The 60,948-nt window shown below is 40.1% G+C and overlaps 2 protein-coding genes across 9 annotated transcripts; one reads left to right on the top strand and one right to left on the bottom strand.

The window, feature by feature from the left end:
- Nucleotides 1-376: 376 nt before the first annotated feature.
- Nucleotides 377-9,829, bottom strand: golt1ba (golgi transport 1Ba). Of its 3 annotated transcripts, none has more exons than XM_046378886.1 (6): nucleotides 9,701-9,829; nucleotides 9,174-9,350; nucleotides 7,900-7,991; nucleotides 6,501-6,679; nucleotides 5,694-5,775; nucleotides 377-3,316 (listed from the first exon to the last, which is right to left on the bottom strand). In XM_046378886.1, exons 2-6 carry the CDS (start codon nucleotides 9,187-9,189, stop codon nucleotides 3,278-3,280), a joined length of 408 nt encoding a protein of 135 aa, XP_046234842.1. In that variant the 5' UTR covers nucleotides 9,190-9,350; nucleotides 9,701-9,829; the 3' UTR covers nucleotides 377-3,277. The 3 variants fall into 3 exon arrangements, with proteins under 3 accessions (XP_046234842.1, XP_046234841.1, XP_046234840.1); XM_046378885.1 differs by having other exon boundaries at nucleotides 9,576-9,706; XM_046378884.1 differs by lacking the exons at nucleotides 9,174-9,350; nucleotides 9,701-9,829 and adding an exon at nucleotides 9,009-9,167.
- On the top strand, nucleotides 9,264-22,488 carry recql (RecQ helicase-like). Of its 6 annotated transcripts, none has more exons than XM_046378878.1 (16): nucleotides 9,939-10,030; nucleotides 10,141-10,482; nucleotides 11,048-11,122; nucleotides 11,642-11,878; nucleotides 11,956-12,135; nucleotides 12,264-12,370; nucleotides 13,068-13,266; nucleotides 13,358-13,524; nucleotides 13,829-13,910; nucleotides 14,090-14,238; nucleotides 14,811-14,928; nucleotides 15,031-15,169; nucleotides 15,839-15,930; nucleotides 16,056-16,272; nucleotides 16,381-16,510; nucleotides 20,030-22,488. In XM_046378878.1, the coding sequence occupies exons 3-16, from the start codon at nucleotides 11,113-11,115 to the stop codon at nucleotides 20,723-20,725; spliced, it is 2,523 nt and encodes an 840-aa protein (XP_046234834.1). In that variant the 5' UTR covers nucleotides 9,939-10,030; nucleotides 10,141-10,482; nucleotides 11,048-11,112; the 3' UTR covers nucleotides 20,726-22,488. The 6 variants fall into 6 exon arrangements, with proteins under 6 accessions (XP_046234838.1, XP_046234837.1, XP_046234834.1 ...); XM_046378879.1 differs by lacking the exon at nucleotides 9,939-10,030 and adding an exon at nucleotides 10,569-10,644 and having other exon boundaries at nucleotides 10,059-10,482; XM_046378883.1 differs by lacking the exon at nucleotides 9,939-10,030 and adding an exon at nucleotides 18,136-18,274 and having other exon boundaries at nucleotides 10,061-10,482; nucleotides 20,030-20,168.
- Nucleotides 22,489-60,948: the final 38,460 nt, after the last annotated feature.

Here is a 60,948-nt window from a genome sequence, read left to right as displayed (position 1 = left end):
TAAGAGAAGTGTGAAGACCACTAGATACCACTGAAGTCTACTAATTGAAACTTTAAGTGTGCTAGTAAGGTGTTCCACTGTGAGAACCAGGAACAGCTTCAGTGCTTCTTGTCATAGATCCACCAAGTCAAAGACTACTGAAAGAATTCTTCCAAAACACATAATTTTATGTTTTGATGATGGTGTCATTCAAAGAGCTCTTTGTGCACTGTATTCAGCAGATTTCTACACGTGAGTTTTATTTTCTCAGCCATCTGTATCTCGCAAGTGATGGATTGGGTATCTGACTGATCAAGATGGCCAACTATAGACTCAGATCACCTCTAAAGGTTCTCTGGACTTGGACATTAGCAAATACATGTAGGGTATATGGATGTTCAAGACTAAAATCTGATTTACAGTGTATGTAAAGAGTAAATAACAAGACAGGAACAAATGACCAGAAACAACATGAATGGCAGATACAAAACTAACTTCCATAGTATATTTACAAAAGTGTCATACAAGAAAACACTGTCATTTCACGTGTAATTTCTGGATGCTCTGAACAGAAAGATCTACAGTTGAATAATTCATTTCAACATTTGTAGTGCCTGATATCTGCCATGCCATGTTGAAGCAATTTTTTCTCCCCTTCATCAGTCCCTGTCAAAAAACAAACAAACAAACAAAAAACAGGAAAACTTGAGCATTTAATGCTCAACATATAGTTTAAGGCCACTGGATGAACAAATAAATGAGAAGAGGTCTCTAACCCCTTGATGGATTCTATATATATATATCTATAGATATATATGTAGGGTTTGCTAAATTAGATAGAAAAGGTCTGTAGGTCCACAAGTATGTTAAGCTGTAGTTGCTTTACATTATACAAATTGACAGCATTACTGGGGGAGAGTTTAAGTTCTCCATTTTAAAAAGAGCTAATCTGATTACATCATTACATTACATTACATTACAATGAACATTAGCATCTGAAAATATTACCTTTATGTTTTTATGTTTAAAGGAACAGTTCACCTAAAAATGAAAATCCTAAACAACCGAAGCTGCTGGGGACTTGTTTTAAGATGTAAGGGTTAACTTGTCTGGTGTAATCCAAGTCTCCAGAGGCACTGAAATCCCAACTAGATTTAAAGATGTTATTTACACCACCTGTATATACATTCAAGCTCATGTACCCAATTCAGATAGGGCACTACTAATGCTTAGTTTAGGGAATACAGAGAAGTTTCCATATTTCAAAAATCAATAAGGGAAAACAAGATCCACAAATATTTTCCGGACTGAGAAACAAAGTCTGACTTCCCAGTGGCATGGGGCAGAGTAGATAATGACTTAATAATCATTTTTTTCAGTGCTTTTGTGAGAAAATTCTTACATCAAAAGGGTCAATAGTTAGTGAGAAATAAGGTAACTTTGACAATAGAAATGACAAAAATGTTTCTTGTGACAGATTAGCTATAATCATAGCTGCTTGGAAGATAGAAGTCAAAAAAAATGATGATATGCTTTGGAAAACAGCAAGGCAGGCCTGGTCACAAAAGCATTTAAAACACATGAAGTTTGCACATACACCGATCAGGCACAACATTAAAACCATTATTATCTTATGCAGCTCCCCTTGTGCCATCATAACAGCTCAGAGCAGTCAGAGCATGGACACAGGACCTTCGGGGATCTGTTGTGGTCTCCAGCGCTTGGATGTGGCAGCGACTACATCAGGTCCTGTGGGTTGGGTGGGTAGCGCCTTTGTGGTTGAGGCTTTTCCTGGTGCATCCCACAGATGCTTGTTCAGGTAAGGATTTAGAGACTTTGGGAGGCTGGGTCAGTGCCTTGGGATCTTTGTCGTGTTCCTTGTGCCGTTCCTGAGTTATATTAGTGGTGTGGTGTGCCCTGCTGGAGGAGGCCACATTGCCTCTGTGTTGGGGGGTGTGGGGGTGTTATTACTCTGCACAATGTTTACAAGATTACAACATGTTGAACAGCATCCACATGAATGTCATCACCCAAGGTTTCCAAGCAGAACATTGCATTGTCATGAGATGATCAATATCATTTACATCGTTAGTGGTTTTTATGTTGTGTTTGATCAGTGAAGAATGCAACTTTGGTCAACTTTTGCATGGCAGCAAACTGTTTTAACAATGCTGACCTTTGAGAGAACAGACAATTATGAGACAGGAAACAATGATACGTTTCCAGGGTTGATGTGATTTATAACTGGAGACAATAATAATTTGAAATGCATTACTTTCATGTATAATACTTGAATAATAAACATATTGTTCATGTAGAAATTTTCATTAATTTAATTTTGTCATACAAAGTTATTTAATTTATTCACACTGACTCATCATGATGGAAAACTGACATTAAATGTAACCTTTTACTTTGAACTTGTGTAAGAAAAGTTTTTTGGCATAATTATTTTTTGGAGGGTCCAAATATTTTCTGGGTAAAGACTGAGCTAAGGAGCACCAGTGTGTTCGGCTAGCATGTCATTAGCTCACCAGTTACTGCATGTTGCTGATTACTGCCTTGTGAGTAGACACTACATGTATCAAGTGGATGAACTTAGGTGTTGCCACTTTATGGTGTGACCGCACTTTAACAGTAGTAGTCGCATGTACTATAAACCCATGGCACTCATCGTCATTTTAAAAATAATTTATCCTCATTAGGCAACCACAACCAGAAATGACATGTCACAAAATGGGAAAAATGTTACAATAGCCACACTTTGTATTCAAATAGCTGCAAGACAAAAGGAAAGAAAGAAAGAGTCGCAGAAGAACTGCAAAGAAACAAAATGCTGGGCTTACAAAGCTCTCATCCAAATAAAGTTAAAGCACAGGCACAGTAATGTGACAATATGGGAAGCTGTGAGTCCACTTCTCATCCTTATGGAAGGTTGATAGTTTTGTCTATTTGTTCCACAGAGTAAGAAAGTCACGTAGATAGAGTCAATGGTGCTTGAGACTTCCATCCTCCATTTTCATGCCGGATGCACTCAGTGGTGAAGGGATCAATAGCATTGGAAAAATTTATTGTAGTGACCTTAGTAACTCCACCCTTTAGCAATAGACTGGTGGTGCAACGCTCTGATGAACCTTTGACTGGTAGCGCTGACCAGTGAAATTACAGACAAACAGAAAGCAGTCTTTGCCTGTTGGAGGGGGGTGGGGAGGGGGATCTGAACATATAACCTTAGCTGCTTTAAATTGGCCCGATGGGACAATGTCAAACAGCCTTTTCTGGGTACAAAAACTCACTGTTATACCATGGTGTTGCTCTCGCCCACTTTGTCCACGTACTGAAAGACAACAGAGAAACCATGTTAAGTATGACCTGGTTGATTTTCAGCTTCTCTCACATAGAAAACACGCTCAGAAACACAGATCAGTGACCTGTCAATGAGATGCAAAGTGTTAGTGTGGATTAAACTGATGGCTGGACTGCACTATTTGCTTACTATCCTGAAGCATTTTATAATGAAAAGCATGCATGGTTTAAGGGGACACACCACAGGTGAACAGGACAAACAGAATTACTTCCCAGAACTTTTGGTTACTTTGATATTATAATTTGCATATTTTAGTCAGGATTTCTCTGAAAATTTGCAAAATTCTGCACACGTTGAATACAGTTTTGTCACTTATTTTATATAAGTGCAGATTTCAGTTCAATATCAAATAAAACAACAAACAAAGCCTTCAGTGTCTGTCTTCAAATTAAGGGCCTGGTAAAACCAGAATTTATAACAGTAATTTCAAGCAAATTCATTTGAATGGAAAAGCAGTGATGAGGGGATTCTCTGGCAGAGGCAATGTGTATCTCTTTTTTTTTACTGATTTCAAAGTTATCATTTGCACTGCTGACCAAGTGCAAAATGTCCTGACAGTTCTGACCTCCCTGTGGGACACTGTTGTCACTGTCACTATTTCCCAAGCCATATATTCTGAACAGAATTTGTAAAAACAATTCTTTTCCTGTGTGTCTACATATTTCCGGGTTGTTTTTTTTTTTTTTGGTTTTTTTTCTGGTTTCTTAAGAGGCTCCTATTCCAAAACACAGAAAGCTGTCATAATGTTAAATTTTACCGGGTAATTCAATCCCTTCTTCGCACAGCACCTGAACAAGGCAACAGCAAAATATGAGCTTTGTTGCATCATCCACCTCAAAACAGAGCAACTCATAGTATTTATACCTTCACAAAGAGATAGAATTTATTGTCAATTGTGCGACAATACTCCATGGTTCTACTGTAATACTAATAGTATCCAGTAAGTTCATTTATTTGTGGCTGCCCACCACAATATCAACATTGGCTGCCACATATTAATGACACCATCTCGCTACATACCCTGTCCACTGGCAGTTCGTCTGCAGAGAAACACAGAGAGACAGACATGTTTTCTGGTATTCCGTCTCTCCTATGAATGCACTGACTGTGATGTGACCTCTCCTGTTTAATGTAGGCCTTCTTATGCTGCTTGTCTTAAGCTTGAAAGTGCACCTGGTTGGTGCAGTGTAATTAGGGACCATGTTGATTTCGATTATTTTGATAGGTTTCTTCATTAAAAACAAGCTTGCCCGCACACAGCTCAGTTTTTACGGGCAACTTTATAAAACATCCGTCAACAGAAAAAAAACAGTGAGAGAGAAACAAAGTGTGTGTGTGTGTGTGTTTGGGTTTGGGGGTGGGGGGGTCCGAGGGGGAAAAAGCAAGGTAAGCAAATGAAAGTAATTTGTGAGTTAACACTAAAATAAGATGGAAAATTAAGTATTGGTCACAAGCAGTCACTATGTCATAAGACTTCCAGCACTACCTATACAAGACGAAAGGTTGCTGCAACTGTTCACGCACAAATTCTCAAAAAAAAAGTAAGGGCAGCAAAGATGGATGTACTGTGAAATGGATGACTTGGACTTCATAGTCGCATTTGAAAAATTGCCATGTTTACCTGTAGTGCATCCATCTAAAGTAGTGAAATAAGAAAAAAATATGAAATATGTACATATCTATCTATCTATCTATAGATAGAAAGATAGATAGATATACAGCAGTGTGCAAAAGGTTTTTCTCTCTTCTGGTCATGAGACATTTATTTTCTGAATATTGTAAAGTGTGTTAAATATGTTAGCATGCAAGGGAAAATCGGCAGTGACTGACCACAACTGCTGATTGTCCTTAGAGCCTTACGAAGGCTTTAATAAAAAAAAACACAAAGACAGAGAGACATTCACCTCAAAACAGCAAGACAGAAACATGTTCATCAGCTCTAAAACTAACTATGAGTTCGCTTGCAGTTCTGGATTTAACAGAAACTGCCCCCATTAGAAACCTCATACGTCTTCCAACACTGGAGCCCGGATGACCCTGACATCATCAGATAGCCTTTTTTGTTGTCAAAATTCCACGACATTTTTGCCATGAACACTCAGATTTAGAGTCCTTTGAATTCAGCTATGTTCACAGGCAGTCTAAATGTGAATTACTAAACCAGAAAAAGTGAAAGCACTGTTTTGTCAAACCAGCTGTGATGTACAGGAACTGAGCTGGGGCAGTTAGGTTAATCTGTTGTGGTTGTGGTGTTTGAACAGGATGATTAATAAACAAGAAAAACAGCCATGCTTGCATGTAAACAAGGCCGAGCTGCAGGGTTGCCGCAGTGCTGTCTAGTACTTACTGTACTGATGAAGGGTAGGTTGAGGATTGAGCCAAGGACTGGTATTCTTCTGATAAAGCCTACAACAACTGGGAAGAAACCCCTTGATGTGATGAGAGGGAAAGAGAGAAAAGACACACAGAGAGTTAGAGTCATGATAATACAGATAACTACTTGCAACAGAAAAGGACAATTAATGTGGACAAATAATAACATCTAAACATTCACAACCATTAATTATTTGTTGTCAACATTAAAAACGTCTCATTAAAGGAAAAAAAAGACTTATGTATTGTTTACCTTGTGTTATGTTTCGATTTGGGTTTAGTTCTAGTAACTCATATAATCAAACAGGCTTGCTAACAGGTTTGCTAGCAGTGCTCATGAAATTCACAGTAATTACACTCAACTCGTCTCAATCAAGTCTCTAGCGCCATTTCAATGTAGGGACTGAATCCTGTGATGAGTGTGGCTCTTGCAGACCTTAAGGCTTGACTCCTGTGATTACAATGGACTGCAACAAATTTGGGGGAAAGAAAAAATCTGCAATGCATTTAGAAGAGCTTTGAAATGGGACAGGCCTTGTTAACTTGTTCCGATGGATTTGATGCAGGTTTGTTAACTTTAAAGAACTGAGCCCCTGATTACGACCTAGCTTCATTCACATATCTTAAGTTTCTCCCAATATTAACCCCCACCCTATTGTCCTGTTTTCCATATGACAACAAGATGACAGTCACATTTTACTGTTTAGTGGGAATTTCTGATCAGACATGATCAGTTTTATGTCTCTGTTGTTCAGCTTTTGTCCCCATTTTTCCCTCTTACCTGAACAAGAGGAAAAAGCCATAGATTTCCAACACAACTCCAATGATGGGCCAGCCAATCAGTACCACAAATACACCTCCTAGGAAGAAACCTGTGGCCTTCATCTTGTGCTTTTGGAAGAAGAAGCGGAAGGTTCTCTCTAGCCCGATAACGAAGGCAAGCCCAGCAACAAACAGGATCTACATTAAAAAAAGGTCCAGTATTAGAGAGCGGATAACATAATATCATGTTACTGTATCAGCAGGAATATTAAACCACAAGTAAAACAAATGGGACACTCAACTGATTTTGCATATGAAATAAGGGTTATTAATCTACAGTTTTACCATTTCTTCTGTGGCTCTGGAGGAGATTTGTCAAGTCAGAGAAAACTTTTAAACTTTTATGATGTCACTGTGATGTCATCAATGTTATCTCAGCTTGGGCTTGGAGACTTCACATTACAAACTGGGGGTGTGGAGTTGGAAGACATCCTAGTTCACATGACTAGGAGGGTCTAACGAAGCTATAATATCAAAAGGCATTTTTTGTAAATTGATAGAATATTATGTAACACCTTGGTTGTCATTCCAAGCAAGCTGAGCCAGTACCAGAAGGTGATGAAAAAATACTGAATTAATCAATTTCTTCTGTTGCAAGATTCTTTGTGGTGCATGAGAGAGAGAGAGAGAAAGGCAGCAGAAAGACAATGGGAAGTTGTCAGTTTAGCAGTAAATGTGCAGTATACATAACATTTTGTCTGTGAATAGTGAAAAACTGCAGCTTCTCAAGACTAAAGCGAATTTGCAGTGTGTTGATTCCCAACTACTGGGAAAGTGAATGAGGGCTGTGCTGCTTTGATGTACAGCAAGTCCCACCTACATTTAAGAAGCACTGTGTGCAGCGGGAAAAAAAGATAAGTTTAAATGAGTCATGTTAAGATGATCCATACCCTCCAGTGGAAAAACAACAACAAGTGCAATACTTATTACCCCTTTCACACTGCAATCTGCACCTAATAGGTGGCTGATGTTGGAGTTACATTCTGGAAAGCTGATGGAGCTTTATTTAAATCAGTTGCTAGCTATATTACTGAGGGCTCATGCTGGTGATTTTAATGTACAACAAACCTGGTATGAAACCAGCTTCTACAAGTGTGTTGAGTCTGTCTTGAACTTGACTTACTCATCATTTGTCAAAAGAAGAGGGTGTTTTCTCATTTTCTCGTGTGTTTTATGATATTTCTCATAGTTACACGTTAGTAATATATCACATATTCTTCAGAATACCTACGACTGAAACACACTTTCACACCTGGATTTGACCTAAAATGCAGATTAGTGTCAGCTCCTGCTAATATGAGGAAAGAAGGTTGTTTGTTGCTCAGTGAGCATCAGTTCAATGAAGCAGAAACACTCACATTTCCAATAGCCAGGAGGGCTTTGTCAAAGAAAAGGATCATCCCGAAGAAGAGGAAAAACACGCCAAAGCCTGTTAATCCCATTCCAATCTCTGCAGGACACACACATATGACATGAAGGTTAAATGACTCCTTCAGAGTTTGTTACTTATTTCTTGCAATAAAATGCAGAGCTGGACACTCTTAGCTGAACTTTGATTTGACATAATGTAATGCCACTCTAAATGTTAATGCTCTGGCACATACATTTAAATCACCAAGAAAGTGAGATTTGCATTATTCTATGTCGCCAATTAGGTTGTCAAAAGCATTGAAATATCAATACTTGTTCAAAACTACATTTTAAAATCACAATATCTGCATTTTATAGTGTTGAAAGCACCCAAGCTATAAAAAACATAAATCATATCAAACTCAAATATCAGACTTTAACATTAATTCAATTCAATTTATTTATGTAGCGCCAAATCACAAAAACAGTTGTCTCATGACACTTTCCAATTAGAGCAGGTCTAGACCAAACATTATAAATGTCTGGGCATACAGTCAGTGACATTTTCTGTTAATGTATCCCCTGTCCTTCCTAGTATTTCGAAGGCAATTCTCAGGCTATTTTTTCATCTAGATAAATGTAATAAACTTTTGTCCTGACTCCCGCATGTCATAATTGTTAATGAATACACCACTTTTATTGGAATGAGTTTGGTATTTTCAAATTACAGCAATGTAACCTTTGTAAATACCCCATAAATACATATGACAATATTTAAATTAACAATTAAGCGTCAATATCTCTAAAAAGAACCAAAGTGAAACTGATAGCAGTCATTTAAATGCAACTTTTAGAGTAGCTCCGTTGTTCACACTTTATTCAAAGCTAGTAAAAGCTTCTGAGACACGGAATTTAAAAATAAATATACTTTAATTTGTTTAGCTGTCAAGTCGAAAGCTTGTCAGGAGCTACACGACCAGTACTAGGGTTAGGTGATAGCTATTTGGGCCACATTTTCTTTTCCTAGCACTGAATGCTAATTGCTAGTTAGCCAACTCTTGCAGATAAAGCCGGTTTCACAGAAAGGGCACAAAGAAGCATATACAAAGGGTCTTACTTTGGGAGTCCGTAAGCGAAATCATCTTGACGCCGAATAAAATGGGGAAAATGAAATAGAAATAGACAAAATATTAAAGTAACGTCTGCTATTCAAGTAATTGTCTACAAATAATTTGGATGACAGCTGCCACTGCAGCAACAGCCACGTCTTCCGGAAACACACCTCCTCGCGTTGTCATCTTCCGGAACAGCGCCGTGTCGCATTCAACGTGGCAACGTTACTGTCGTTCTTTAGAGTTCCGAAGCAGGTGGAGCTATTTCGGACGCTCTTGATCAGGGAAACTAGGGAGCTTTTCATTGGGCTAAGGTGTCTTCTCGCTTCCCACACTCACGAGTTTTACTGTTAAGAAGGGAAGAAACAGATAAGGGGGAAGTAACAGTTTTGGTAACAAGATGGTGGACCAAAAAGTATAATACTTCAGATTAATTTGTTATCTGACTTAATTTCCGGTATAAAAAACGCCAATTGAAAACGTTGAAATGTCACAGATCATCCAATCAGTAACTAATATTCAATAATGGGTTTGTGTCAGTCGGTTAAAAATATTTTTTACTATTATCTTACTATTACTATAGTGTATCCTCATGCCTCCTCGCAGATTTCTCCTCGCGGACCAGAACAACTTCCGGTTCAAGCAAGGCTCGAGGTGCGAGGAAAAATCAATAGAAGAATTGAGAAGTACCCTATACCTATGGAAAATTACTTCTCATGTCCGTTCTTTGGTATTTTCGTCGCTTTCGCTCATTGGCTTGAACCGGAACTCGTTAATGTCCACCATTTTGCGCGCCGTTCCAAATGATCTAATCTCTTTCTGAGGAGCAAGGTGGATTCCCGAGGAGCCTTGAGCGAGGATACACGAGAGCGCCCTTCAGGACCGACACGCCCCCTTATTGGATGTTGCAGACTACGGACTGATGCATCAAATTACTGGAGATTTATAAAGGATGGAAGACAGATTAAATTTAACTGTATCGCTACCGAGTTTTGATTTTATTTGTTTTCTGATTCACCAAATAGCTGTGAGTTCACTGTCTGTTTTAAGGACCACAAAAAAACTTTCTTAAGATTTCTCTATTCATGATCTATTATCTCCCTCATTAACTTTTATTGTGACTACTGTTATGTTTAGAGAGAGAGTTGTCAAGGTGTGCCAATCCCGCGGCAGGGGGCAGAGTTTGTCGGCAGCCTGGCAGGATATACCCAGGGCGAAACTTAACTCTACCCGCCTACTTGTCCGGCTCTATAAAAGACATGGGCTCCACCAACACGGTCTGCTGTCTGCTATAGCAACCGAGAAGTGAATTCAGCAACAAGAAAAGGGCCTGGCCTGGACGGAGTTACTGAACGCTTAGTAGTTTGTTTTTCAGAGCTTTGTGCTCCACGTTTAAGCTAGTTTAGTTCACAAGAGAGGGACATATTTTTATTTAGCAGCGAAGCTTATCTCCTTAACTCGAGAAGAGGGAAGTGACACGTGAGTGAGATACCGCTAAAACACGATGCTTTAATATCCTGTGTTGATCATCCATTAACGAGATACGATCTCTGGTGATGAAGCAGGTTCAACGCTGTGGGGACGTAGCTAAGTTTACGTTAGATACATTACTACATTCATTGTGACCAGCGTGGCTTGAAGGTGTGTGACTTGAAATGTAACATTTAAGTTTACTTTGTAACCAATGCTGACGTTAGAAAATTAGAGGTGGCCCGAATAACGACAGTTTTTGTCACCATTGTTCTCTTTTCACCGGGATGTTGTATGTGAACTGGAGGTGGTTGACTGTCTCACTGAAACAAAAGGTGGTCATTGGAACAAAAAAAAAAGTGAAAATAAAGGTTGTGCATTCAATCGCATAATAGCGAAAGTGTAATAACGATAGTTCAGTCAAATAACAGCAGTAAATTCGAAAGTATCTCTAGCCTTTGATTTCTGTTGATTATAGAAACCCACAAACTTGCAACCTGATAGAAATACACTTTTACATTTCTACTGAAATCAACTGAATTTGTTAAATATGTTTTTGTTTTCTGTTTTACAGGGAATCACACATTCTCACATCTCCAACAAGTTAAGCTCTTTTCTAAACAAGCCAGTCTGAGAAATATGGATGATGGTATGTCTGGGTTGTTTGTTTGTTTGTTTTTCAATCCAAGAAACAGTTTGCCTGAGATATTTAGTCACCGAACAAGTTTTATTTGCATGGAAAATGATCCAAACCTCATCGAGGACCAACTAGTGCAACAATACTAAGATGTAGACATCACTTGTTTACTGCGCTTTGTTTTGGTGGGTTTTTATTTTCTTAGAAGACGAGGTTCATTTCATGCAGACTGATGGAAGATAACTCTGCCTTAGCTCAGCAGGGACATTGGGGAGGTACAGAGAGCAGTGAGATCATTAACCGTGGAGGCGTGATCCTCAGAGAATTAGAACCTGTGCAGGTGTGAGACCTGACAGTCTCCTCCTTGTTCACACTATCAGTAAAACTCCACTGAGAGGACCTGCTGCACGTGTTACTCTAAAAACATCTAGTCTGTCTCTGTAAACAAAAAGCATGGACGTTTATTAACCTATTCAGAATCGGAGAACACTCAGGTCAGGTAAGATGTTGCCAACGGCTGTCCTTGTTCAGATGCGCAGGCAGAATTGGACTCGGTGGAGGCAGAGTTGGAGTTGGTGGAGCTGAAAATCGCAGAGCTTCTACAGAAACAAGCTGAGTTGACCGCTCGAAAGAATGCTCTGCTGCAGCAGCTGGAGGAGGCCTGTGATGCTGCGCAGCCTTCATCCTCTTCATCCTCATCTTCTTCAAAGTCATCTAAAGCTGGTCCAGCAATGAGCAAGCAGGAGATGCAGCGTTACGACGGCACAGGTACTGTAAACTCATGGCTATACATCGAGTGAATAGGTTTGTGTGCTGACCTCTGTTATTCTGTTGATGTTTGGTAGATTTTCCATGGTCTAAAGAAGTGGAGCAGCACCTGAAGAATACATTCCATTTCTCCAAGTTCAGACCGTTGCAGCTGAGGGCTGTCAACCTGACCCTGTCAGGCAGGGATCTGTTCCTGGTGATGCCCACAGGAAAAGGAAAAAGCCTCTGCTACCAGCTGCCTGCAGTCTGCTCCAAGGGTAACGTTGGACCCAAGCACCTATCATTACACAGCTCATGTGCACACACACGGCTTTACAGTTTACAAGATAGTTTTGTTTGTTTAGTCCTGCCATAATCTCATCACACACGTGTGTTTGTGTATCAGGTTTTACACTGGTAGTCACTCCCCTGGTATCCCTGATGGAGGACCAGATCATGTACCTGAACTCCATTAACGTGCCAGCAGCCATGTTGAACGCTTCCAGTAGCAAGGTAATGACTGACAGCCATGTTTCACTTCAGCTCACTTTTCAGACCGTTGATCTTCACTTTGGTGACAAAAAGCGCATGACCTAATAAAAATGTTTACATTGATGATTGTGGAATTACTTAGATTATTGAGGGTACTTTTTCCACAATGATATATTGCTGTTCATTGTTTTTAATATAGTTTTACAGTCTTGGTCAAGTAAATTGAAAACTAGATACAATTAGTAGATGGATGGAACTTATAATTATATAGTCACTATATGTAACTCTAACTGTATATAAGTAACTATGGATAATAATGTACTGATTAACGTACTGATTTAGTATGCTTACTTAAGGCGATGTGACGCTGCTCTGATTCAAATCAAACCGTCTTGAGTGGACAGTATTTCCATACATATTGGACACAACATAGCGTTGCTCACATCTTAAATAACACCATTATGCTCCAGCACGGGAACGCTCATGTGTTCGGCGCCTGTGCACCATAATGAAGCTCATTATGGCGTTCAAAATCGTAACACCCACAAGAAACCAAAGTCCACACAGAAAGTCCCTGCCCTAGTGAGTCCCACCCGTCTTGCTGTGGTCCACTGCGCTGTCCAGTAGGACTTTGAAACCCTTATGTATAGAGTGTCAGTGTGGTTACTTCTGTACTACCTGTATACGTATATGCATATTCTGTGCATAATCTGTGCAGAACCACGCCAAGACAGTCATGGCTGGAATGACGGCTCTCGATGCCCCTTTCAAGCTGGTGTACGTGACTCCAGAGAAGATCGCTAAGAGCAAGCTGCTCATGTCTCGTTTGGAGAAAGCCTACAAGGCAAACCTGCTGAGTCGTATTGCTGTGGATGAGGTGCACTGCTGCAGCCAGTGGGGACATGACTTTAGACCAGGTGAGAGGTCCCCTTGACTGGGCTGTGGAAATATAGGTCATCCAAGACAACCTAACTAACCTCCTTAACTTACACGTGTGTCCCTGTGCAGACTACAAACTGCTGGGCATCCTGAAAAGGCAGTTCCCTGAAGTCCCACTGCTCGGCCTCACAGCTACAGCAACCAGCAGCGTCCTCAAGGACTGCGAGAAGATCCTGTGTGTGAAACAGCCAATCACACTCACTGCATCCTTCAACAGAACTAATCTCTACTATGAGGTGGTAACCATGACAACTCCCACACACCTTTCAGCCACCTCCTAGATACACAAACACACAAAGGGAATGTCTGTGTCATGCACATGCACACATCTGCTCTACACACACCTGCTAACTCACCTGTCTGTCCCTTTCAAAATCATGAAACACTAATCTCTTATTTTGCACATTTTCCCTATTACTAAAAATATACTGTAAAATGTAAGTACTGCTTCCCACTTGTGGAAGTTAACACATTTAGCAGCTCAGTCTAACATGCCAGTAGAACTTCAACACTGACAGTACGAGTCTTCTTATTTCTCAGGTTCGTATTAAAGATTCTGACAAGGATGCATCAACAGATGAGATTGCCTCCCTGATCAAGAAGAGATACAAAGACCAGTCAGGTGCTGCAACAAACGAGACTGACAAGTGGACCTGTATATACTAGTATATAGTGTGTGTGTGTGTATACATTGTTGCTTGCTGAGTGATTTTTAGATGTGACTGAATAAATAGTTTGAAATGTATATATTTCTATGCAGAGTAGTCATAGTCTGTATTTCCTGATGTGTGTGTGCCGCAGGGATCATCTATGTGTTCTCTCAGAAGGATGCAGAGTTGGTGTCATCTGAACTCCAGAAGAGAGACATCCTGGCCTATCCCTACCATGCAAACATGGACCCTGAAGATAAGTCCAGCGTCCACCGCAAGTGGACCTTGAGTAAAATCCAGGTATTTTATGGTGACACACCTAGTGGTGTTTTTGGGGTGATTCAACAAGCACTGGGCCAACATTTGGTTTGTTGTTTAATGTATGGTGACTTGGACAATCATAATAAAGGAAGATAATGTTTTTATCCTCTGGTTTTTGAGTATGGTCCAACATAAAGTACATTACAGTCAAGACCGGATGGTGACCAGATTTTGGTCTTTTTTGACAGTTGATTATCATGTAAAAATGATAATGCTGTACCAATAAAACTGCAACTACTTTTCATTAAATTAATGAACAAATCCACAAAATTGGGAAAAATGCCCAAAACAAGTTCTGTTTTGTCTGACCAACAGTCCAAAACCCATTGCTTGTTTTCTTTTTTGTTTGTTTTTTGTGATTAATTAATCTGTCCAGTCCTACATAATGGTAGAATTTCTATGCATAAACTGCAAAATGAAATCTTAAAAACTGATGGATGATAAGGACTACATGTGCGGCTGCCTTGTAACTGGGGAAAAAAAAAAAAAATAGAAATATGTACCTGATATCCTGTTTGAACATGTTACGGTACATGATCATGTTGTCCTAGGTGGTAGTTGCCACGGTGGCTTTTGGCATGGGCATCGACAAGCCTGACGTCAGATTTGTCATCCACCACACCATCAGCAAGTCCATTGAGAACTATTACCAAGAAAGTGGACGTGCAGGTAGATACTGTTTCCCCTCTGTCAGGACAAAATGGTAGCTTTTACTGCTTAAGTATTTTGCCAATTTGCATGACTAAAAACCCTCCGCCTGTGCGTCTCTAGGCCGAGACGACAATCCAGCAGACTGCATCGTCTACTTTGGCTTCTCTGATGTCTTCAGGATCAGCACCATGGTGGTAATGGAGAACGTTGGTCAGCAGAAGCTGAGGCAGATGGTCGATTACTGCCAGAACATCGACAGGTACGCTACATTTTTGATTCGAAACTGAAAATCAGTTGAAACGATAATCAAATGGAAAGCGGGATCAGTGACTCTTCCTGTAGTTATTTTTTTTTTCTCTCTTCCCTCACGTGGACAGTGCATGGCCAAAGGGAAAAAAAAGATGACATAGTGTAGCAAACTAAATCAAGTTGTGCTTTATTTGTTTTGGCAGTGCTGCTTTTGGGTCACATATATTTCAGTGCTGCTTGCTGTAGGTGTAATTTTTTTGGTTTGATTTGTCAAAACTAATTTTTTTCAGTGTTTATTACTTGTCAGAGGTGAACTATGAATCACACAAAGAACATTCAAGCAAAAAAGCACATACACACACACGATCATACACACATAAGTATATGTGTGGTATATATGTCACACGTAATACCACATAGCCCATCTTTTTCATCTTTTTATATATACATATTAAAACTCAATAGTCTACAGATGTAACAAATGTTTTAATTGAAAGTTGAATTGAATTGTCATCTTAAAATCAATAGTCAAAACAGATTGTGGATTTAAAGACTCATTACACCCCAGTATGCACACACACACACACACACACACACACACACAGTACTTCAGAGCGTGATAGATAATGGCACACACACCATGACGTGAATGTGTGAGTCTCATATTCTCTGTTTGAAGGTGTCGGCGCTCTCTTATGGCTGTTCATTTTGACGAAGTGTGGGACGATGAAGGATGCAGCCAGATGTGCGATGCTTGCCGCCATGCAGAAGGTGTGTTGTGTTTATGTGATGTGCTTTCATGATTGCATGATGAGTGAGCCAAGTATTCTCAATGGATGTGAAAATCCATCTTATCTAAATTTGACTCGGTGATCATCTGGCTGCTGTCTCTCCAGACGTCATCACGGTGGACATTACCCAGCATGCCAGACAGGTCGTGCAGATTGTGGAGCTAGCGGCGTCCCAGGGTGAGAAGCTGACTCCTCTGAAGTTGGTGGAGGCATGGATGGGGAAAGGCCCAGCCAAGCGCAGGAAGATGATCCAGACCACCACTCTGTCTCGGCTTCAGGCTGAAGCTGTGATTTTGCGGCTGCTGCTGCAGGACTATCTTGGGTGATTCATCATGCTCTGCAGTTTTGTATTCATTCTGTTGGGATTTGTTTGACACAGGTATGTAATTCATCCCTGTCTGCTCTTTGGGCTTCCGTCTGTTGCCTTCAGTGAGGATTTCAGCTTCACTCCATATACTACTTACTTCTACATGAAGCTGGGCCGCAAAGCTCCTCTGCTGAAGAACCAGACTCATACAGTCAGCATGAAGATGAGACCGGTGGGGACTGGAGGTACTGTGGTGAGTAAATGCTGCCCACACTGATATATCACACAACAGTCAAAACACCATACACATGTTCATTGTAATTGAGAAGTTCACTATTGGTCAAAATGAAATGAAAGACTAGAATGAAATATTACATTTTTCCAAAATTCTGACACTGTGCTATTGCCACACAAGTTACTCTGCCAAACTTTTTTTTTTTTTATATGCTTATGTTCTTAAGACACCTCAATATGAGTGAGTTTTACAAAGTCTCGCTCTGGATAGGGTTGAGGTAATATGAATGAACATAAGACCTTATTTGAATGGTGTTATTCAAAGTATCTGTGATTTTTAATGAGCATAATCGCCCTGAAACCTCTCTCATCTCTCAGAGCATCTCAATCAGAAAGGTTTAGGACACCCCAGTCCTAAAAGTTGGACCAAAAATAAAAAAATTTGGATTTTCTACTCAGAGATGCTTGATCGTAGTTACCTGCAAATGTGGGAACGTGGATCTCTTTTTCGGATCTCATTCTTACAGTATTAGAAATGTCATCATATCGCCCAGCCCTACTCTATACAAAGTAGAATAATATAAAGTGAACATAATTTAGCAGCTGAAAAAACGAGGACTCAGATTTACTAAAAGACTTGAACCAGCTTGGTAGTTCACATGAGTTCCTCAGCAAAGTGATTAGGCTGTAGTCAAGTCCAACTGATACTGGAGTTGTGAAGTAAACACAATTTTTTTTTGGGTGTAAAATCACTGACAACAGTACACAGAAATAAATGTATTTTTCTTTTTCTGCCATCTTAAATGATTGCATGTTGGCTACAATATACTGCAAAAACAATTTATATTTGGCAAATAATGGACAAAACTGTTGGGACTATAGTAGATGTTGGGCTCTTCTCTCTCTGTGTAGTAATGAGATTTTATTTTTTCCTCCAATCCTCTCTGTTCTCTTTGTGAAGTCTCTCTAACCAGTTTCTTCTTCTTCTTCCAATGTGTGGCTGATGTGTCTTTCCTCCATGTCGTTTTGAAATGTTGTCGCTCATTTTGTCATTGTATTTAAAACCCATAGGTAAGTCATCTGTGAACTGAAGCTAAATGTTGTGACTTTTACAAGGCTTTACTAAAGCATGTTTGGCTATGTAGTGATTACAGGATTGTTGCTTTTATTTACAAGATTAAAAATGTAATAATAACCTTAATACCACTGCCATGCAGCTGCTTATCATTAGTACTTTAACATAATAAAGCATAGATTAAATAGTTGCAGCTGATGGAGATTCCACCACTGAGGGTGTGAAAATTCACTCTTGGCTTGGTCAGTAGTAGTTTGTCGAAACACTCTTAACTCAAAGTCCATTACCTACTTCTCTGCTTCTTCACTTTTAACCTCTTATCATGGTCTTCATCAGGAAACTACAGTGGCTCAGTTGTATAGGGTTCCAGGTCTTTAAACTCTTCATTGTAGATCTGAACCTGAAAGATGATGTGATTTGAATACAGAGAGATGTTGAATGTAGGATTCTGTTGTTTATGTCCATGTCCAGATTTGAGTGTCCCATGTCCTCTCCTCTAGTGTCCCCTCATCCAATCCATATAGGTCTTTGAACCCTCTCAGGTAAGGACTGTTGTTAATGACCTGCAGGTAAAAGCTGTGAGTGGCCAGGGCAAAGCCAAAGAAGGAAAGAGATCAGTTCAAAGTGCTGGAGATGCCCCTGTGTCCAAGAAAGTCAAGACAAGCCTCCCCTAATCCCCCAACCCTGTCCAGAGGACAAGCTGACAAAGTACAGTCCATCATTCTTTACTCTGTTTATTCCTGCTTCTGTTGGCATGGCTCTGTCCAGACTTTCATGCTTCACCTCTGGATCAGACTGTCTGAGTGCCGAAGGATTAATAGACACCAAGAATCTCTTTTTTTTTTTTGGTTGTTTGTTTGTTTTTTTCATTTCAGATGCTTAAAGAAATTGTAAGCATGAGATTATCTAATCGCTCCTAACCAGAAGGCTTGGGTGATAAAAAGATGTCATTTGCAAGATATGCAGCTGTTAAGACCTCATTTGATTGCATACTGACACTGATTGCAAGAAAATATGATTAACTGCAACTATGTACACTATATAGACAAAGTATTGGGACACTTGACCCTTACACTAACGGGAACTTAAATGAGTTTGCAATCTAAATACATTGGCAGCTTTGCAGCTGTAACAGCTTCCACTCTTCTGGGAAGGCTTTCCACAAGATTTTAGAATGTTTATGTGGGCCTTTTTGCCCATTCACGCAGTAGAGCATTTGTGAAGTCAGTCACTAATGTGGAACAGAAAGGCCTGTCTCACAATCTCCATTCCAGTTCATCACAAAGGTGTTGGATGGGGTTGAGGTCAGGGCTCTGTGTGGGCCAGTCAAGTTCTTCCACACCAAACTCATCCAGCCATGTCTTTATGGAGCTTTGCTTTGTGCACTGGGGCACAGTCATGCTGGAATAGAAAAGGGCCTTCAACAAACTGTTGCCACAAAGTTGGAGGCATAGCATTGTCCAAAATGTCTTGGTGTGCTGAAGCATTAAGATTTCCCTTCACTTGAAGTAATGAGCCTTGCCAAACCTCTGAAAAACAGCTCCATAGCCTACCTACCATATATACCTGAATTCAGTATGTACTTCTTATTGACTCTTGCTGATATGCTGAACTGAAAAGCTTGCTGCTTCTGTACATATTATTGTGGTCTTTTTTTTTGTTTTTGTTTTTGTTTTTGATAAAATGTTGTGCAGCTGTATCTGAAACTGAACTGATCCCTTGTGTTGCTCTGTGGACTGAAGAAACAGATCTGAAAATCTTCACAAGGCTGGTTTTGTTCAAGAAACCTCTCCAAAATTACCATTAGCTCATAGCATGCTATTCACCAATAGTGTATAGATGCTGCCTGTCATAAAAAGAATCACAGCCTTATGGATGTTCACTGCTGATAAAATTGTATGTAACAAAACTTTCCTTATCTGGCCCTTACATTCTTCCATGAAGATGTCACTTTTTCAAAAAATCAATTTACAATGAACTACTGATATGTACATAATTTGTCCTAATTGACGACAATGCGACCATGTACTCTAATCCCAATTACATTGTAGTGTTAATGTTCTGTTCATTTGTGAGGTCTTTGCTGCATCACTTGAGCCGTATGAATAAAAAGTGACAGCCTTATGACACACCAGGCATTTTGTCTCTTTGTGAACTTTAAGGCATAAATGACTCTGATACTAACGTAAAATCTGAGTATCGCCCAAGCCTATGATCTTCCTGTTCAGAAGCATGCTGCCACTAACTGTCACTAACACTTCATCACATTGGCTCTGCTAATATGCTTGATTCCTCACTGTACATACTACTATACATATCTTATTTGCACATTGCTCTAAAAGGATGATAAGAAGTGAGGGAAATTATGGTGAATGGCTGGTTTTTCTTTATTAACACATCTTCTGGGTTATACCAAGATGATCATCTACTGTTGTTCACTCACACTAGTTTTTCTGATTATAGGACACATCGTCTGTTGTTAAAGCCAGTGAGGAGGAGACTGATGTGACCTCTGACCCCATCGTCATGAGCAACTACTCTCCCACACAACCCAAACAGAAACTATTTAAAGAACAGAGGAACCTATCCCGGAAACGAGAGCTGAAACCAGTCGGACAGACAGATAGAGTAAAAGACCTTGTGGCGGACAGGCATGGAGCGGAAGAAGAGGATAGGAAAAGATCCAACTTTCATCAACATGTGGTTGAGGTTGATGTTGAAATTAACATTCTAGATAACAGTGATGGTCAGAAAACACCATCACATCCAGTTAAACCTTATTCCAAACGCAAATCCACCACCCCGCAGAGAGTGAGGAGGAAACCCCGTGCTGATGTAGCAGCAGTGGAGATTCCCTCTCCTTCCCCTGGTGGTGACACCAATATCAATACTGTGCCCAGCTCTCCATCCCAGGCCTCTATCATCTCTGAGACCGCAGCTGAGGAGCTCTGCAACCTGAGGAACTACTACAGCAAACAGCTGAGGAGAATAAACTACATTTCCAATGAATATCTTGGGCAACCTGCAGAGCCAGGAGTGCTGGCATGTATCAGCGAGCCTCTGAGGAGCCTCCGTCTGCCACGCGGGGCAACCATCGCCCAGACGGCCCGCAGCTTGTGGACACGAGTCAGCAGCAGGAGGAAGCTGGTTCACCGGTGACATCACGGACATTCAGTCAGCTGCAGTTAGGTGTGATGTTAACAGGTGTGTTATCACAGAACGTTTGCAGCGATTAAAGAAGCATGTGTAGGATTTAAAAATGTCAGAGTTTATAGCCACCTGGTGGTACTATCTAGTGGCTGCCAACCTGGCAACAAATACCCCACAAATCTGACCTGGGAACACTGAGATGAATGGACTAACACATAATTTGATTTTGTTTTTCTATAAACAAAAATGTGCTATGAGAATAATCTGAAAGATGTTGTTTCATTCCTCAGTTACCGTGTTGCCAATTGGTGAATGTCTTCATGAATATAATATGAAGTTTTGAATGCTGATGTAAAGCTCTACTTATATCTTTATTTGTCAAAAAGGAGAAGGATTTTGATTAGTACATTGTTTTGGGGTTTTTGAAGTTTTTGTCTGCTACAAGTCTGTATCTTGTGTTGTCCTTTGAGGAAAATCAGATATATATTTTTATTGGTTTCTTAATGGCACCCCCTGCCCATATTAAATATAAATGCTGCTGGTTCTTGGTCCATCAAAGTGGACAGCTTTAATATAGGCATTCAACATCTTAAATCAGTTGTCAGATTTATGTCACTGGCTGACAGTGACATTGACTGAGTCAGACAGCAGCCTGAAACTGCCTGTTTTGTGATTAACTAGATCTCTTCAAGCTTAACCTTTGTCACCACACTGTCTTAGCTGTCAGAACTGCAATATGAAGTTATGTCATTCTTGAGACCTTTAACCATCAGATCTCAACTTGAGAAACACCTTTATGTGAGGTTCTTGTTCCCGAAGCTGCTTAGCTGGAGCTATTGTGACCAAACTACATTTCCATCAAGTTTAAAGTCTAGATAAATGAGGAATTTGAATGGAACATGTAGAGGGCCTTTGTCCTGAGATATTTCTGTTTTATATTCTAACTTTCTTTTGGTTTGTTAAGCAAGTTTCTCTGGTGGGAATAAAGTGGATTCACTGGCAAATAGTTTGATTTGAATTTTGAACGAGCACTATTCAGAAATTGTATTTTCTGTTAGCTATACACTAAAAGTAAAATTTTAAAAGTTTGTCATGATATGCCTCTTATTGAAATGCTTTTTGTCATATACTGTAGGTATCAACTGACGGTTTCACTAATGTTTCTTTCAATTCAATTCAGTTCAGTTTATTTATATAGCGCCAATTCACAACAAAAGTTATCTCATGACACTTTCCAATTAGAGCAGGTCTAGACCTCTTTAACTAAACTGTAATACAGAGAGCCCAACATTTCCCCTTGAGCAAGCACTTGGCGACAGTGGTGAGGAAAAACTGCCTTTTAGAAGGCAGAAACCTCGGAGCAGACCCCGGCTCAAGATGGGCGGCCATTTGCCTTGAAACATGCCCATGTAGTCATAATCATTATACAGTCATGTGTTGGTGTTTAACAAAGTGTAAAAAGCAAGTATGGGGCAAGATTCAACACTTTGTTAAACACCAACAAAGTGTTGCTTTCTAGGAGGCCCCTTTCATACCCAGTCATGATTCTGTCCCATTACCAGTGAACCTGTTTACTTGTCAAATGTTCTAAACAAGTATTTTTTGAGCGGTACACAACTTTCCCAGTCTTTTTTTCTGGCCCTGTCCCAACTTAATTGAAACATGTTGTTGGCACCAATTTCAGAATAAGTGTGTATTTACAAAGCTCAGTGACGTTGAAGTCAGACATTAAATATATTGTCTTTGTACTGTTTTCAATGAGTACACACCCAGCAGATTTAACACATTGCATTTTATTTGTATACACAGTAACACAATTTTTTTGGAATTGGGGTTGTATCCTCAAATTTCTGAAAATTATCTATGCACACCCGAATCTGCAACACTTTTATTAAAGAACAAGTTGAACAGAAGTGGAAAAACTTAGGAGTAGTGGAAAAACTTTTTCTGTACAGTTTTTTTCTTTTTTGTTTTTATTTGAGTAATTTTTAGGCCTGAAGAAGTAAAATTATCTGGTAAATCACAAGAGGAAATGCAGAGATTAAAAGGAGAAAAAAATTAGATAATTTTTGAAGGAACAGCTCACCCAAATGAGAATTCAGTCATTATCTTCTCACCGCAATGCTGATGGAAGCTCAGGTGAAGTCTGATGGCAGACAGTAATATGATAAGTATATGAATAAATAGGGGAACAAAATAAGACATATCAGTGAAAGACACAATAAACAGAGGTTTGTTTAAATCAGAATCAGAAAAGACTTTCAGAATCAGAAAAGACTTTATTGCCATGTAAGTGAAGAGGTTTCACATTACTAGGAATTTGTCTTGGTGATTGGTGCATACATAGAACATAGATAGAACACATACATAGAAATGGATGACTGTTTGGTCTGCATTCTTCTTTCCATCTGAATTTTGGGTGAGTGGGGTTGGACTTCCTTTTATTGCGCAAACCATTGTGTGTCAGGCAAAGCTTAAGGTTAGGATAAGATAACAGGGACATGTGTAAATTTGCCTCATCCAGGCTTCCACAGAGTAAAAAATGAAAATCCCAAGATGATGCCAGGTCTTCCACTAGATGGCACCATAACTCCTTTTGCAACAGAATGATATGGGGGCATTAACTATACATGTGATGCTGAAATTTTGTGTTTATGCATTCAATAGGGCGTGGACTGAACCAGTAAAGATTTGAAGCATCCACTTTGTAGTGCTTGTGAATTCAAAGTGGAAAGTGTGTGAGTGTGCTGCAACTTTAGCTTCAGGTGAGATAAGATGAGGTGAGACATATTGTGCAGTAAAGCACACATTGTTGTCAGTGTTAATGTTAGTTAAAGTTAAAGTTAAAGTGACATATTTTGTCATTGGAGGGAACTCACTCCAATGAAATTTGTTCTCTGCATTTAACCCACCCAAGTGACGTGCACACACACACAGCAAACCCGGGGCAGTGGGCGACCGCGTGCAGCGCCCGGGGAGCAGTGGGGGTTAGGTACCTTGCCCCTGTGAACCGGTTTAGGATATAAAGCACAAATTGATGGAGATGTACTGAAATATACGACAGACAGAGGGAAAGTGAATGAGATAGAGATGGTTTCAGCTTTACTCTATCAAAGTTCAGATTTTCAGTGAGTAATGGGGCAGAAAAGGATGGACGATGAGCTGTAAACATTGAGGTCTGATCATGAGGATTAAGAAGAAAATCACAAGAAGATGCTGGGTTTGTCCAAGGGATGGTGCCGTGAGCAGGAGTTTGACAGGCGGATCGGTGTACTGTCTGCTGTGATGGGGACACTGTACTGGTCCGTCATGGTGAAGAGAGAGTTGAGCCAAAAAGTGAAGCTCTCGATTTACCGGTCAATCTACACTCGAACCCTCACCTATGGTCATGACCTGTGGGAAGTAACCAAAAGAACAAGACTGCAGATACAAGCGGCTGAAATGGATGGCCAGGCTCAGAGAGGAGCAGTTGAGGTGGTTCGGGAACCTGGTTAGGATGCCTCACGGACTTCTCCCAGGGGAGTTGTTTCGGGCATATCCATCCGGGAGGAAACCCTGAACGAGCTAGTGGAAGTGGCCAGGGAGAGGACAGTCTGGGTTTCCCTGCTGAAGCTGCCGCCCCTGTGGCCCGGACTTAGATAAGTGGAGGAAGACGAGACGAGACAAGACAATTATTTATTAGATGACAGTATTGCTGACTGCTGTTAATTGCAACTTTGTGGAGTAAAAGGTGGATTTTATTAGCCAAATAGACTAATAATTATGGCTTCGTCAACCTCATTCTAACATAACTCAGACTTTGCTAATCTGGCCCTGTTCAGTATAGGGTTGATAATATGACAGTATGCTCCATGAAATGATGATGAGTTAAGAATGTAAATGCAGCAACGTAGTTACAGTAAAATCCAAAATCCAATTCTTTTTTGCCTCCACATTGCAAGTTTGTTTTATAGGGGGCTCAGTTTTCTTTCTGATCCTCTTCAGCTCTGATGAAGCCTCGGTCCTCTTTCCGTTCACACTATAGTTCCTCTGGAACTCTCAGACCTTTACTGCTTTGAATTATGAGTAATTGCCACAAACAATATGGGAGCTCCTATATTTGTCTTATTCACATTGCTGTGGTATGTAGTTAGATTAGACACAGACATGAAGAAAATCAAAATAGAATTGCTCAGATTTCATGTGAACACAAAAAGCGATTGAAGAAACTGCAAAGCAAAGGAATCTTTTCATTAGCCATGTTTCTATTTTCTTTTTTCAAGCACAATGTCATGTCATCTACCTGCAGCAAACGTAAAGGACTAAGATACAGTGAAAAGAAGGTGAAGTAAACCTGGACTATTTTTTGTTCACAGTGCACAAGTTAAGTGAACCACTCCGAGGATTGACTAATCACTCTGAGTGCATTTGGACAGCTGAAAGGGACCAAATGTGAAAACACCTTAAAGCAGCAGTTTAGCCCCACAAAGATCCAGAAAATCCATCCATCCATTTTCTATACTGCTTATCCATCAGGGTCGCGGGGGAGCTGGAGCCTATCCCAGCTGACTACGGGCGAGAGGCGGGGTTCACCCTGGACTGGTCGCCAGTCAATCGCAGGGCCAACAGACAAAGACAAACAACCACACACTCTCACACTCACACCTAGGGGCAATGTAGAGTAGCCAATTAACCTAATGTGCATGTTTTTGGTATTGTGGGAGGAAGCCGGAGTACCTGGAGAAAACCCACGCAGGCACAGGGAGAACATGCAAACTCCACATAGAAGGGCCCAGACCGGGATTAGAACCTGGAACCCTCTTGCTATGAGGCGACAGTGCTAACCACTGCACCACCGTGCCGCCCAGATCCAGAAAATTTGCTTGATTTGTTCTGTTTTTTTTTATGTTGTTTGTTTTTTTTACTTAATTCTGACACATGCCAAAGGTAAATTCCTTGTACACCTGTCCTCGGTAATTAAAAGTGCTTCTGAATCTTAAGACTTCCTAGGACTCTGAATATTGTGTTGGTCTTAGATCAGTCGAGAACAGAACACACTTTTATTTGTAAGATACACATACAGTGACGCTATGACATTTAAATATGTGTGCACATTTAACTGGATGTTTGTGAGGCGAGATTGGCGAGATTTCTGATTCTGTTTCTTGGTGCAGCTACTGCCATGTTGAGCCCAATCAGAATTAAAGCTGTAAGGTGGAATGTTAGCAGTACTGGATGCCTTCTTCTGCATCATCACGTCTGTCTCTTTGCTCAAAGCCTCCCTCATCCTCTGGTTGTTCATCTTTTCTTCGAGAAGGGCTTTCCTCATCTTCTTCTCATCTCCTGCTTTTCCATCTTAAATGCCTTCCTCTCCTCACACATAGCATGTTTTTCTGTGTTTTTCAACCTGTGTTTTCAGTCATTCAAAAAACTTTCTCAAAAGCTGGCTTTCTCATCTGGAGGTGGAGAGGATGGAGTAACACCCACCAAGATGGCTGCCAAGCAATATACCAATGTTTAAGATCATTAGAACCAACCAACAACCCAGGTCATCTTACTGACTGCTGGGACATTTTGTAATTGTCATTTGGCAGCAAAGGTGGATGTTTTGAATGAGGAGCTGGGAGACTTTCCAGCCATGTTTGTTTTTAAGGTAAAACATGACATTTTCCTAACACTGACTCAAATGTAAAGTTTCAATATATCCCTGGTTTGCCGAAACAAACAGTGCCATGAGATTACACTCCATTAACCTAATGACTGGGTTCATTTTGGATCTTTCAACCTACATCATAATAATACTGAATATCAGTAAAAGTGCATTAACTTTTTGTTATCCCAGATCTGCTCTTCCAAGTAGAGGAGGCAGTCAGCCTTGTTGTCCTTTCAGTTCATGTCTCTTTTCTGTGTTAGTTGTTGCTGCTGACACAGAGAACATACATGGAGATCCATCTGGAAGTACCAAAATTCAGCATTAATTTGATAATTAGTGATAAACACATGGTTAACTTAAGCTGAACTCTTTGGTTTACTTCAAACAAATTCTGCTGTATTTGCTCATTTGGTTCAGTTTGTTTAGGATGGTGGGAGGGACGTCAGTTAAACTCTGGTGTGGAACAAACAAACCAACAGAGGGCTTCCTTACACCAAAAATGGTTTATTTGTGCTGTGAAAGCAAAGGGAGAGAGGAAGACAGTCTGTATTTATGCTTGCAAAACACGAGAAATGGCAGAAGAACAAGTCTCTAGTAACTCTACTAGAAATGTGGCTTATGAAGTGAACAGTCTGCCTGTGAAATGTTTACAGTTGACTTTGGAACCAAGCTGGAGAGTACTGATCTACTGGTGTGAAAGTGACTTCACCAGGTGCATTCACTTCCATGATTAAAATACCCAGTGTAATCATTGCTTTCTGAATAGCAAACAAATCGCACAAATTCTCTACTAAAACAAATTACAGCCTGTGCAGTACAGTATTTTTATTACACTTTACTATTTACTCCACTCACCTTTGGATTAGTGTTTTAATCAGCCAACTCTAACTCTCCTAGAATCATGCAGTTCATTAACATTAATATTATTAAAGGTTTCTTTCACAACTGCAGTCTCAAAGATGTACAGTTTCGTCTCCTTTCTTACTGTACGTTTTGGCAAATATGGTACTTACCACCAAAAAAGTTGGGTCCTGTCAAAGTTCCAACAATGAAATTTGTAATCTTAACTGCAAGTGCAATGGATATGTTTATATATGGCTGTTTCGCTCAATGTCTCAGTGTGTTCACTCCTCAGGGCTCGGGGTATTGAAGTGTTTCTGCTGGTTTCCCCATATCTCTTAAAGTCATTTTTTTTAACAGTTCCACCTTTAATGTGTGGAATTCTAAAGAGTTTCTCGAGCTTTAAGTTCTATGTGCAGTTGTCTAGGTTTTCTCAACATAACAAACAGTCGTTCATACAAGGCAAGTCTCAACTCAAACGAGACTGATATGTGTTATGCAAAGGTCAAACATAATGAGGTCATATAATTCACATTATGATAAAAAGCATTAATAAGAGCCAACATCAAGTCTCTTTTTGATATGAATATGTGACTAAATGGTGATAAAATGCTGCAGTTTGATCACTCTCCTGGAAGTTAGAGACCAAATGGAACCCACTGTTACCTCGAATACACGTTTTTCTTGGTTTGAACCATAGACAAATACTAACATGCGTTTCACGTTTTAACTTCTTCCTGTTGTACCAAAATTAAGCCAAAATTTCCCAGATCCGAGTGCTGCCATATTGGGCTGGTGACATCATTTGAAGCCAGAGTCTGCACAGCAGTGATTGGGCGGTGGAGCCACAGTTCCCATCCTTACCTCCTGACTCAGTAGTAAGCAGTGCTTAGTTATCAATTATGACAATTCACCTCCTTTATACAGTATTAAATAACTGATTAAAACCAAACTCAACTGAGACATGAACACTTGAAGATATATCAGCATGATAAGAACTACCTAAAATGACAGAAACCATCAGGTTTTGATGTTTTCTACACTGTCAATGTGTTTTTGCAACAATTAACAGTGATATAGCTCATGTGACACTTGAATTACACTTTTATACATTTAAAAGGAATACAAAGAAACTCTAGTGTCTTGTAAGTTTTGTGATAATTACGTCTGCTAATAATTATTTGAAACAATAACGTCTATGACTCCTTATGATACTGTATATTGCAATGTATTACTTATACATAATTACTGTCTTGTATCATGTCCTTCATCCTTATGTACAGTCAGGGGTTTGATCATTTTTGGAAACATTTGGTGAATGTTAGCATACTACTCAACCAAATGTAACAAATTCTAGTAGCTTTTAGACAATTTAATGTGGAAATGTTACATATTATGTCTTAAAGTAACTGTGTGTCTTTTAGTCCAGCAATCTCCAACCTTTTTTGCACCATCTACTGGTTTCACATAAGACAATTTTCCACTGACTGGTCATCGCACATGCGCATAATAAAGAATACAGTGCATAATAAAGTACATAATAAATACAACTCACCATAACACAGAATCAGTGGGAGCCCTGAGCTTGTTTTGGCTTGTTTTTTAATGCAGGGAGCTTGATCTTTATGTGACAAAGCGGTTTTGAAGGCATCATGGCTTCGTTGGATTGCCAGTCACCATATATACAGAGCAGGCTCGGAGCATGTGAATCACCTGTCACAATAAACCTGTATTTTAAACAGCATTTTCTTTTATATGCAGCTTTCTTTTTGTTGGCAGTCTGAGAGTCTTAGGGTCTGCTGAGCCATCACTGGGTCTTTCCCTCTTTGCAAAGAAGCTCTCAAGAGACATTTGTATTTTTACTTATTTTAGCTGGGGTTAGCTTGTGGGCTTAATTTATTAGACATTGAAACTGACGCAGAGACGAGTGTGGGAATGATGCACAGAAGTGATGGGGAGATGATTAGTTTGTTTTTCAAAATGAAACACCCTGCAGATTTAAATAGTGAATAAAATTGAAATAAAGTTGAAAATAGAGGAGAGTTCCTGCCTCAAGTGGAGGAGTTTAAGTATCTCGGGGTCTTTTTCACGAGTGAGGGAAGATTGGAGCGTGAGATTGACAAGCGGATAGGTGCAGCGACAGCAGTAATGCAGTCGTTGTATTGGTCCGTCGTGGTAAAGAGAGAGCTGAGCCGTAAGGTGAAGGTCTTAATTTACTGGTCAATCTACGTTCCTACCCTCACCTATGGTCATGAACTTTGGGTCATTGTTTTGTTTAATATTCTTCATTTGTTATAGTGTGCTTTTCTGTTTGACCCAAAAAGTGACACAAACACAGGAGATGGATTTGAGTGATGAGTTTATTATAATAAATGGTAGAGGGCTGGCATAGGCCAGACGCACAGGGAAATAAATGACAACAAAAATCATACCCACAACACAATCACAGACAAAGCCTCCTTTACACAAAGGTAACAGGGAAAACAGGGAAACCCTAGGCAGGCCGGAGTCACAGCGGGAGTTAGGACACTTATTAAATGCTCTTCTGTGTGGGTTTGATGGTGTCCACTGGTGAGCACTACAGTTAATTCTGATAGTGGATGCGTTTCAGGTGAATTAAATAATATATTATTAATGAGGCAAATATTCATTACATTACCTGCACCCCAGTAGCAGAAACCAAAATTTGTCTCCTCCTGTGATAAGTGCTATTATACATGAGTTTAACTTCAGTGATTATTTAAGACTCCTGACACACAGACAGAATCGGTTGGGATTTAATGTTAATTAACGCTCTGTGTTCTTCTGCACATCCAAAAGATCATGAAATCCACTTTTGGATAACTTCTTCTCACTCAATAAAACAAAATGATCAGCATTTACAAATATAGTCTGTGTTCTGCTTTTGTTTCTATTTCATTTTATGTTTCTCTTATATTGTACAACATCACACCAGATCGTAGCAACATCAAGTCAACCTTATTCTCTTGTTCAGTTTCCAAATAATGAAATTATGTTAGTGGAACAAAATATGCTTAGCATACGCTGACACAATGCAGATTTCAAACCAAAACAACAGTAAACAACCCATCTTAGACGTTTCTAATATGAAAATGGATGGTTACCTTCTGGCCAAAGCAAATGCACCAGATTGCAGAAGCTATTGTGCAGATAGGATCTAAGATGTTAGTGGTATCAGAGATAGCATGCTGACCTTAGCGGGTCATGGGACACCATTGTGGCATGCACAGATTTCGTAAGAGTAAATAAAAATCCTGTGAAATAAATAAATGTAATCTTATGAAAACATCATTTTGAAATAAATAAATGTATTTATTTATTTGTTGGGTTTATTTCATGGCCATATTTATTTATTTATTATATATTTTTTTAAAAAAATCAGCTGCCAAGTTAACTCTGCTGTGTATAATTTAAAAGGCAATATAGTCTGCAGGGAGGATGAACTCAGCCAATCGTCTTTCTGTGTCTTCAACAATGTGTAAACAATATGTCCTACTTAAACCTGTCCACTGTCTTCTTGTCCCACTACAACCAGATAAGTCTGTTTAACGTCACCAAAAACAGTATTCCGATTCTCTGACAAGAATGCTTGTGCAAGACTACAGACGTTATTCTTAATCTCCAAGGCAGAACAGCAGCTGGTGGTGAGAGCTTTATTTTTATTTATTTATTTTCAGCCTCTGCGGGCTTTTCTTCATTTGAAGGGGTCCATTTTCCTGACTGTCCTAAAAAGGTATTTTATTCATTGTACCATGCCGGTGACTGCAGTAAAGCCTAGGTTTTTACAGCTTGCTTCTAGCCAGAGACTGTTTAGAAAGGGTTTAGAAGTTTTACCAAAATGTTAGGACCCCAAATAAGCAGACTCAGTAAGCAAATGTACAAAAGAATGAAAGTCTTTAATAGTGACAAACAGCTATTTACACTATTCACAAAATGCAAGAAATACTAAGGTTCCGCAGTCTGTAATCCAGCAAAGGTCCCAAGCAACAGGTGAGTGCATGTGGTCTGCAAAAAAGGTAAATTCAAAGAGTCCATAAAAGTCAGACAACAACTACTTTTCAAACAAAGAAGGTTTCAGAGCAACTGGGCAGGAGACACAAAGGCAGGGCCTTCAACCTGAAAGCAAAATTAGTCAAAAAGGCAAGGAGCGCCAAAAACAGAGATTAATCCTGAAGAGAGCACCACTAGCAATGACGGTATAATCCAGCAAAGGTGGAGAGAAGTGAAGGGTCTTAAACCAGCCAAAACATAATTAGTTCGCAATATGGTTTCCTTAGAAATGTATTTGCTGTTACAAATTAGTTGTATGTAAATGTAATTTCTAGGTGACGGGTCAGTTGTATATAAGAAAATAAGAACTGTGCTGAAGATTTGACACTTTGTGGACTGATTCTGCCCAGTTCCTCCACATCTCGCTCTGCTGATGCTCACTAAGTGTAAAGTTTGGAGAACAGATGTTTGGAGCTTTTTACTGCTCAGAACTCACCTATCACACTGCTCCCTGAAGTCATAAATACTGCAAAGCACTGATGCTTCAGTGCAGCTTGACCAGCTTGAATATGTGTGTGTGTGTGTGTGTGTGTGCATCTCTGGTTTAATTTGAGTATGTAAGTTTTAAAGGTTTTACACTTAGGGAAACTCAAAAATATTAATTTCTCTTTATTTAGTTGTTTATTGTTTTCATGTCAGCTACCTTTCACTGAGGAAAGCCTGCTGGGAAATTTACATCACTATCTCACAGTCAGTCACAGCTGCTCCTTCCTTCACTACAGGTCTGCAGAAATAGCTTCTGAATTTTGCCTGACAGCACGCTGATAAATATTGTACAAAACAACAGAAATGCATGACTCAACTATGGCAGAAACCCAAAGCTATTATCACAAAGCATGTCACAAAGTTAAATTGCTGACTGTAAAGAAATGTATTGTACATCCCAAAAACAAGTGTGGGTCTATTGCCTGCCTTTTGGTTTGAGCTTTAGGATGCTTTTCTTTACTTTGCTGAAGAGTGATCAATCATCTTTCCACTTTAAAACTCTTGCTCTCTTAACCCATACTCCTCATTGGACCATTGACCAGTGGGGCCATATTGAGCCCAGTCCAGCATGCCCCCTCCCAGACTTCAGCTGCACGCTAAGCCAAAAAAGAGCATCCTGATGACCACTTGGAAAACATAACTTTTTTTTAAAGACGTTGGCTAAAACTGCTTTCTGATGAGATAAAGCCACCTGCAGAGAGGGAGACAGGGACACTTGGGGACAGGCCAGCTCTAGCTAGACCACAACATCATGCTGAGAAGACCCAGGGATGTCTGAACAGTACCGGAAAGCCCACAACATCCCCTCCAGAGCAAAACCAAAAACAAATATCAAAATTATTTATATTTTCCGTTATAATAGGTACAAGTGCCAGTTATTTCAAATATTTCACATTTTGCCTCCAACATCTTTCAGCGGCTGAATGACGCTGTCTTTCGTTCCTGAACACAGTTTACCATCATTTACATCCACACTGACAACACACTGGTCCTCATTTATTGTAATCCAATGCATAATCTCACAAACTCCCTTTCCACATTTATTTGTTCAGTCTCCTTAAGTGCGTACCTAGTGTTTTGTGTTGCTATGTGTGTCATTGTTGTCCTTTGTTAAATAATAGTAGCTAATATAAGCTTGTCTACAATGTCACTGCTCTGATTTCCTGTAACCTTATATTCAGTCATTTAATGTCTGCTGGCTCCTTTAATTTGTTTTAAGCTAAATTTAAAGTTAATCGTGTATTAAATAGGCCTATTTTTGATCACCAAGAACTGCTTGTTTGGCTTTATTACGTGGACTATGAAATTACATCAGTGGACAACTAATCGGTGCTTTGTGTAATAATTCTTACTAACACAAATCTGCTCAGTATTGAACAAAATAGTACACATTGTCATGAAATTCTCAGTTTTAGTCTATTCTTAGTTATTTGTTTAGCATGGCTCTGCTCCTCTTTTACTAGTCAGAAAACCGGAGTGCCATATTATGCCATGAAAAATAAATGCAAATACAAAACTATTGTGACTTTGGGGTGCTGTTCTCCCTGCCTGCCTCAAGGTGGTGCTGTCCCCCTGTTCTCTGTACTGTCCTAAGCGTTACAGGTGGTGGCTATAAACTAATAGCTCCTTCTCCTGTGAAAAGGCACCCTCTGAAGCTGGTTTTCACTCCTCCCTGGCTTCCAGTCTGCTTTTGTGTGTTGAACCTGACTATTCTGTGCTGCTGAGTGATTTTGTTGAGTCACAGTGAAACTCTCTTGTATTTCTTGTAAATAATCTTTTGAAAAGAGCACTCCAGATACATGTAGTTGTATGGGTGGGAAGCCCTTTTCGATTAGCATCTTTTTTTGTCATCTGTTTAGTGTTGGAGAGTTGGGTAAGTTATGTGCATTTTCTTTTGTCTTTTTTTTAATTAAGTTATGTAAGTTCATAATACTGAAACTTGTTTTTTATTTTGGGTCATGCCCACCCTGGAAGAAGGGAGTCATTTTATTATATGCTCAGGTTTCCCCTAGGCTGGACATAACCAATTCATACCAAAACCTAGAGAAAAAAACTAAAAGGAAAGCAGAAATTAACTAATTAACTCTTGAATGAGAACAATTGATTCTTATTTTGGTTGGCAGAACTTAGCGGGCATTTGAGGGGATTTACTGATTGAACCGAGAAACTGCTTGCTGGGTTATTGTTGGCCAACTGAGGACAATCCTGGAAGGACACTGAAAAATATAAGCCAAAGATTAACTAATGTTATGATTCAGCTAACATGTACTACAAAAATGCATGATATGTGTTTCTTTCTGAGTCTCTCTGTTTTTGTTATGACCCTGAGGCTAAAATGTGGAATTGTGGGATCTTGGCTATTTTTCACTCTGAATTTTTGCTGTCACATGCTGTACTGAAGCGCCCATCAACTTTGTTTCCTCTTTCTCTGCCTGAACTTCAGTGACCTTTCAGTGTGGTAGTGAGTGAGTGAGTGAGTGAGTGAGTCCAGGGATGAATCATGCATGCAATGGTGGTAAGAAAATGTAGGTTTCCACTTAGGAGGATCTGGACATTGCCTGAGATGATCGAACACTGAAGGTGTCAGCGTGCTCCAACAGAAGTTGAAGTTGACTGGCCAGACGTACTGAGGTGTGAAAGCAGGCAGAGTTTGAACATCCCTGTGCAGCACTTTTTCATTATTCACACAATTTCTTACATTCTTTTTCATGAGTACTAATGAGTCCAATGCATGAATACCTATGAGGTTGATTATATGAAAAACCCTTTATTCTGCCCTGAGGAGTGTCTGAAAGCATTACCCTATGGCTACATACAATCCTACAATCTATCAGTGAGAATAGATTTTGCCTCTCATCTGTCATCTCACATGAGGTTGATTCACCAGAATCTAATGCCTGCCCTCTTTCGAGGAGAGGTCAAGTGCATAACCACCATGCAATATGAAAAGGTCTGTCTGAATCTGTCTCTCCAAGATGTAATTCTTATTCCTCTAAAGTGTAAATTGGTAGGGTTAAGAATTTTTGGATATACCCACTTACACAGTCTGTCTCCTGTGATTTTGCTTGTACTGAAAATACTGTGGTGAGAAAATGGTGGGAGGATCATCTACTTCCTGTGGACATCTCAGTTCCATTTTTTGATATGTCCTAGTTCCTGGATCCTTTCTTGAAGCGGTAGTCTTTCTGGTCCACCATCTTACTTGCCATCCCAAAGCTCTTATTTCTGCTCTGAGGAGCAAGGAGGGATCTGTGAGGATCACTGGAGTCTTATTACTGATTACTGTCCAACCCACCATTATTGCATGTAGATTACAGATTGGACACTGCACCTGATCTTAATGATCAGATACATCAGTACTTGGGTAGGAGGCTGTGCCACTGGAATGGACATTGCACCATTTAGTGTTAGCAGACAGCAAAGATAGCCAAGCAGGGAAGATGCTCATGTGTGAACTCTCTGTTTGCTCCTTACAAGGTTGTGCTTACTGTGTCTCAACACACCACCTCCCGCCATTATGGTCATCTGCCTTCATTGCCTTTGCCTCTCCCAGCTGCAGCGAGTTTTTCTCTATAAACTGTTTTAGAGAATCTGTCATGGTCATCTCACATCTGCACCCTCTTAAAGAGTGAGGCACAAAGTGTTATATGAACACTTCTTTTGGAGTGGTAAATCCAGGGTGTAGAGGTGGGGATGAAAGAGTGATGCAACGAAAATCGTGAGAAGATGGACAACGTGAGTTTGTAGTTGTTAGTGAAGATCCAACAACCAAACACAGCTGCATAGCATTTAATGTAACTCAGTTTAATTTCTAGTTTTAAAATTAGCCAAAACAATCTGAAATGTGATTTTCTTCTCTGGCTCCACTCCCATGTCTGGCTGCCTCCCCGCTCTGTTTCCATGTATGTGTTCTTTTAACTTAATTGTCATACCTGCTTCTCTTTTATATACAAAAACATGCAGATGCAAGAATGCATTCACATGCCGTTAATATAACAGCTATTACAAAGTTTGCTTATATAATGCATTTCACCCTGAAGTTGGAGGTGAATGTCATTTTAGCCTGCTGGGTGGCCAACTGAGAGAAGGATATTAGCCTCCTGAGTGACCTCACACAGCTGTGTGAGAGCAGTCCAGTCTGGAGAACAGGATTTAGCATAACACTTTAACCTGTGAAATCAAAAACACGTTTTCACGCTGATTGCCTATTGGAACCACTGGTTTCAGTTTCATATGTTACTATGACATGAAAACAGATTTGAAACTTGGTTACTATAGTTATGGTTTTGACAGGCAGAAGATTTAGATTTTCCAGAGACTTTTGTTGTTTTTATTTATTTTGTATTGATGTTAACAAGTTTTCTCTTAGTGGCTCTTTTTTTTTCCAGGGATGGCAATGCATGACATTTTTGGCAATGCATGACATTTGGTGGTACCATAGTGCAGTGGTTAGCACTGTCACCTCACAGCAAAAGGGTTCCAGGTTCGAATCCCGGTCTGGGCCCTTCTGTGACGAGGTTGCATGTTCTCCCTGTGCCTGCATGGGTTTTCTCCGGGTACTCCGGCTTCCTCCCACAATACCAAAAACAGGCACATTAGGTTAACTGGCTACTCTACATTGTCCCGAGGTGTGAGTGAGAATGTGTGGTTGTCTGTCTTTGTGTGTTGGCCCTGCGATTGACTGGCGACCAGTCCAGGGTGTACCCCACCTCCTGTAGTCAGCTGGGATAGGCTCCAGCTCCCCCGTGACCCTGACGGATAAGCGGTATAGAAAACGGAGGGATGGATGGGCTACTCTACATTGCCCCTAGGTGTGAGTGTGTGCAGAATGTCTGTTTGTCTGTCCCCCCACCCTCACCCCACTCCAACAACCACTCTGACAGATAAGTGATATAGAAAATGGATGGATGGTATAACATTTTGTACTGATGTTAATGGTCTGCAGAGGAAGAATCCTATAATAATTTTGGTGATCCTATGACTTTTATCTAGTGCCAACAGCATTCATGGGAGGACATAAATTATATATGAGCCTATGGCTCATTGCAGAGGGGGTGAGGATCTGTAGTAGGCACTTAAAGTAGTAATAGGCATATATATATGTATGTATGGAGATGCAAGACATAATAATGAATTAGGGCAACGTAGACAATGCAGATTACGTAAATGCTATTTCAGCAAAATGGACATTGCCATGCATTTATCATTAAACCGTAACCCGCTGACACTTATGCAGCACAACAGCTGACAGGCTGTTTCAGAACTATGGTTGGTACTGTGAAATTAACCAATAATTTGCTTGAATCTCAGTGAGTTAAATGATAAAAAGTAAAGCAGATTAAATTAGCAGGGCAGGCAACCAACAACAGAAGGCAAATGAATACATAGCTTGACATTCAGTGATGTTGGATGTCCTTAAAGCCACAGAGCCCTACAGCCTAACGTTACACAATCAAGCCACATAACCAACTCACACACAACAACTTCAAGTGTGCAAGCAATGTGTGGCCTGCTCTACAAGCAGGATGCTTGAAGCAGATGCGGTGGTGGACGACACAAACAAAGACGCCATTTTCTAAAAAGGCCAGATAGGCAGCAAACAACTTAACAACTTTGAACCCAATTCAGCAAAACTGTCATGAAATGAAACGTCCAAAATGTCCAATAACCAAAAATCTCAACACCTTGGAACAAGTGAAACATACTTCTATTCCTTAAAGATGTAGTACTATCCTCCTGTCCTGCGTTTGGACCACAGCTACCTGTACAGAGCTAGCTGTGCTCGTTACTGACATTTTTACTTGGGATGGAGTGCAGCTAGCACCCAAACACTTGCCAAGTTGAGTTTTTGAGAGTGAGAGAATCTGAGAGAGGAACACATTTGGCTGCATGATCTGATCTGCTCTTGTTACTTATGCTTTAGTGTGTGTGTCTCTTGTACCTTTCCTCCAGTTTAGCCAACATAGAGAGAATAGAACTGGGGACCTTTCTGCACAAGCCAAAGAGTGAAAATGTGTGCACCTGTGCTTCAAAATCAGAAGCACATACACAGAGGCACTTTTATTACAACAGAGAAAACACACATACAGCAGACAGGCTGCAAGCTTTTACAACATTCGGCAGCCAAATCGACTGCAGTGGCCCATTCAAGGGGTTCTAAGGGAGTGTAATAAATGGTAATACAAACAGGCTGCGGTACCCCTGCTGGTGCTGTTTGCTGCATGAAATGAGAAACAGTGGTTTGGGCCTGGGCCTTGTCTCTCCAGAAGACTCAGATGTGATATGAGTGTGACTTTTAAGTTTTTGTCACAATCAAGTCACACAAACAAACTGCACTCAAAATATTCAACTAAATAACAAAAATGGCCGTTCAGTCAGACAGACTGCTTCCTTTGGATCTGGGGTCCCTTTGAAACTGGAGAGAAATGTGTTCAGGTACAACTTGTTACTGTGACATCTGTAAAATCAGACTTGAAGAAGTGGCAAAAAAGAGTCTCTGGTGGATATTATTATACATATCATTATTATTATTATTATTCTGGTGGATATATTATTATTAGTTTTGTGAGTGAAATCTGTCTGCATTTATTTACATGAGAATGTGAATAACTGCCTGGTAAGCAGCACTAACTTTGTTGCTTTGGTCCACAGTACCTGGAGAATGTGTTGGTCTCTATACACCCATGTTTGATAGTCATAATCCATGTGTCAATGAAATCTCTTCCCAGTGTTTAATCAGCAGTGTTAAATGTTGATGACAGCCAAGCAGATTAAACCAACCACTCAAAACTTGATCCCTAAAAGGGTGAATCACAAATGTGGAAGTGAGCTCATGATGCAAATGGGCAAGCTGAAGGGACAACATTTGACAGTAAACCTCTTCCAGCTGACACTAGACCAGTTAGAGAAAGAGGCCAAATAATGTTAACCACAAACTGACAATATCCTTTGAGAAACCCATGTCCTCTTTACTGTCATTTTGCAAAACCCCGAATGAAGCAGAAAAGAAAGGAAAAATCTCATCTCATCTCAACAGATGGTTTCAGCATTGGCACTGTGGCTGCACTCTCACCTGCATCATATTTTTTTATCAAGACACTATCTCCGGTTTCCCTGGTGACGCATTTGTTCTGCCAACTGCAACTTCATCTGAGATGCATGATGAGAAAGAGATTAGTCGGTCTTTGCAGACCTGTACTGTGTGTGACATGTGGTCCTTGATCTTTCCTGTGCCATCATCTTCATTCAACACGACTAAAAGTCTGGAGGTTAATTCTACGATAGCAGCCCCCTGACAATGTGAACGACAATTCATTCACACCAGAAAACACACAATGGATGAAGGAGGAGGGATGTTCTGCTGATGTCTGACCTGAATCAAACCAACAATAGGTTTCTCTTCACATCAATGAGTTTGGCTTCATAGACTTGTAGATTTTTCAGGCACAGAGCTGCAAACTTTTCCATTTTAGAAACAAGCTCCTGGAGGTTTAATGTTTTGAAGGAAATCGTTCTTATGTCTTCATTGTGCCATAAGCCTGTGAATATTCTCATTCATCCAGGTCATGGTTATCTCAAGGAAATTCAATCGAACGCAACTGGACTTGAGCATGACTAGTCCCAGCCTAGTCAAGCGAGCATGAACTGATGAAGCCTCTTGGATGAGAGGTGAAACGTCTTCAAAGACAAATAACTAAGTCCAGTTGCGTTCGATTGAATTTCCTTGAGATTCATTGTGCCATGACAAAATAGTGTGCATGCTGACAATTTGTCTCTCAGGTCTGTTGACTGTTGAACTTCAGATATCTCATCAGTCTCCCTGAGGTATCTTGCCATTAACTTTTCCATAACTATCTCCAGGGTCACATTCTCCTCACAACGTTCTTGGTGTAACTGAGCCATAATGTCTTCTTCAGTGGCCATCTGCCTTGTTTTTCATATGTACTTGGACTAGACTACAGACTAAAGAAATAAAGTTTTTGTTTACTATGTTGTCCCATTTTATTTCTTTACCTTTCTATCTTATCATATCTATAACAATAATACCCATCAAAAAACAGCCAGGTTTTAAATGTGTCAGATCAAGCCAGCTTTTTGGTGGAGGTTTGGAGGGGATTGGAGGAATATTTGGATGGTTGGAGAAACATCATTGGATTGCCATGAAATTTTGTATAAACATTTCTGGTCCCCAGAGTATGATTCATACTGACTTTGGTGATCCCCAGACTTTTCATTTACTGCCAAAATAAGGTTGAAAATGTAATATTTAATTTATGAAAAAATACATTCAAATTAAATGACATTGCATACCTTTACTTCATGCATTTAGTGCTTATCAGAATATTAGCACACTAACAAGATAAATCAGGATGATGAGCTTGATAACTTTCCAACTGATATCCACAAATCAACCATAACATTAGGAAAACTGACATGTAAAGTGAATAACATTGATTATCTCATTACAATGGCACCTGGCAGTCAGTGGGATATATTAGGCTGCAAGTGAACATTTTGTCATTTAAGTTGACGTGTTGGAAGCAGAGAAAATGGGAAAGTGTAAGGATTTGAGCTCTTGTGGGATGTTCTCTATCTGCTGTGGTCAGGACCTATCAAAAGTGGGCCAAGGAAGTAAAAATGGAGGATCAACAACAGGGTCATGGGCAAGCAAGGCTCAATGACGCACATGGGAAACGAAGGCTGGCCCATGTTTACCAATTCACTAAAAGAGCCACTGGAGCTCAAATTCCTGAAAAAGTTAAAAATACTAAATAATACTAAACTAATACTAAATGCTAAAAACATCCAAACACACAGTGCTTCACAGTTTGTTGCACATGTGGCTGCATAGTTAGTAGAATGATCAGGGTGCCCATGTTGACCCCAGTCCACCTCCAAAAGCACCTTCAGTGGGCATAAATGTTCATTGTTCATAAATAAGTTCACATTTAAGATCAAATCCACATTAATTGGCTGCCCAACACTGTTTCACAAATAGTGGTCACTACAGTGGACAGCTATTCAAAAGCTATTTTCTTGTATATGCATGTGTTTTGGCGCTAGAATCACACATATGTCAATTAAATGGACACGTGTGTGTCATACCATTCACTGCCTCCCATTGGTCATCTGTTGCAAGTGCTAATTTACTCCAAGATGGCCGACGTAAGGCAAGACATGCTGAGCAGCTCGGGTATGTCTTTTCAGTTCTTCTACAGTAGAAAACCGGTAAAGAAAAAAGATTGGTAACATTAAGTAACAACTAATGAGTAATACTGTTGTTAAATTTTCCAAGTATTGATTTTATATTGGGAGAAAATTATGATTGATCATCCATCCAAGAAGTTGGACATCATGCATCATGGCTATATTTCAACTACAATTCATACTATTACTCTGATTCTGCTGCACCATCTGCAGTAACTGTTTTAGCAGTAAATCAGTTGATTTATGTTTTAGAATGTAAGTGAAGTTTTTGTTAAAAAAAAGTGCATTATTGCCATTATGTGAGTAACAGTTAGACTTTTATATTTTGTAAAGATTAAATGCAGTGTGTAGAAATGCCTACAGGATAGTGCAGTAACTGCCAACCAATTCAAGTGAGGGTGAAGCTAGTAGAAGTGATGATGAGTGACTGCCAGAAAAAGAGCAACTGGCTAATGGTAGTAGTAGTAGTGACAGTGAAGATGAGGATGGTGAGGGACCTGCAATTGCTGAGGGAGCAAAGGATGCACCACCTGACAGAAATCAGGGACAGAAAAGCAGAAATGTCTGGAAAAACAAGGACAATGACTCTGAGGACGAATTGCTCCCCTTTAGGGGAGTGGAAAGTGAATGTTGAGAGAAGAATAGATTTCTTCATGCATCTATTTCCTGAAGATCTTAGAAATGAAATAGTGCACAATACAAACCTGTATGCCTTCCAAAAAGGAAAAAAAAAATTGGCCTTGACAGAAGAGGAAATGAAGACATTTCTAGGATTGAATATGGTCAGCAAATGCCATGCCAGTGAACAGATTTGAGCAGCTTCTGAGGTACATTCATTTTGTTGATAATTACTCACAGGAGGCAGGAAAAAGATAGATAGACAGATTGTAATATAGTTAGATAGCAGTGTAATGTTGTGCAAAATAAATAATAAATAATAAATGCTGATAAGCTCTTCAAAATCAGACCAGTGTTAAATGCACTCGAAAAAACCTTCCATTCAGCCACTGATCCCGAAGAATTTCAATCAGTTGACGAGCAGATCATTCCCTTTAAGGGTCACCTTTTTCTCAAGTAATACTTCCTAAAAAAAAACCCCAGACCATGGGGTCTGAAAGTGTGGGTGAGAGCAGATTTGAGATTTGAAGTGTATCAAGGTTTAGGTGGGAGATGTCAGGTCAGTCATTTGGGAATGGCTGCAGATACAGACAAGACAACTTTATTTGTATAGCCCATTTTTACAAGCAGTTTGTCTCAAAGGGTTTTATATAACAGTCATGCGTTTCTGTGATGACATTCAGCAAAAGAAGAAAAGAGGTGTTTTTTGACAATGTTTTTTTTTGCACCATTCCACTCATTCAGGCATTGCAACAACAGGGCATTAATGGCACTGGCACATGCAGAATCAAGAGGTTGGTCTAGACCTGCTCTAATTGGAAAGTGTTATGAGATAACTTTTGTTGTGAATTGGCACTATATAAATAAACTGAATTGAATTGAATTGAAAACAAATTCAAATTCAAAAAAGAAGGAAGACGATCTTGTTCTGTCGTCAGCAATGCTGAAAACATCACGATCACACGTTGGTTAGATAGCTCAGTGATCCACATGGCCTCATCAGTGCGCATGCGTCGATACTTGTGCAGCCTGTTACAGACGTTCCCGATCTTCATCACATATGCTGTTGCCTGCTGGGGCAGCTGCCTGAGGGTGAGGGACACCAACAGACTCAACAGAATCATCAAGAAGGCCAGCCATGTTGTGGGAGAGGAACTGGACTCTCTGACAGCGGTGTCTGAGAGGAGGATGTTGTCCAAAATAAGAACTATACTGGACTTTCCCTCTCACCCTCTCCACAATGTGCTGATCAGCTACAGGAGCTCGTTCAGCAACAGACTCATACTCCCACGATGCACCACAGAGCGACACAGGAAATCATTCCTGCCTGTCGCCGTCAAACTGCTAAATTCAGCACTGTGACGGACACACTCACTTTATATATACAATGTGTATATTGTTTTTACACATGTACATACCTGTATTTTTAAATTTTTTAAAAAAATTTTGAACACATTGTAAATACCTGTACTTTTAGATTTTAAATTTTAGATTTATACTTATCTTGTTTTGTTTATCCTATATTTATACTCTTCACTTTTCTTTCTTGGTCGGGAATACTGCAAGTGCAATGTCTGTATGGAAAAGAATTTCCCTTTGGGGATAAATAAAGGAATTCTGATTCTGATTCTTCCTGTGCTGGCCAGTCCCCACCAGATTTGGCCCAGAGATGGGGCAGGAAAGAAAAAAGGGTCCTCAACATCCAAAGGCCATTTTCTGTGAGGAGTAAATCTCATGGATCAATGTGTTGCAATGGATCCACACAGACATAAAAACTAACGGTGATACATCCGAGTGTTCTTTCACTTCTTGGATGTGACCATTGGCCCTGCGATTGACTGGCGACCAGTCCAGGGTGAACCCCGCCTCTCGCCCGTAGTCAGCTGGGATAGGCTCCAGCTGCCCCGCAACCCTGACGGATAAGCGGTGTAGAAAATGGATGGATGGATGGATGTGTGGCACCTGTACAGAATGTCTGAATTGGAGAAGACAGATGTTCTGCATTTCAAGGCATCCATACCTTGTATGCTAATAAATGCAGGTTCCATCCAGACACACACATGAGAAAGACCCAGTGCCACCCCACCTTTGTTAAAGTGCAGAGTAGTGTCCAAGGCACCCCATGAGGTCAGGTTTGGCCCTGGAGAGCACTGACTCCAGCTCACTGAGGCCAAAAAAACGTGCACAGATGCCATGATCCAGCATGCACAAGAAAAACCAAGTACATCTTGCATGCAGTGTCTTGTGGCTTTGTGTCCTGGATGCTTTGCGAATTTTCATACAAGATTGACTTGGTGAGCTGATGTACAAGTACATGGAATTGAAAAGACTATACTGCTGAATTACATCTGACAGAGCGTGTTTGGAGAGTCATGGACAGTAATTTTGTTATTTTTGTAGAAAGTGTTCATTGAAATAATATACAGTCCATAAAGAGGAAGATAGGGAGGAGCTAAGGAGATGAGAGCAAGGAGCTAAATGAGGGAGAGAGGGGAGGGAGGAGACAGGAGCGAATAGTCGATTGAGATGAGATTGAGTCAGGTGCAAGGTTCAATGTTTATGCATTCAATTTGAAAAATGTGACAAAATGTCAAAATATGTTCACATTACTGTAACAGCATACTTCTGTACGTTAAGTTAAAAAACTCAAAACGTATGGTGTCCACCTGAGTGGACATGTGGAAAATGTCTTGAAAAAAATGAAGTTTAAAAAATACATTTGTTTCTATTTTCATGCCAAGAAAAATAAAAACACATAGGAAAAAAAATCCAGATTTCATAATTCATGCATGAAAGGGTTAAAAAAAATTTAAACAAATAAACTAATTTATAAACTTCACACAAGGTAAATGTAATTTTAACAATTTCTTCTTTAAAAATCTTTAAAAATCATAATTTTTGTATAATGTACATGGTATGTACTACACCACAATTCAAGTTGGATTCCAAAGCAGTGTTACTATGTGTGTGTGTGTGTGTGTTGCTGAGCTAAAGCATGCCGCAGAGACACATTGATATGCAAGTTATCTCTCTCTTTAGATTTTCTTGTCTCTTCACTTCAGAGGCAGCTGTGACCTCAGCCGCAGAGCTGTGAAGGATCTGGGTCAGAGATGGAACACATACAGCGCTGCAGCTCTTTGTTTACACATACCGATTCTTGAACCAAATACAGTCAGAGATGACACAGGTCAGTGATGATGAAGGCCCTGCGCGCACACACACACACACACACACACACACACACACACACAAATATATATACACACAGACTTACACATACTTCAGGCTCCTCTCAATTGAGACTATGGGTTAAAGGGGACAAAATGTTGTCTTTTCAATTTAACTAGCACAAAGCCTAAAACCCTCTCAGCAGGTATAACCTATATGTTTTCCAAAACCTCCACGTCCACAATACAAGGTGAGGGCACAATGCAAGATGTTATTTATTCATGAATAATTTATCCATTGCGAATAATGTTTTTCAAAAGGTCTGATTTTGGGTGTGAAAAATACTGCCTGACTGTACAAAAGGAGCCTGAAACAAAGAAGAAAAGATGCTATTATATCTTGCTAGCTCAGTGTGGAGGTACTCACAGACAAATAGCAGTTAAACCCTCTGGAATCCCACTATTTATCAGTGAGTACACTGAAAATAATGTTACTTATATACATACATGTACATATATACTGTATATCACATAGAAATAGACTGAGGTGATGTGGGGCTTTCATGCAGCATATTATTCATGTCTGTAGACCATAAAAAATGTAATTAAAAAAAAAACAAACATTGGTTTATAATAAATTAATTTGAAAATTGACAGCATTCCAGTTATAATTTCTTTCACTGCCACTAGATACTGCACTAGAGGACCAACACCTCAGCCCATTCACTCAATAAAGTTAGGGGAAAAAGGAACACACCTTGCCCGTGAAACATATTCCAGTTCTTGACCAGGGACTGGTAAGTTATTTTTGTTTGTTTGTAATTGCTGTATATTTTCTTTGACTGTTTGGTTTGCTGTTGATAAAATCGTCAGATTGGCAGCAGACTGAAAATGCAATAGAAACAGATTTGGTTCTGAGATGTATACAAAGTCTAAGAGTGTTTTCACATCTGGGTTTTTTAGTGTGGTTGAAGCAGGCTCTGGTTTGTTTTCCTCCTGGGTGGCAAGGTGGTCTTGGTCCAAAGAACTATGGATCCAGAAGCTGATGAGATATTTCAGTTTGAACCTGAGTGACAATCTGATTCATGCTCCACTATTCATGTTTCAGGTTAAATATTAAATGTTTATCTTTTTAATATTGATACATTGCTTCGGTCCATCAAAAAGAAATGTAGTTAAAAATGTTTTTTATTTCATTTTAATGGAGACAAATATATGCAGATTGTCAGCAATGTACCAAAAATGTTGGCAACTGTGTTGTAAATGGATATCGCAATTATTTGGTAGAGCTGCATAAAAACAGAATAATATCTTGTGTTTACTCATTATATTAGTAAGGGGAAACATGTAAACTGATATGGCTCAGAAAAACCCCTTGAGATACAATGCAAGGAAGCGTTATAAATGAGGAAATTAAGTTATGAAGTTCAACAGAAAAATACTTGTAAGAGACATTTAAGCCACTTAGTAGTTCACACATTTTCAGACTTCCTTCCATCCTTTGCCCATATGTGTATTGCCCCTTCTCTGAGCAATGTCTGCCAGTAGAGCAGAAATGATGTCATCTGACAAGATGTTTTCACACCAGCCTTAAAAACACATATTTCTGTACAATTATTGTGTTTAAGATTCATGTCATTTGGATGCCTGTCCTAACTTTCTCCATCTGATGTCCCCAGTGTGAAACAGTGATACATTTCCAGAAGCACAGGTATGACATAACACCCCCAGAAATCCTCCAGGGCCTGGCATTGCTGCAAAAACTGCATGGGTGCTGCTGTTATGGTGGTGTCTATGAAAAGAGCGATATTGCTTCATGCTCTATGCTGTCCTTGCCTCTCTTCTCTAGGGAGACGATGACTTTGAAAGCTCCTTCACTCTTCACAGATGGCTTAGTTTCTCTCCACCCACTTCCTCTTTGTTTTGTCTTTTCCTTGATTTGGAAAGTCATTTTCATTCAGTCTGGCTCAGTGCAATGTTGCAGCGTGATCAGCTATGAATGTGTGTCTTATGACACTGACAAATACAGCACTAAAATTAGCTCTCTGACCTGCTGCTGAGAGAGCAAGGCCTGGAAATTTAGGTCTGGCAAATGATAGCTCCTCTGCCTGGACACACACACGCACAGTCACGTTTCCATCACTTTTGGGGACATTACATAGACTTATATTCATTTCCTACAGGTTTAACCAAAACAGAATTCTGTACAGACACCAAGGTGAGTCCAGACCCATCTTTTCTACTATACTTAGTGACACATGCTTGCTACATTTTAACTACGTGGGTCCCCAACTTCAATTTTTACCTGTGACCCTTAAGTAACAAACTTGAATGAGGACCTTTTCATTAGAGCACTATTTGATTTGTTTCTGGTCAGACTAATTTAGCTACCTTCCATCTTTAGTCTGTAGTTATTCTTTGCATTGTTAAAAAAAATGTAAGTTTACAGATTTTGTCTGTTTATTGAATCATTTTTGAGCTGAACTTTATACCTTGTGTTACTGTGTTATCTGCTACTTGGGTCTATATTTCCTGTTAATTCATAACAGACATCTTTTCATGTGATGATGTTTTGTCTGGGCTTCTAAAATCCTCCTCATTGCTGGATAATTCATTCTGAGTTGACTTGTAATCTAGGTTTGATACTGAGTGATTGAATAATTCATAGTCAGAGAAATCACTGTCTGACTCCTCACAGATCTGTATAGTCCAAAAGTAAGCAAAAGCATAATCATGAGTGAGAAAAAGTCAGCACATCCACTATCAAGTAAAGTGTTAGAGAGACACTTTATTATAATTATCCTGTAGATGGAGAATTTTACTGACTGATATTAAATTGTAATATTCTGTCTTTCCGGCGCTTGAATGAGATTTAGGTGAGATAATAATTTTAACCAAAGGGAGCATGGGAGATCTGAAGATAGCAGAACAATTCAAAGAACATATATTTGTGTTTTCCTTAAATATCCAACCAGAACAAAGCACTTTGTATTTACATGTTAATTGGAAATTGGCACTCTTTCTGCTTGTGTACCTTTTGGTCATCACAGTGCATATCTAAAGACAATAACAGCAGGAAGGGGAGTGTCTCTCCAGAGCAGGGACGTTTCTCCCAGAGTTCAGAAATGTCACATATAAATTGTCTTTAGCATTTCTTCACTTAGACCTTTTCACTTCCTGCACTGAGACCATTGAAATGATATAAAACATCAACACTTTTTCATCTCATAATACTCAAGATACATTTCAAATCCAACATTTAATGAAATCCTTTCACTTCAGTGGGCCTGGCCCAGCAGGAGGTATTAAAGGTCCCTCACAGGGTGACAAGTGACCATGTGGCCAGGACTAGCTGTGGGGGTTCAGAGACAATTGGGGCACCCCCATGAAATAGCCTTACATCGTGCAGACAGGAAAGCAGTTAACAACATGAGATATGGGATAGATGGGGAATGTTCAGTCAAGGGAGAGCTGATGGAGGCTCCTGGTGGGCAGGCTGGACCGTAAACAGGGAAAGCAGGAGCAGCAGGTTGGTTGATGAGCAGGGACGGCAGGCAGGGTAGAAGCAGAGGGAAGGAGGTGATGCAGGTGGAGGTTGGATGGAGCTCTGGAGAAATCTGAAGACACAGAGAGAGTGTGAGACACCAAGGCCAGACTACACAGTATAACAGATAAAGACAGAACAACAATGTGTAAGAGGAGAGGAGATGAGAGGAGAGGAGAGGAGAGGAGATGAGTTCCCCAGCAGTCTAAGCCTATGGCTGCATAGCTATAAAATGGTTCAGAGTTACCTGAGCCAGCCCTAACTAAAAGCTCTATCATAGAGGAATGTTTTTAGCCTGGACTTAAAAGTGGAGAGAGTGTCTGCCTCTCTGACCCATGGAGAGAGTTGGTTCCTCAGTAGTGAATCACGGCAGTTTTTAGAGATACTGGGAACCAACCTCATCCATGCTTTTGTTACCTCTGGGCTGGATTACTGTAACTCTCTTTTGTCAGGATGCCCTAAAAAGTCCCTCAGGACTCTGCAGCTCATTCAGAAATCCACTGCTCGTGTCCTGACTAAGACTAAGAGGCGTGGCCACATTTCACCTGTGCAGGCCTCTCTATATTGGCTTCCAGTAAAATTTAGTAGTAGAGTAGAATTAAGATCCTCCTCCTAACCCTCAAAGCCTGCGTGTTGCATGGTCTGGCACCATCATATATCACTGATGTCACTGAACCATATCAGCCCTCTAGGGTGCTGCGTTCCTTAGATTCAGACTTACTGGTATCTCCAAATGTAAATATGGAGCCAGGGCCTTCAGTTATCAAACTCCTCTTCTGTGGAACCAATTACCAAGTTTAAGAGTAGACTTAAAAAACCTGAGACACCGAGCTTTCAGAGCAGGGGGACTCACTCATCATGTCCCATCACTGGTACAGCACTAACTCGCCCTCTCCCCCGGAGCTCTTGTGCTCTATCTTTTCTCAGCACTTCCGGAGTATGTTGCTGGATCCAGAACCTCTGGAAATATTTTTTTATTAGCAGTTTCTGTTTGCAATATGGGCGGCACGGTGGCGCAGTGGTTAGCACTGTCGCCTCATAGCAAGAGGGTTCCAGGTTCGAATCCTGGTCTGGGCCCTTCTATGTGGAGTTTGCATGTTCTCCCTGTGTCTGCGTGGGTTTTCTCCGGGTACTCCGGCTTCCTCCCACAATACCAAAAACATGCACATTAGGTTAATTGGCTACTCTAAATTGCCCCTAGGTGTGAGTGTGAGAGTGTATGGTTGTTTGTCTTTGTGTGTTGGCCCTGCGATTGACTGGCGACCAGTCCAGGGTGTACCCCGCCTCTCGCCCGTAGTCAGCTGGGATAGGCTCCAGCTCCCCCGCGACCCTGACGGATAAGCGGTATAGAAAATGGATGGATGGATGTTTGCAATATACCAATAGATGTACAGACATCTATCACTGGATTACTTTGACAGTTAAAATTTAAAACAAAACAAAACAAGAAGTTCTGGAGGTTTTTTTTATTTCTGAGAGTTTAAGTGAATATAGTCGAAGTCAGGGGCTGTCATGATCCCTGTCTTTTAAGTGTTTTATTTTTTCCTCATGTTTCATGTCTTGTCTTCCTGTTTTATTTTGCGATCACTCACCTGTGTCTCTGGTCCAGGTTCCTGTCTGCCCTGCCCCCTCCTCGTCTGTGTGCACCTGATCCCTGATTGTTTCTCCCGCACCTGCCTTGTATCACTCCCCATTAGTCTTGTATATATATACCCTCTTGTGTCTTGTCTCGTTGCCAGTTCGTCGTTGTTCATAGCTTCACGTACCAGCATTTATTCACAGTGATAGCCTCATGGTGTTTGATCCCTGCTCGTTTTTGACCTTGTCTTTTTGCCTCTCGTCTTTGTTATCTTTGCCTGGTTTGACTGCCTTTTTGTGTACTGATCTCTGCCCGGAATAAACCCTGTTTTCTGCTGTACCGACTCGAATCGTGCACGTGAGTCCTCCTTTCACCTAGCCAGGCCCGTGACAGGGGCCACTGTAGAAAAACAGTGTGGTCCTAAATGAGAACTTTCAGAAGTGATCAGAGAGGTGGAAAACCACTGCAGACATAGTAATTCTTCCTAACACTGTGTTCTCCCTCTGGTGCTGTACCATATGCCTTACATCCAGTTAATAACAGTTGATCATAGCCATTTCCAGCCACAACCTGATCCTCAGAGGACCAGCATGTGAGGGGAAGTCAATACAGTGACTGAGTTCTGCACTGAGGTTGATGCAGAAGCTTGTACAATCAAGCACAACAAACAAAGTTCAACTCTGTTTGATATTCTGGCGTGGAAATAGAACACAGCTGGCAAATGATTTGTTCCAATTATCACAACAATGTAGACAGCAATCCATGCACTTGTAAACAGCGACACACAGTCAAGAGAGCAGTCCTGCATGGATACACATACAAAACACACACAATTATACACACAGGAGAAATAAACTATTCTGGTGACAGTGAGAATCCTAATTGGGCCATTTAAAAAATAAAACTGAAACTCTAAAATACTGTCCTCCTTTCTATCTTGTAACATGTCCAATCTGCCAGACCCATCTGCACAATAAATAGTCAAAATTATTCATTATGGAATGTCAAATCACACATCAGGGCTTCAAATTTGACAATGGTGTGGTACAGCGTACTATATGTGCTGGCAGAAAGAGTTAATAAGTCACAGTAGTATTTTCATATAATATTGTGAAGCACATCACAGTTCAACCGAACTTTACTGAGCTCCATCAGCCTGCACACAAATGAATCATATTTACATTGGATGGACCAAGGAAAAACATTCATTACGCTGAGTTTAAATGTCTGGACTTGATAGACTCGCAACAGTTCCTGGGAAGTCTGAAGGTGCTGAGGGCCATCCAAACCTACAATTCAACAAGTCCACAAGAGGCTTTAAGCAGAAGCTTCTTTGCATGAGGAGATGTAGAACAAAGTTAGAACAAGAACAATAACACTTATGATGACAATAACAATAATAATAATCATAGCAATAATATATCACATTTTTTATAATTATAAGTTCGTATCACAGGCTGCCTGCAGAGTTTATCATTTAAACCACTGAATTCGGTGACCTGTGCAAGCTAAAAATGAGAAGTTGCTGCTATGAACAGAGAATTAGTCTCTTCGAGTTTAACAAATTCCTTTTGGTATTTTGTCAGTTCAGTCAATTGCACTGGTGCACCCAAATAATTTTTAACATTTGCAAACTGTAGTTTGTGCTCACATATACAAGTTAAATGCTTGTTCTGTAGTCTTTCATAATAGAGAGCAGCTTTACAACACTAATAGGGTGTGGTGGACAAAACTAAGTCCAGATAATCAGTGGCGGACTCAGTCTGATTGAATGCCAAGAGTGAAAAGTCAAATAAAAAGGGCACCACAGAGGCCACTTAACATGTTTTATCGTTATCGTCTTGTATGGTTAACATATTTTATCGTATTTTATTTGGGGAATCCAAGATGGCACTTTTGCTTTGTTCAAGCATGGGTCAGCAGTGATACTGATTCCACATTACCTTACTGCTTCTTTACTTCTTCAAGATCACATGATGTCAAGCTAATTAAATAATATACTCTCTCAGGACAGTTAACTGAATTGAATTTGACTGATTTCCACTTAAAGATTTATTTGAAGCAATTTATTGGAAAAGCCTTTTTCATATGTACGATTTATGAAGTGTTATATACTGAATACTGATAGTGGAGTGTGTTTAGTTAATGGGGTTTATTTATATTAAAACTCTTGGCTGTGCAGAGCAGGTGCTTTCATCCAATGAATCAACCACATGCAGCTCAGATCAATATGGCAGTCTGAACAAAGTTGACTTTTACCATCTCTTTAAACGCAGCCTTTAGATGAGGCTTTCAAGAATCATCAAAGTACCTTATTTGACGTATTTCAGATCTGTAATAGTGTTTGAAACCTGCACCCAAAAGACGAAATAATTAGTTAGTGGAGGCTTAAGAAGGGGGTTTATAATACTGTGAGACAGGATTTTGATCATTTTGTGCAACAATTGCCAGGTAAACAGTAGAAAGATAGTGTTTACATCACATCACAGTGCTGGACCATGCTAGAGGACAGAGGAATTTTATTTTTTTTTCCCCAGATGATACCATGCTTTCTCAGGACTCAAGTTAGGCTTATGCTAATGTCTGTCTGAACATGGCCTTACATCTGTCACACCGCGGTGAGGTATTGTCTTGTTTTGGGTTTATGTCTCGTCATTTCCTGTTTTATTTTGAAAAGTAACTCTCCTCTCGTTTCAGGTCAGTTGCCCTTCCTCATGTGTCTTCGGTCTGATTGTCTCCCCGATGTGTTTTGTCCTCGTGCGATCACTCCAGCCTTGCCTTTGCCTTGTTTTCTGTTCCTGTGAATTTTTTGTTGTAGCTTTTATAGTGCAGGTTGTCTTAGTTTAGGATTTTTTTGATAGACTTTGATTTCTTTTTCCTCCATAGGAGTGATTTTGGTTTCCTTTTATATATTTTCTCAGTTAGGTATTCCTCGTCCAAGAGTGATTTTTTTGTTCTTTGTTATTTTTTTTCCTAGTATAGTTCTTGCCTCCTTAAAAGAAGGAAGTGATTTTTAGTTCTTTAGATCAGAAGCTCTTTGCTTATTTTCATAGCCTTTTTGTTTTTGTTTCCTTTGTGATATATAAGGTCCATAGCAGAGTGTCTCTTTTTAGAGGAGACACTCTTTAGGAGTAATTTTTATAGCTTTTGGGTTTTCTCACTCTGTCTGAGTCCTGCCTGAGTCCGAATCTGACAACATCACTGTGGGCAGTTTTTATATGGAATATGTCAGTGGAAGAACAGGAATGTTCAAAGGTGATGCTTTCTCTTTTAAATATTTATGTTTCGATGCTGTGAGCATCACAAACTAAATACACAGACAGTGTTTAATTAAACCTGAACGCAAAAAAATCAACTACGTGATCAGTTTTTATTTTATTATTTTATTCATCCATCCATCCATTTTCTATACCACTTATCCGTGCATCCATTTTCAGCCAATCCCAGCTGACCGTGGGCGAAAGGACGGGTTCATCCTCACATCCATCCTATCACAGGGATGACACACAAAGACAGGCTATCGTACATGCTCATCACTCTCAATGTAGAGTGACCAGTTAACCTATATATATATATATATATATATACATACTGTGGAGGGAAGCCAGAGTACCCAGAGAAAATCCACACAGAAGGGCCCAGACCTGAACCTGAACGTGGAACCCGCTTGCTGTGAGGCAACATCCCTAATATTGTTATTATTATTGTTACTATTCTTCCTCTTACTGTTATCAGTAGTAGTAGTAGTAATAGTAGTCATGGTAGTAGCAGTATTACAGTTTTGCATGTATTTGTCCTGCCAGCATGCAGAAACCGCCTGATAGGTCCTCAGAGGTCAGACTCTTGCTGCAGCCGGTGTTTCTTTTCTATTTTATTTTCATCCAAGTAAGAGCTAAAACGGGCTGTGACCTAGCCGGGGTGACAGGAAAATGAGTGTGTCCCAGTAATACCTGAGACAGGGAGTCTCTCTCTCTCTCTCTCTGTGTGTGTGTGTGTGTGTCATCTTTTGCCCTCTGCTTATAAATAGCATTCAGTTGGAGGCTGCTTGTCTTTTCATAACAAATTAAATCAGCAGTGTCCTTACCTGCTGTCATTGCTTCCTGTTTCTAATTCTCTCTTTCTTTTTCTCCTTCTGTTCCACAATCACAGCAGGGAACCTGTTTGCCTCACCATGAAGTGCTCTCGCCCGTCTGATGCAAAAAGTGGAGGTTTATGTCCCTCATTCCTCCACCACTTTGACAGGTTTTTGTGCTATTTGTTTCCCAGACTTTGAAATTAGCTCTGTCCTAATTCCCCCTCCTCTATGCGTGTGTCATGGGTTGTATTTAATCATGCACCAACAAGATGTTTTCAAAGGGACAGACTGATAATTAGGCTTTAAGCGCTAAGTGGCTTTTCTGCAGGGGGTTTCAGCTTGGCAGAACATGGCTGTGCTTCCCTCCAACACAACATTTGCATTTTGCCTTTCCTACAAATGGCCTTATTAAGTGTATTCAACTTTTTAAGTGCTTTGTAGGTTAATCTGCTTTTTGCATGTTTATGAAAGGTTTCAGACTAGGACCCTGTTGAGGTTTTACAAAATCAATATATATATATGGGGCAGTCGTGGATCAGCGGTTAGGGTATCGGACCCGTAACCGGTGGGTCGCTGGTTCGATTCCCTGTACCGGTGTCCATGGCTGAGGTACCCTTGAGCAAGGTACTGCTCCCCGGGCGCTGCACGCGGTCGCCCACTGCCCCGGGTTTGTTGTGTGTGTGCACGTCACTTGGGTGGGTTAAATGCAGAGCACGAATCAGTGACTTCTTTGGATTGAAAAAAACAGCTGATCCAGTCAGCATGATGGGCTGCACTAATGTCATTTTAACAGTGCTTGCTCTCATGTGTGAATATGTGTGAAGAAAACAAGGAGGAGTAATTACAGCAATGGCGACCGCTGTAGTATATCATATTATACTATATCTTTTTTTTTTTTCCTCTATGACATTCACACACACACACACACACACACACACACACACACAGCAAAGGTTAATACTGTTAGTATTCAATTAAATGCAGAAAGTGAGATAGGTGTTGTCATTACATGATGTTCCTGTTATTCATATGCCATTTGCTGAGACCAGGCTGGCTATAGGTGATGTATTGAGGCGGTCATTGTTCCTACTCCACTATTAAAAGCCAGCATGTTGGCATAGCTAAGTATCAGTGTTGACTTAAAATAACATTCATTTCAGGCGGATGGGGTAGTCTCTGGAGAGTGGTTAGGGAAAATCAAAGCTCCCTTCACAGAAATCTATTAAACTAGAAGCAATGTCAGACTGAAGGTGAAAGTTAGTTTAATGAGTTGACAGCTCTGTCTCTTACCAAACAGTCTTTATATATATATATATATACTGTATATATATATATATATAGCACATAACTTCAGTAACTAGTTAGTGGGATTATGAATGCAAAGTAATTAAAAATTTACTAACTCCTTTTGCACAGGAGACTGTGTAAAATTAATGTATCCCGTATGTAAATTAAAATAGGAAGTAATTTGATTAAGCTGCATGAAATAATCCTAGAAACTATAACAGTCTGCACATATTGCACACACAGAACTCCACTGGCTGAGTTGGACCTCTTCATTCCAATTGCTCCTGCTGTTAACATGTTACCTCCATGTGGACAATTGTCTGCATGTGTTGGGATTCTGTGTTTCTTCCACTATTTCCTCCCTTTTTGTTCCTTTTTCCCCTTTTGTGTTTTGTGGGTGTGCATTGTGTTTTCCCTGTGGGCCAACTGGAGGCTGAACTGGGCATTCCTGTCTCCCTCGCTGGCAGTTCCCTGCGCAGTCAGCTATCAACTCACCTTTTCCCCCCGTGCATATTAAGACCGACTTCTCCATTCCACCTTTACCAGATTAACCTGCTACTTCAGTGATATTGTGATCGGCTCTGCACCTCGATGAGTATTTGGACTCTGTTTCATTACGGCTTGTGACGTTAATCTATACTGTTTTCTCCCTTCGGTTCAGATTCACTTGCTGCTCCCCGCTTGGTCACTCAGTCCAGCTCTGATTGCCTCCTTTTTTGTGTACCTCCGTAGATTCCAGTCTTGTTTGCTGTTTGGTGTACCTGTTGAGACTATGTGCACCTGCCATTCCCCATCATTTTTATTTGGAGAACTTTAGTTGGAACAAATGGGCGGCACGGTGGTGCAGTGGTTAGCACTGTTGCCTCATAGCAAGAGGGTTCCAGGTTCGAATCCCGGTCTGGGCCCTTCTATGTGGAGTTTGCATGTTCTCCCTAGGTGTGTGATTCCTCTCACAATACCAAAAACATGCACATTAGGTTAATTGGCTACTCTAAATTGCCCCTAGGTGTGAGTGTGAGAGTGTGTGGTTGTCTGTCTTTGTGTGTTGGCCCTGCGATTGACTGGCGACCAGTCCAGGGTGTACCCCGCCTCTCGCCCGTAGTCAGCTGGGATAGGCTCCAGCTCCCCCGCGGTATAGAAAATGGATGGATGGATGGATGGATAGTTGGGACAGTTGTAATAAGCCTCCTGAGCCCAGTGTAAAGACTTATTCTGAAGACCCCATTAAATTGTGTCACTTTTTGTTAACCCTGTTTTCTGCCTTGAGTGTCTGCTTCTTGGGGTTCAGATTCTAGCATTCCTAACATTATGTATGTAATGTCACAGTCTTTGGAAATGCATGATAGTGTGAGCATAAAAAGCCTTAAAAAAAAAAAAAAAAGGTTTCAAAAATATATTAACATTTGGCATAAAATAAAAGTGTGGTGGCTATACAGAAATAAAGTGGTTACTGAATATTTTTGCTTCCCAGACCAAGAAAGTTATTTTTTTTGTCTCTGTCGCTCTCTAATTAGACAGCTCATTAAACTATCTGCAGCTTTTAAAAGGGTAAAGACGGGGATGGGATGTAATGGGGTGTAATTGGCTATTATTTTTGGTCAACCCAACCACAACCACTGTTGTGAGCAATGTTGCTGTAATTAAGTAAAATCCATCTTATTTTTTTAGAAGTGTGGTGGAGCTGTTTTCAGACCTTGCCCCAGGCACTGGCAATTGATATAGCATATTTTATTAAGTGATTATTTTGTTGGTAAACTTTTAAACAACAAGATAAATATAAACTATAGCTGTCAAATAAATGTACTACAGTAAAAAAAAATACAGTGCAATATCACTTTTTGGAAAGTATAAAGGAAGGTGTAGAGGTTTAAAATGGCCTAAAGTAGAAGTACTGGAGTACATTACACGAGATAATGTATTTATTTCTTTTTAACCACCAGCAGGTCACGTGAACACTACATGTCAGCAACTGACTGCATCCATGACAATCAATAACCTTTAAACAAATGACATTAGTTGTGGACACGCAGAGCATAAGGCAGAATTAAATAACCAAGAACCTAAATCCACCCTCTAAAAGGTTTCCTAATGGGCAGTTGATAAAGTCATTAGCATATTATAGCTCAGCATTATATCTTGTGCTTCATACAGTTGTGCACGTGCTACGCAACTTGAGTGCATGTGTCTGTTGTGTTGCTCTGAGTGGGAATGAATAAACTCCTGGTATATAAAAGGTGATCACCTCATCAGGTGTGTGTGTGTGTGTGTGTGTGGTTAGATTATTTTTGCTCTGATAGAACAAAAGAGTTAAGACAGATAAGACATTTTTATGACAGCTAGTGTGCTGTTGTTGCCATGGTGATTGCAAAGTAACTGGGTGTTGGCACTGGGCCCTGTGCAATGTGTGTACATGCACACTTATACAGCTGCACTTGTGCATGAGTGAAAACCCGACAAGTGGCTCAGTACACATAATCCAATCAATCCTGTGACATTTGTGCAATGGCCCCATCCTGCCGAACCAATCATATTATAGCCATGGCCAGCTGTGAGGGCACAGCTAGCCAACCAGGTCACTTAGCAAGTGAACATTTGTTTTTCTTTCCTTGAAACATGAACTGAACCCTGACTTTTCTCAGAGTTTTTTCTGCGTGTATCATCATAGCCTGGTAACCTGTAGCAACAGGGAGCCCATGGTCTTTTTTTTCCCCTTTGAAATCTATCTCTTTGAAAATGGTTTGAAGAAGAAGAAGAAGACAAGGAAGGGCAAGTGACAGATACCGGGCTCTGCCTGGTTTCTCACAGGTTAGTTTCTCTGGTCTACAGAGAGACAGCTTGTCCACAAGTCAAATTTTGGATCAGGTCCAAAGACTCTTACCTCTAAACACACTCTTGAAAGGAAAATGAATAAGCATATTTTGCAAAATCCTATCCCATAAACAGTTTTGTCATTTAGGTAAAATACTAGTTGAACTTAAAAAGCACTGCTGGATTTTCCTCAGCTTTCAGCTATGGTGGTGCACCTATCAGAAGAGAACAGTTTTGATTTATGCCTCCTTTGTGTTTTGAGAGCGTTTAAAGTCAGCGAACCTTTAAAGAGGAGGCAGGAGTCACCTGCAAACATTCTGGAGGGAGAAGGAAGGGGGAGTGCTGTTGACCTTGGGGACAGAAACTATATGGTCAAACTGGAACCGGGAGAAGAATACAATATGTGTGAACATGTTTGCTGTGCCCTTCCAGTCCACTGCAATTGATTGGCCAGTGTCTATAAGCTACTCTCACATGGTTCAGACTAGGTCACCAAAGAATCTTGCATGTTTACTGACAAAAACAATCCTGTCAAGCAAGAAAAAAAAAGAAATCCACTGCAGCTGTTCACAAAATAGCTCACAAAATTGTCCATCTCTGATTTCCTCATCCAGAGGTCTGATGTCGGGGCTTACATTTCTCTTAGATTTTTTATATATATATATATTTCCCAGCATCATATCCAAGATCACATATGCATGGACTGTGCAGAATAGTGTGTGTGACTGGTCTCCACTGAAGAAATGATTGGACGGCCTTTTAGAGGTGATGTTTTAGTCATGGAAATCTTTACAGCTGCCCTGTCCACCACTAATCATTATTTACTTTGAACTTTGGATCAATAATGCTTCCCAGACACAATTTTTTTCATGCGTGTGCTGACAGGAAATATGTTGACTGTGTATGTCTTGCTCTTTCTAGTACAGACTTTTATCTGTACCTGAAAGAGCCCACCTTTCAATGCACAGGATCCAAAGGTTCCAACATTCCAATGCCAGTGACCATATAATAGTCTTTGTTGTGACAGTGTCAGAGCAGGAAGCAGAAATTTAATTGTAATATTCTCCAGAAATGAAGAGTCAATAAGACATCAGTTTTTCTCTGGCTCAAATACCGCCTGACCTCAACATGCCATCCTAATGATTCAAACACATACAATATGCACTGTATGCATGTTAACTCACATATCCCCAGATGTACTCCACATCCAGGACTTAATTGTAATGCACCCTCTCCTGTGGAAGGTCTTTGATTAAGATTAGGCAAGTCATGTTTATTGTTATGGCTAAGTGGTGATTAAGCGTCCAGGAGCCCGTCTCAAGAATGAAGCTCAACAAACCATGAACTCTGAGCTGATTTACTCTGAGATGGAAAACTCTGAGTTTCCACTTACAGAACAGCTGATCTGAGTTTGTTCAATCAACTCTCACCATGACTATAAAAAGTCATCATCAATGGAATCCTGATACTAAGATTCACCATGGCAACAGCCAGTGAGAAAAAGACAGCCCCCCCCCCCCCCCCGTCCCCATTTTTCGCCGACAGACCTGGATGTCCTCATGCAAACATATGTGGAGTATGAGCACATCTTTTGCAGAAAAAGAGTTGCTGCTCGAAAAGACAAAATTCTGTTTAAGCTTAGCATTTAATCACTCTTAAAATATCACAGCTGAAAATTGGTGTCATGGTATTGAACCTAAAAACTCATTCTCATATAGGTGCAATATTAAAACAGAATTCAATTAGGTAAGGCTTAAGTGTAACAGGCTTATGCTTACGCCTTACTGTAATAATATCTGATATATTAAAGTAAATATCATTCATTTGTTATTTCAATGTGCAGCAGCTTTATCCAAACATAATACACACATAAATGTCCTCATCTATACTGTTTCATTAATTAACTGGGGCTGAGGAAAGTGCATTTGACTCCTCTATTTAAACACAACTCCCTGCAAACTAAAGCAGCCTCCTCATCTATAGGATCCTCCATAAAAACACATTCCATTTGAACAGTAATTACTTGGTAGGTCTCCGCTAAAGTGTGTGTGACTGAATGAGGAAATGAAGCAGCGGTTCAGCTCTGTGAAGAGGAGGAGACAGACAGAAACTGGGTTTACTGGAGAAAACCTACTCCCAACCAGGTTATGTTCACAGACTAAGTTACCATGGTAACTTACTCCTTATAAGTTTCCTTTCTTTCTGAAATCTTGTATGTAATGTAATGTCCCCAAACGCGATGGAAACTCAACTGTGTGTTTGTGTGTGTGTGTGTGTGTGTGTTTGGGGATTCTTCTCCAGTTTAGTCACTTCCATTTGCATCCACCTTATTTAGATGCTGACAGATGAATCCATCCACGGCAGGATTTAAAGAAAAAAAAATTCCTTACAGACTATAGACAACAGGGCAATTCAGTGTGTTTTGTAGAACAGCACGTCTGTCATCTCCAAGCCAGATGGTCTTAAATCTGACATTTTTATACACAGATTAGAAGCTCTCATACGGCTTTTGTAAATTGTAAGAAGTATGCACACTTGATGGCGTAAAGCATTAAATCCGTCTTTATGTGCCAACGTGTGGTAAGGAAGTGTGTCCCAAGGCAAAATGAAACAGTGTAATTTAAATCGTTACAGCATATCACATACCTGGTCCATACCAGTCCATACCTTCAGTTTTTATCTCCATCATTGCCAGTGATTTTGTCAATAATTGTTGTCGGTATTTTTAATATTCATGAAGACAATGACGACGACAGCCTTTGTACAGCTTTTATCTGTCTATCCGAGTCGATTGGCTTCTGTCAGAATGTACATAAACCCACTTGCTATTTTAATCACAACCTTGTTCTCACACATGGCATTGAAATTTAACATTTAAACATTCTTTTATCTTACAAACTTTTGTTTAATAACTTCTG

The sequence above is a fragment of the Scatophagus argus genome, chromosome 22 (assembly GCF_020382885.2).
Source record: "Scatophagus argus isolate fScaArg1 chromosome 22, fScaArg1.pri, whole genome shotgun sequence".
NCBI lineage: Eukaryota > Metazoa > Chordata > Actinopteri > Scatophagidae > Scatophagus > Scatophagus argus.
Note: the sequence above shows the minus strand (reverse complement) of the source record. Positions and strands in the feature narration are given on the sequence as shown.

Bases quoted from the DNA above. Each gene is read 5' to 3' on its own strand.
- golt1ba (XM_046378884.1), bottom strand. From the start codon at position 9,033: ATGATTTCGCTTACGGACTCCCAAA. The intron at 7,992-9,008 runs GTAAGACCCTTT...TGTGTCCTGCAG, and splicing joins TTCGCTTACGGACTCCCAAA to AGATTGGAATGGGATTAACA. The intron at 5,776-6,500 runs GTAAGAGGGAAA...CATCACATCAAG, and splicing joins GGCTTTTTCCTCTTGTTCAG to GGGTTTCTTCCCAGTTGTTG.
- recql (XM_046378882.1), top strand. The intron at 15,931-16,055 runs GTGTGTTGTGTT...CTGTCTCTCCAG, and splicing joins TGCTTGCCGCCATGCAGAAG to ACGTCATCACGGTGGACATT. The intron at 16,511-20,029 runs GTGAGTAAATGC...TTCTGATTATAG, and splicing joins TGGGGACTGGAGGTACTGTG to GACACATCGTCTGTTGTTAA.